Source organism: Anas platyrhynchos, chromosome 3 (assembly GCF_047663525.1).
Source record: "Anas platyrhynchos isolate ZD024472 breed Pekin duck chromosome 3, IASCAAS_PekinDuck_T2T, whole genome shotgun sequence".
NCBI classification, from domain to species: Eukaryota; Metazoa; Chordata; class Aves; order Anseriformes; family Anatidae; genus Anas; species Anas platyrhynchos.
Window position 1 is genome coordinate 106487723 of NC_092589.1, and position 72089 is coordinate 106559811.

The 72089-nt window shown below is 39.2% G+C and overlaps 1 long non-coding RNA gene across 2 annotated transcripts; it reads right to left on the reverse strand.

The window, feature by feature from the left end:
- Nucleotides 1-16864: 16864 nt before the first annotated feature.
- On the reverse strand, nucleotides 16865-54028 carry LOC110354114 (uncharacterized). 2 transcript variants are annotated; one of them, XR_011808573.1, is made up of 3 exons: nucleotides 53929-54028; nucleotides 52079-52177; nucleotides 16865-20461 (listed from the first exon to the last, which is right to left on the reverse strand). It is a non-coding gene; the product is annotated as an uncharacterized lncRNA (long non-coding RNA). The 2 variants fall into 2 exon arrangements; XR_005264930.2 differs by lacking the exons at nucleotides 52079-52177; nucleotides 53929-54028 and adding an exon at nucleotides 31864-31994.
- Nucleotides 54029-72089: the final 18061 nt, after the last annotated feature.

A 72089-nucleotide genomic window follows, 5' to 3' on the forward strand; every position in this document is an offset into this window, starting at 1 on the left:
TTATATTTTCCACGAACCTTGTTGCTGTTACTTACAATGAGTATTATTTTAGAAATTTCTAAAAAAACAAACAAACAAACAAACAAAAAAACATAAGGATAACAGGTTTGATAGAGTTCAAGATTCAATTCACGATTGATAGAGTTATAATTAAATTAACATACTCAGCTTAACTGCTGGCCCAGTAAATGCTGCTCTAAAGAGGAAAGTTAGAACATTATGACAAAGTTTGTAAGCCATCAGTGATCTCAGAGGAAGGGCGTTTCTTCCATTTGTTAACTTAAACAAAAACAACTGAAGACTATATACTAGTCTTGGAGTAGAACAAAACAGACTGTTTCACAAAGTACCCTCCAAATATATTAGCCCAGAATATCTTCTCTGTGAACCTGACACCCCCATTCAATGTTGGTATACTCTAGAGAAGTTGGCTTTCTCCAAAAAATAAAAGACCTGTAGCTCAAATAGATCTGAAAGTTTATCAAATGCAAAACCAATTCAGGCATTTTGCTTCTGGACAGACTCTATCCCCTCACAGCTCCATCCTGCCAATTGACCCACTTACTTGCTTCCAAGGAGCCCCACAGAAAATAAATAAATAAATTAAAAGTTAAAAAAACATTGGTTGAACTAGAAACCAGAAGGCACAAGTTCAAATTATGTTTGGCTACAGACTTTCTATGTGATTACAGACTAGTCAATCTCACAGTGCTTTAGCAAGGATAAAATACAGATTCTTCACAACCTTTACTATATTTTATTGAGATGGAAACCAAATTAGTATCTTGAGGCCTTTTTACTGTCATGTTTCATGATGGCAACAGGAGATGAAAAGGATGTGATCTCCCCTTCCCTGTGAGCATGTGTAGCTTATTGTATTAGGTTTAAGTGGCAAGGTTCTGGTAGCAGGGGTCTGTGGGGTAGAGCTCCCCATTTTAGGTAAGGGCAAGTTTCAGCCAGCTCCAGCGGGACCCACCACTGGCCAGAGCCGAGACAATATACAGTGCTGTTTGTGTCTCTGTGAGAGCAGGTATAAAAATCAGAGATAAACAAACAGACAAACAAAAAACCTGCTGGGCAACTACAGCTGGGAGAGTGAGGAGTGAGAAGCAGCCCTGCAGCCCCCAAGGTCAGTGCAGAAGAAGGGCAGGAGGTGCTTCAGGCAGGCAGCACCAGTTCCCCTGTGGCCTGTGGAGAGGCCCCTGGTGGAGCAGGCTGTGCCCCTGCAGCCCATGGGTCCCACATGGAGCAGATCTCCACGCTGCAGCCCATGGAGGAGCCCCCAGTGGAGCAGGTGGATGTGGCCTGGAGGAGGCTGCGGCCCATGGAGAGTCCCCGCAGGAGCAGGCACTGGGCAGGAGCTGCAGCCCGTGGAAAGGAGGCCGTGGTGGAAGAGGTCTTCTGGTAGGAGCTGCTGCCTGTGGGGTCCTGTGTTGGAGCAGTTTGCTCCTGAAGGGCTGCACCCTATGGTATAGACCCATATTTGGAGCAGTTATTGAGGAGCTGCTGCCTATGGGCAGCCCCTGCAGGCTCAGTTCGGGAAGGACAGCATCCCATGGGAGGGAGCCTGCGTGGAGCAGGGTCAGAGAGTTACTGTGAATGAGCAGTGGAGACAAAGTGTTAGGGACTGACCACAGCACCCATTCCCTGTTCCCCTGTGCTGTTTAGAGGGAGGAGGTGGAAGAGAGTGGATGGGGGGAAGGTGTTTTTAGTTTGTTTCCTTTGTTTCTCACTAGTTTGTTAGTAATAGCTAATACATTTCTTTAATCTCCTGACACTGAGTCTGTTTTACCCATCATGATAACTGTTGAGTGATCTTCCTGTCCTCATCTCAGGCCCTTTAGCCCTTTCCATCGTATTTTCACCTTTCCCTACGAGGAGGGGAAATGAGAGAGCGGTTGTGATAGACCTGAGCTGCACAGCTGAATAAAACCATCAAACTTATTTATCTCTCCAGCCTTCTCCATCTATCTTCCCTACTCTGCACTAAATTCTGGACACCCACTGCAGTTTTCTGACAATCCTGAGAGCAGAAGTGCATGTTGCTATTATCTACAAACCATACACATAGCTTTCCTGCCCCCCCCACCCCCCCACCCCAGTTCCTTTCAGAAAAAAAGTTTTACACTGAAGGTTTTCTTCATTTGCAAATTCAGGCAGGTCAATCTGAGCCAGTGGCTCTTGCTACATGTAATTATCAAGGGCAAAAAATTATGTTCAGCTAGGCAGCTCTTTCTCATGTTTCTTTCATAACCATGTCTTACAGGATTTTAACTGTCCTGGAAAAGAACAATTTTAAAAGTGATTAAAGTGAATAGAAAATGTATCACATTCTGCCCAAAAAATGGCAGGACAACTCCTGAAGTTTACTAACTAGCAGTTTGACATTTCTGTTTTTATGATCTAACAACAAAGGAAGGAAGAACTGTCTGCTAGTAGTTATGGATGTCCAGTTCAAAAAGATCTTTGCTCTCACAGGACATACTTTTTGAAAATCAGTTCTCTATAAGGAATCTTAAAATGAACACCCACTGTTGAAACAATCAAAAAGGATATAATCCAAAAATCCACCCCTGTCCTCTGGAACCACTGAGGTCCACATGTTCATCAGCTGTGTAGCAATGTTCTCATTATGAATAAAAGTGTTCAGTGGGCTTTTCCTGCCTCCTACACAGATTTCTATGTCTGCAAAGACAGACAGAACAGAAGGGCTGAAGAGCAAGAGAGTGCCAAGATCATAAACAAATTATGTAAGAATAGAAGAGACAGAATTCCCTTCCCTTCCCTTCCCTTCCCTTCCCTTCCCTTCCCTTCCCTTCCCTTCCCTTCCCTTCCCTTCCCTTCCCTTCCCTTCCCTTCCCTTCCCTTCCCTTCCCTTCCCTTCCCTTCCCTTCCCTTCCCTTCCCTTCCCTTCCCTTCCCTTCCCTTCCCTTCCCTTCCCTTCCCTTCCCTTCCCTTCCCTTCCCTTCCCTTCCCTTCCCTTCCCTTCCCTTCCCTTCCCTTCCCTTCCCTTCCCTTCCCTTCCCTTCCCTTCCCTTCCCTTCCCTTCCCTTCCCTTCCCTTCCCTTCCCCTCCCCTCCCCTCCCCTCCCCTCCCCTCCCCTCCCACCCACCCCCTCCCAACCCCTCCGCTCCCCTTCCCTTTCTCCTCTTTGTAATCTTAGCATGGTATGAAATTTCATATTTACTTGTTTGGTCCTTTGAAATAGACATGCTCCTTCAAGACAACAGAAGCGATCAAAATGATAACAGCAGGGAGAAACAGATAACACTGCAGCTGGCTTATGCATGCATATACTTATGGCTGGGCTAGAATATTTTCCCCAGTGACTGTTATTCCCAAAGATGCTTCCTGAACAACTGAAAGAACAGGCTGGATTATTCTAGAAAAAAAAGATAATTGGCAGACTACAGCAGAGCAATGTATTCTGAATATTTTATCCCATGATTTCTTTAATCAATTGATAGAATCTTGTTCATCCCTCCATTTTTACATGCCAAAAAAGGACAAATTTAAATCAGAAAATGTTATTTATTTTCCTTTGATGTAGTTGAAGAGATTAGAGTTTTGAAAAGTGTTCTGGAGTGGCTAATAACACAGTCTTTAAATATAACATAATAAAACAGCAATAAGTATTTTTTGTTTAGAATATCGTGACTTAAGTATTTACATTGGTCACTGGCCCTTTTACTTTGTGATTTTGAGGTACTAAAGAGTTTAAGTTTTAATTTCTATTAAAGGAACAGTTCCTGTGGTAGTAGTTTCCATTATGAGTACACGTAGCTAATACTTTTGAAGACTATCATCAGTTTCAAGTCTTAGAAGTTTTATTTTTATTTTACAGTTTTATTATTTTGTTAGTGATCTAATGGGACCTGCTGTGAGAAGTGAGTTGTGAGAAGTAGTTTCAAAGGTACTCAAAGCAGTGGAAATTTAGTATAGGACCAATGACAGTGACCTTACACAGTGATTTTGGTGCATATCTGGACAGAAGCTGCCCATAAAAGAAAAGTATGCATACTTTCTTTCATTTACAACTTACATGTATTTTAGGTTCTAGAAGTGGGTAGTAATAGTTAAAGTGGTTTTTGTGTTGTGTGCTTTTAACTGTAAAATGTACATTAAAATGTAAATATACATAAATACACATGCAATGTGTGCCTATATAGACAGATATAAACACTACACATTTTAGGCTAAAAATTGTATTGGTGCCAATAAGGCATTTAAGTTGGAAAATGATACACTCTGGGTTGAGTTAAAACTTAAACATGCACAGATTTAAAACCACAGAGGTCACTTTTGACAATGAGAAAATAGCATCATGGGTTAGCTGGAAGTCCTCATCCCTTCAGTCAGAACTGGACACAGTAAACCCACAGAATTAATATAATCTTTCTTCTATGGATGCACAACCACATCCAGTGATGATTATGAAATCTTATTAAGGACTCATAATGAATTGTTTTGTGTTTTTAAAAAATGTCAAACCAAATCAATATCTCAGCTAGAATAAAGCTATTTCTAGTCCTTAGCTAGTCCACACAAGCTCCTTCCTTGTCCCCCCAAAAGAGAAAGCTGACTCATATCTTTGTGCAGAGTTATAGCTCCTTAAGTGCCCTATTGTCCAAGCTAGATGTTGTTGACCAAGAAGCTTCCTTCCTCAGTTTCTTGGTCTTCTGTCAAGCTTCTTGAAAGGTTTTCAAATAAAAACCAGAAGAGGCATCTCCTGAGCAGGGATTTTTTCCAACTGATAAACCAGTTCAGTTGAGTTGACAGCAAATTCAGCATGTTAGAAGCAAAGATGCAGCACTGAATAGAGGAAAATGAGTAGATATGTGCATCGGGTAGAACAGAGAGCTATTATCCTGATCATAAGTTTTGATAAAGTATTTCTACCTCAGTTTAACTGCTGCTCATTGCTAGAAACAAATAATACTCTATCCAGCACACCCCACAAACTCTCACAAGCAGTGTGCATTTATGTTTGCTTAATGCTAGTTAAAAAGCAGCACATAGCACACCTGTTTTGCTTGATATCAAATCACAGAAAGCATGATGAGAACATAATGAGTAACAGCCAAAAAGAACGAGGAGTTCTTCAGATTGTCCTAGACATATGCCTCAAACAGTAAAATACATTGCCATGCCATGCCAAAAGACTTGTACAATTTACATCTGAATTAAAAAGCTTCACAGACTTTTTATTCTTTTAATGAAAGTCTGTGTGTTTATGTGGAGACAAAAGATGAGAGAAGATGGAGGAGCAGAACTATAATATACCAGCAGATTAAGAACTGGGAGCATAACCATAAGAAAAAAAAACAGGATACAGATATGGACATGCTTTTCTCCAGTTCTGTTAAAGGCATTTGAAGCTGTGAGCAAATAAACTGTCTGCTGTTGGATTCTTGCTATAAGGCAAGTGGAATTTTGTATATCTTCTGTAAATAAACTAAAGCACATATATCACCAGTTTCTTGTCCTAGCTACAGGACAAGAAATTTGTCTGCCAAATTTTGGATGATCGCTTGGGTGAGCAAAAAATTTACATGAAAAAAAAAAAAAAACACAAAAGCCTGATGTGCCCTCTCAGAAGGGTTAGAACATTGATTGTGTAGGTTGTACTTTGTTTCTGGCCATCTGTATGCATTTTTTATTTTATTTTTTTATTTTTTTGTCACTTATCATAATACACACAAAAATACAAAAAGCACTTTTGACAACAGGCTTAGACAGAAGAACTTCAATGAAGTTTTATGAAATTACTGCAGTAACATCCACGATTATTAAATAGGGTACAGTATTAGAGTATTTGACCTTTAAATACTGAATATAAAGAGACATATATTCACAACAGCTTAGAATGAATAGCAGTTATTTGCTGGAACTATTAAACTAGCACTATTTTTTTTTCTCCATTAAACTTTTATTTTATTGAGTTATCTTAACACTTGTATATAAGGCTTTGCACTCCACTTGCTATAAATTCTTGCTAAGTGACCGTGTCAGGGACAATCAGACCCAAGATCATCCATGCAAATGGGGAAAAATAGGGTGTTCACATCAAACCCATCTGTACATTATTTGATATTGGCAGAATTTGCTTTTACCAGTGTAACTCCTGCTACGTGAAATATTAACTCAGGATAAGTAGTCACTAAGGACACTTGTCTTCTAAAGTATGTTGAAATACATGAAACAGGAACCATTGTGCAAGCTGATACTTTGTTTTGTTTTTGTTTTTATTTTTATTTTTATTTATTTATTTTTTTAATAAGACCACACAAAACAACATTCATTAGATAAGTTCAATTTTTGAGGAGGTAGGTAGGTTAAGAAGATTTTGAGGTAATTCTTTGCTAAAAGAGCCTTCACCACAGTGGTAGGTATCATTGACAAGAATTACCGACGAAGACAGAATTGTTTTTCAAGTATGTCATTTATAATTTTCTTGTAACCCTTTGGAACTAAGGAGGGCATTTCTGGGTGTGGTGTATGATTAACGGAATTTTTTAAAAACTTGTCTCAATCTGGAGTGCTGAAAATACATCAGAGATCTCCAGGACTGGTTGGAGGAAATGGTGCTCAAGACTGCATTACTGCATTACAGTTGTTGGGTTCTTATGGATGAGACCTTCTAGTCAGTCAAAAGTTTGCTCACTTTAATTGACATTATAGGCAAGAATCTGTGCTACTCATTACTGTATAAGATAGAAGAGAATTGCTTGCAATCTGATGATCTTCATATATTGATAATATATTGATCTTCATTTTTGAATCATGCAGCAGTAGAACCTCAGATGTTATGACATGTCCTGCACCTTGGGAGATAAGAATACTAAAAGATCTTCCTTACTCAAAAGTCTTTGTCAGGTTGAAACCTGACAAAGGTTGTTCAGGAAGCACTATTTATTTTTAGCAAAATATTAAACTAACTGTGATATCTTAATTACAAAAATTGCAACTGAGAATTAAAGCCAAACAAATATGTTTTTGTTTTACTTTGTCAAGTTCAAGATTTTGTCCTTTTTTCTCTTTTTCTTTTTAAAACATTCACCCTATGGACACAAAAATATTAAAGTCTGTTTCTCCCTTTCCTAACTTTTCCAATTTATAGAATTTATTTATTTTTTCCTTGTGGGACGATGGATGAGAAGTTGTAAAGATTGCACTCTGTTCCTTAAATTTTAGAAACCTGATGAAATTAAAACCTTGTCTTTTAGTGCTCAGGCTGTTTATTTTCTTGTATTAAATTTCTGTAAAATATTCTTGATAAAAAGAATTTTGTATAATTTATGAATGCTGAATTTGCCTTTAATGAGAAGCAATGAAGAAGAGAGTCTGAAAGAGTCTGAAAGCGTTTCACATTAAACAATTATTTAGATTAAATTTTGGTATTGGATTTGGTGGTAAAATGAAGTCATGTGAATTATATTACTATGTATATATATATGTATTTATGGAAATGAAAATCCATATTTGAGTCATTTAGGGAAAGTGCATAGCAAACAGCAAAGCTTTTCTGTGTTTTATTTATACAGAACAGAAAGTGAGATAACAAAAGTGAAGATTCTTTTACTAAAGGAGTGTTAAACTGATGATCACCAAATCTTCACTGCACTCTTTTCTCAGTTGCTCTCAGTGATTTCTGAGTGTAGCAACATCAAACAACAGTTGTTCTGTCAGCAGATGATTATAATAAATGTTTTTACAGACATGGAAATTTATTTTGACCTCCAATGAAAAGATTTGATTTTCCTTCAGCATTGTTGAATGATTTGATTTGTTTCTTGAAATTCTGAAGGAAGAAAAATGTGTAATTTCATGTAGAAAATTTTAGGCATTGACAATTTTGAGAGTTTTTTTAATTAATTGACCTTTCATCAGCCATCCAATTTGTGTTGTGAGGCGGGGTGTATATCTTTTATGTCTATATTTATATATATATATATAAATAATAAAAAAACGTTCTTAATTCCTCTAACTGCATGAAAATACAGAGACAATAATGAAAAACTATAGGTTCCTGTTCCCTCTCTGTTCCCTCTCTAATACACTTTAGATGGCCAATGATTTTCCCAAATTGTGAATGTTTGAGTTAGCTTTCTATAATATTTAGAAGGTGGCAATTGAAAATAAGAGGCATCATTCCCAGCTGAAGTACCATAATATAGTGCTGCATCCACTGCCATTTTGTTTAACTATTGTAATATGAAAACACTATCCAATTTTGCCTAGTTTGTAGTAGGATTCTTTTTGCAAGAGATGGGGGTGCCTATTATCTTTCAAGCAGAATTCCAGACCATACTAATGAGATTTTGTTTTAGTTGAATACACATCTTTCTTTGTAAACATCTTTCTTTGTAAAATGCAAATTAAAATTAGTTACAACTTGGGAGATGGCAGCAGGACTTCCCAAGCCTTATGCACAGGGACAAAACATGCAAAAGAAGAAGGCTTGAAGGATACTTGGGAGGAATTTAAATATAACAGGCTTTTTGTCCCCCAACAAGTGATTAGTATAAAGAATATTTCAAAATATTAAATATATAAATATAATAAATAAATAAACAAAAATAAAGAAACAATAAAAATAAATAAATAAATAAATGTACACATAATATAGTAAAGAAATAAATAATATAAATAAATATAGCATTAAATATATAAATATAAAAGGGGGTTTCCCTTTAATGTTATTTAAACACCTCAGTCAGGAAGAAAGAACAGACAAATTTTTTAGTAATTAATTTTTTTAGCACCCTACCCATTTAGCCAGAGAAAAATATTTCAACCCTTGTAAAGACAGCTATCTAAAATGGCTGTGTATCTTCTGCCATGCAGGGCAAAAGAAAAGATAGTGGGAAATGCAACAGCAGAAAGATTCTCAGGAGTCAAGAGGATGTCCAAGCCACAAATACATTCCAGTAGATCACTAATGAGTGAACATGTCTCATGTCTTACCGCCTGCTATAATCACTCATTTGATTTAAACAACATTTGGTTCCAATGTGTGTTTCATTTCCAGAGGGCGGGCAAAAATCTAGCTGAAAACCATATTTAGTGTTGTCTTTGCTGTTTTGATTAATTTCTAGGCAGGATGACTGTGGTTTGGGTTGCTTTGAGCCCTGGCATGAACAGTTTCCACAGTTTGGCTCACAGTTTACTATGACCAAGCCTTGTGGCAGCTAGATTCTTTGTTCAAACCTGGTTGAAACTCAAAATTTGATCTCCACAGGAAATGCTGACATTTGGGGAGGGGGAAAAAAGGACAAGCTCCAATTAAAATGGAAAACTAATCGTTTTCTGAACTCAGTAGAGGAGATTCCAGGGGGTAAAAATTACTTCAGAAAGAATGAACTGTTGGAGATTTATTCTGAGCAACAACCTGGGTGGCCCCTGGAAAATGGGGACCATGAGATCATCTAATTTCAGAAAATCAAAGATAGTCTGAAACATCCAAAGCATTGAGAAGAAAGCCCAGAATCCCTTGACACAATCAGGGCCTTCTAGCATTTGTAATTGCATGGCAAGAAGACTAGGGAAGTCAAAAGTGAAACTATAATATCTTCTAAGATTCTAATTTAGTAGTGGCAGTGCTGCCCAAAGTTTCCTGACTTATAGCACAAGATGGACCTGAAGCTGCAGATTCTGTATGTTTAGATTGCTAAATGTTCTTCTAGACACATACAGGAATGCAACCCTTTTCAGTCACCATGGAAGTTGAGCGTGTTAAGATATTTGGTTGCAAAGAAAATATTTGTGAAGACCTTATTTTCAGCCCTGAAATATCAGCCAAAACAGGCTCACTCCATTGTTGATGTAAATTGGCTGCTTTCAAACATATTAAACACCCTATTCAGTAGGATTTGCATTACTCTGCATGACATGTCATTTGAAACTTTTTTGTATTGTAGGAATCAGTCCAGGGAACACATGACATAAATGTACAATTCTTGCCCATGGCTTTAGAAAGAATGAAATTTTTAAAAACAAAGTTTATCTAGAAATTTAGTTTCTCCATTCCAACAGAAGAAAACCACCACTCTTTTCTCCCTCCCAGAAGCACACCCCACACCTCAATTTTTCAAACTTTAATTGAAAATTGCCATTAAATTCTACTTGGGTTGCTGACATCATTTCCAGAGAAGTGACCAAGAAAAATAGGGGAGTTAAGTCAAGGAAAAACTCTTATCCTAAAGCCGTGCAACAACTGAGTTGACTAAGTCTAAAACTGAATTTGTTTACATGCTAGGCTGTGAACAATAGATGAAATGTATAAAAGTTAGAAAAAAATAAATTCTAATCCCAAGGTAGCACACAGTGGATACCAATTACTTTGATTTTAAGATTAATATGGAAATAGATCCACTGAAGAGGAAAAGGTCACTTCTCAAACAAATAGTAATTCCACTGGCTCTATGCCTACAGCAGAAAACTGTCTCCACTTCCATTCAGTTTTCTTTGGTACTTATTCCTCTTTTAGCTATAAAATAACTCCTTGATCAGAAAATAATGAATTGGCATAGCTTCCAAAGCTACTGTTTTTTGCATTTGCTGGTGATGTAGTGCATACTGATGAACTTCCTCACCATAGAGTGACTTACAATATTTTCACAGCAACTGAAATTATTTGAGGATATTGTCCTGTTCTTAGCATTGGTACAAAGGTAGCCACATGCTATGAATGCATACCTCCACCTCCAGCTGTCTTCTCTTCCTGAGAAGAAACAAGGCAGAGACTCATTCTCTGGTCATTCTGCCCAGAGAAGAGGAGATTCAGGGGGATTTTATCAACAAATACAAATACCTGAAGAGAACCAGGCTCTTTTCAGAGGAAAAGAGCGTTGCGACAAGAAGCAATGGGCACAAACTGGAACACAAGAGGTTCTGAAAAACACCGGGGTACCAGGTCACTGGCACAGGTTTCCCAGAAAGGTCATGGAGTCCTCCTTCTTGGAGATCTTCAGAAGCCACCTGGACATGCTCCTTGGCAACCTGCTCTTGGTGGTCCTGCTTGAGCAGGGGGTGACCAGATGACCTCCAGAGGTCCCCACCAACCTCAGCCATTCTCTGATTCTGTGATATAACTCCAAAAGCCATCTTCCTGTTGAGAACAAAGGGACTCTTTCTTCTCTTTATTTTATACAGACCTTTGCTGGGCTTACTCTATTGCAAGACTGCTACTCTGCTACAAACCCAAACTAATACATAGAAGCAGTCCTGGAAAATCCTGGAAATAATATTGAGAGGAGTCTTTGTAAGAAAATCAATGTCATTCTTTTTAGGATTCTGTTCTTATCATATTTCGTCTTGTCTGAACTGTAGAGACATGGAAAAACAGTTACAGGTCTTGACTTTCTTTCCCTAGGATAAATTCAGCAAAGTGGATTCATGTTTCAAGTTTTGAAGCCACATTCAATCTTGAAATATCCCTTACACTTTCACAATAGTGCTGTATCCAATCCACTTCTAAATACAATAATGATATGTCCTTGATTATCCCCTCATGAAACAGAGAAATTTATAATTCTACCCATACTGCATAGCTCAGATTAAGTATCTAACCGGTATTTTCTGGACTAGAAATAGAAACTGTAATGGTGTTTAGCAGCAATACCTCTTATATTTTGAAGCATTGAACTCTGTGAGGAAGAATCTCTAAACAACTAAAAAATATATGCATATCTACAGACGTATGCATTCACACACATATATGCATACTCATATATATATATATATGTATATATATATACAGTATTTATATTGTGTTCCAACATGGAATGAGAAGAGTCTGTAGTGCTTGGCTTAAAAATCCTTCAAACACATGGATCTTATTAAAGTGTACCTCAGTCTGACTGTGGCTAAGCAAACAAAAGTGGTTCCACATGGCTGATAAAAAGCCCGATCAAGAATAGGAAAGAAAAATGTTTCTACTTGTCTAGCTGCCTCCGGAAATCTGCAGATCGAAGACTGAATTATTTTGCCTCTACTGCAGTGTATGTAATCACTGAAGTCTGACCATATCTCCATTCAAATGAGAGGGAAAATGTCTGATGCATTCAGCTAAACAAAGCCCAGTGATTCCACGCTGAAATCTAATGAGAGCCATAGCTATACATGCAGCCCTGAAAGCTTTCCTCCTCTTACATCTTGCAATCTATATTCTTCCCACAATGCTGTGAAAGTAAAGAATTTGGAAGACAAATTGAGAACTATGCTCAGATATCTTTGTTGAGAAGAGTGACTTTTAAGTACCGTAACATTTATGTGTTATTTTATGCTAATTAAAATAAATATAATAAATGTTTTCTATGATCATTCTTATACTTACACAGTACTTATACAGAACAGAACTTGTAAAATAATATAAACATTCTGCTGGAACATAAAAGGACACCTGTTTGTCAGCAAAAAGTGTACTGTATGACTGCCGAAAACAGCACTCTCATCTCTTGGATGCAGTCCCAGTTGCACACCCAGTGTATCTCCTTTTCTTTCTGATAAAGTATTGCAACACTGCAGCTTACTGTACCATGTATGAGAGAAAATAGCTGATGCCTAATCTGCTGATACAGAAATGCAAACAGCTTCTCACGTCATACCTCTGCTAATATGTGAACAAATATTTCTAAACTTAGGTTGTTATAAATAGGGATTCACAAGGAGAGTTCGATAGAGCCACGTAGTGCAAGTGAGCTTTTAAGAGGTAGAGCAAGCAGTCCTGTGAAATGAGTCCCATGAAATAATGCAAGAAAGGTGGAAATAATACAAGTACTTATCTAAAATTGCACTTCCTGAAAAATGTGACCAATATCAATAGGAATATTTCTGATATTAGACACCCCTCAGCGAGAGTAAGGTAACATGTATGTACTGCTTCGAAAATAATAGAATTGTGATTAACAGTCAAGACAATCTTACAAACAATTGTGGTTTTTTGTTGGTTTGTTTTGCTTTCTTTGTTTTAACTACTGCTAAAGAGGTAGAGGAGAAGGAAGCAAGCAGGGAGATGCACAAAAACTAGGAAGATTGTCTAATAGATCTGTTTAAATTCTCAGTCTCTTCTACTTTTCTTGGTTTTCTCCCATCTCCAACTGTTCCCGATTTCATTTTTCCCCAGAGTTCATTTTTCCCCATCACCAGAGTGCCTTTTCGTATCCACCCTACCAGGCATTGCTTCACTCCTCTTCCTTGGGAGTTTCCGTTCTCCAATATTCAGTACACTTATCCTTGATTTAGCAATTACCTCATCTTGATACAAAAAATCTATAGAAGAAACATAATACAAAGATAATGATGTGAAAAACAGTGTAGAAGCAGATTAATTTTGTTGGCTTTGTTGCTTGTTTTGTTTTTCTGTTGTTTTACAGAAACAGTTTTACATTGTTCTTTCAGTTAGACAGAATCAGGATGGAAAGAGTCAAGGATGGATTATGTATGGATCCTTCCCCGTATGAGGCTTCTGGTACTTGCCCTGGGGAGAAAGCAGAGAGGCAGAACAGGGAAACTGTAAACATGTCCTGGTTTCAGTTGAAATAACTCTCTTCCAAGTGGCTGGTATGTGCTATATTTTGGATTTAGGAGAAAATCAATGATGGTAACGCCAATGTTTTAGTTATTGCAGAGCAGTACTTACACAGAACCAAAGACTTTTCTGCTTCTCGTGCTGCCCTGCCAATGAGGAGGCTTGGGGTGCACAAGGAGCTGGGAGGGGACACAGCCAGGATGGATGGATGTCCCATTCCATATGATGTCACACTCAGCAATAGAACTGGAAGGCTGGCCAGGTGAAGACCATTGCTTGGGGGAATGCTCCTGAGGGACTGGCTGGGCATCAGTCAGTGGGTGGTGAGCAATTGCATTGTGCATCACTTGTTTTGTAATATATATATATATATATAGATAGATAGATAGATAGATAGATAAATATATAATATATATATAATAATAATAATCATTATTATTATTTTCCCTTCCTTTTCCTATTAAAGTCCCTTTATTTCAACTCACAAGTTTTTACTTTTTTTTTTTTTTTCTGATTCTCTCCTCCATCCTAGTCGGAGGGTGAGGAGTGAGCAAATGGCTGTGTCGTGCTTAGCTTCCTGTGACACAAGATACAGCTCTCTCCTGAAAGTTCTGTAATCCTGCTCAACTAAAACTTATTTTGTTGCCATGCAAAGTATTAGCTCCCTCAGGGCAGCTTAATCAGATATGAAACAACAAATATAAATATCTCTCCCCATAATCCATTCTATAGAGAGTATATATTATCCTCAAAACATTGCAGGATGAACTAAATGAAGAAGAGATATCTCCACCCCAATGAATCTCATAAGAACTGGTGGTACTCAAGGGATCACAATATTTGTTATACATTGATTATCAAACACTTCATTTCCATTAAAGCATCTTTCATACCAATATGTATAATGAATGTACGTTATGCCATTATAATAATATTGCAGTTTGGAATTTTAATTGAATTTCAAATTTAATAACTAACAACTCTAGAGATCGTTTTATATATATATATATATATAAATAATATATATATATAAATAATATATATATATATACATATATATCAGGTTTGATAAAGAGGGAAAGCTTAAAAAAAAAAAACCCACACACAGAAAAAGCTACAAGCTGTCTAGGGGAGAAGACCCTTTAAAGTATAAAGATTTTTTAAGAAAAGTGTTAATTCAAAATTGTTTTTCTGATTGGCCAGAAACAATTACAGAAATTTCCTATCATATTAGATTTTCTGCCACGGAAAAATAAAATTTTACTGCTGTTTGTGCTGAAGAAAGTAGACAGAACATCATGTTTTTGATTCCCTGTTCAAGTTACAAGGCAGGAGGAAAATCAAAGGATGCTGGGCTTCCTCCAAAAGAACTCCATCTTTTAGCATCATTGTCATCAGTGTTAACATATACTATTTTAAGGGCAAAAGAGAGACAGAACTGAGCATACCCTAGCTTTCTCTCTTAAAGTGAGAATGGAACCAAAGAAATACGGACACAGCTAAACATAACTGATATTCATTACTACTGAGTCCTTAAAGTGCATTCATTTATGAAAAGGCCCTAACTATTAGGTGTCTTTCTTATACTCACCCCTAATTGTTACATGGTTTACCCTTCAGCAAGTCAGAAAGAGTGGGAATTATTAAAGCCTAAAATATTCTAGGATCTTTTGTTTGACAAATCCATTCTGATCACTTCAAAAACAGACAAGCAATGAAATAATGCTGTAAGCTGTAGGAACCAGTGATGCATTCAAGGGCAACATGAATTTTTGAAGACAAGGAGAAGACTAAAATTTATAATGCCTCTTTAGAACACACACACACAAAATACTACAGGTAGGCAATGTACAGAGTGTCATATAACGTACAAAATAAATACTCTGCAGCTTATCTTCATCACACAAAGAAAAGGAATGCCAACATCGGTAATGAAAACCACTTATAGAATACTAAGTTGCCTAGAAACAGATAAATGCATTTAAACTTTCATACTTTGATGAATCTGAAGATAATAATGGAAGAGGAGAAATGCAGCTTTCCTATATGTTCATGTACTGAGTCTACGTGGCAAGGATTTGGTAGCAGGGGTCTGCTCTGTGAGCAGAGTCCAGCAGCAGCTGCCCCATGTCAGATCAGAGCCAGCTCCAGACAGCCCCAGAAGAACCTGCAGTTGGCCAGAGCTGAGCCACGGAGAGATGCTGGGTGGGCCTCTGGGTGAGCAGATTGAAGTAAGGGGAAAAAAAGTGCTATGCAACTGCAGCTGGGAGAGAGGAGTGAGAACATGTGAGAGAAGCAGCCCTGCAGCCCCCAAGGTCAGTGCAGAAGGAGGGCAGGAGGTGCTCCAGGCACACAGCAGCGGTTCCCCTGTGGCCTGTGGAGAGGCCCCTGGTGGAGCAGGCTGTCCCCCTGCAGCCCATGGGTCCCACATGGAGCAGATCTCCATGCTGCAGCCCATGGAGGAGCCCCCACTGGAGCAGGTGGATGTGGCCTGGAGGAGGCTGTGGCCCATGGAGAGTCCCCGCAGGAGCAGCCCCGGGCCGGAGCTGCAGCCAGTGGAGAGGAGCCCATGCAGGAGCAGGGAGTCTGGGAAGAGCTGCTGCCCACCTGTGGGGATCCTGTGCTGGAGCAGTTTGCTCCTGGGGGATGGACCCCGTGGTACGGAGCCATGTGGGAGCAGTTCTTGAAGAGCTGCTGCCTGTGGGCAGTCCCCACAGGATCAGTTCGGGAAGGACGGCATCCCGTGGGAGGGACCCCATGTGGAGTATGGGAAGAGAGTGACCGTGAAGGAGCAGCAGAGACAGAAGTATTAGGGACTGACTGAAATTCCTGTTTTCCATACATTTTCACAGCTCAGGGAGAGGAGATGGAAGAATTGGGGCTTCAGTTGAGCCTTGGAAAAAAAGGGGCAGTGACGGAAAGGTGCTTTTTGTTTAATTTCTCACATGCTACTCCAGTATTAATTGGTAATAAATTAAATCAGTCTTCTCCAAGCTGAGTCTGCTTTGTCTGTGACAGTAATTGGTGAGCAATCTCCCTGTCCTTATCTTGATCTGTGAGCTTTTTTTCATCTTATTTTCTCTCCTATCCTGCTGAGGAGAGTTAATAAAGAGTGTGGCTTGGTGGGCAACTGGCAGCCAGCCAAAGTTTAATTTTGGAGAGATACTGAGCAATTAAAGTAACAGAACAAAAATTAGTATTTGGCTATATTTATGGCAAAAATACTTTGTACTCTCCACCTGATAGAAAAGTTTGTTTATAATAATATCATCAAATACTATCAAATGTTGCCATTATAGGTCTTTGATAAGAATAATCAATTTAAAAAATGACTCAAGCATAGTACTTTTATTTAAAGCATTCGGTCCATGTGTAAGCAACTGCAAAACCTATAAATCACAGTATTTACTTACGACCATTGCAGCTGTACAATAATTTTTAGATCCACTACAAAATCTACATAATTTGTAGATCCAATCATATAGGACAATAATTACCAAGCATCTCAACCACTATTGATGTTATTTACAAAATTCTTGTTCATTAATTTAAATATGAAGAAACAACTACTGGACCTCTGATCTTAGAGTTCTAATGTTACATTAACAAACTTACCAATCAGAAGCGACACTCCATATTTTACAACTGGTGTCTTTGACCACCTTTAACTAGTGTGTTCACTTTCTTTCATAAAATAAGGTTATATACGGTTACATATATATATATATGTCAGCTCGATCCTTAAAGCATCCACTGAATGCTCCAAGCTTCACCAAAACATAAAGAAATGGGACTAGAAGGGACTTGAGCAATTCACCTGACAAAATCGTCTGCTCCCACGTGATCCCTCAGAGATTCTTCTTTCTCATCAGTGATGGAGTTGTCCCAGCTGCTCAGATATTCTTTCACAGATTCAAGGTATGGAGGAAGGGGAACAGACACAAACAGCCAAGTGATGGAAGGGAATGGAATAGCAGAGGCTTGTTTATGGTTAGTGGACATGTAAAGTGTTGTGTAGGAGGGAGGGAGAACATAACTTCAGAAAGAGGTAATAGGCAAAAGTGAGGCTTCAAAACTAACAGAGTAGGATCTGTTTATGTGTTAGCAACACTTAGAGTCACAGCAATGTCAAAAAGAGGGTGTAAATGAAAAGATGATGGACAAAATAATTTCTGATGCTAACATGAATTATTTTTTATGCTCTTGTTATTACAATTTTCACTAAGATGATTCAAAGGGAAATACAAACATAAGACCAACACAAGACCTTGTATTGTATCAATTTAATGTTCAGTTCAATTTTTCTGTTCATGGAAAATTTCTATAGACTTCAAATAAGACTCATATAAAATCCTTCAGGACAATGTCTGCTTGAGAGTAACCTGGGGTTTTACACAGGTATTTGAAAGCTGTAATGAGCACTCTAAACTCAAGATGTGCTAACCTGGAAGGTAAAGTGCAGTTGCCTTCTTCCCCTTCTGTAAGTCTGCATGTGCACCCTTCTCTTACACAGCATTTGGTCACTTTCTGATCTTGCTATGGGATCTGTATATGTGGGGGGAGTACAATACTGAAATTAATTTCATTACGCAGATGTGAAGACAATTCTTCTGAGTAATTTTCTAATTATATGTTTAATTACAAGAATTTAAGTTTCATTTGTAATTCAAGAGTATAAATATGATAGGCCACCTGATGGTGAATCAACTGTGTGCATCAGCTAATAGTGGTTCTGCACTTCAGCAGAACATACCATAGGATTGAAGGACACAAAATTAGGACCTATTTATAGACACTATTTTGGATGGTAGGATATAGGCCTAAAGGCCATGTGATCAGATGCTGTATTACTCGATGATAATTGGAAGGAGATTAGATAGCTGCACATACTCCATGGACCTAGATAAAAGATCATGCAAATGATGCTCAGGCAGGTCTGAGTGGGCTCAGTGCTCCTGGCATTCCCTTGAGTCTGTGATGAAAAAGCACTGGCAGATGTTTGAGAAGAGCTCCAAACCTGGATTGCATAATGCTGACAATGAAGAAACTGTGGCTAATTTCTACCCTTCATCATCTCTCACCAAGTTTTATTATATACTTATCAGAGGCTGTGAATTTTCAGGAATAGTTTAAAGTGACAAGGGAGGAGGTGAGGGAGGGGAGTCAAAGAATCTTTACATACAAAAATATTTTTAACTTCCAGGGCTTGATGATCCATAGACTTTGTAGGGTACTACTGAAGTCAAAGATTAATTTATGCCTATTGGAAGTATATAAAGCGTTAGGAGCATACTTGCCTCAGGGCAACAAATAGACTTCACAAACCAAACTAATAGGAAAATAGAGAAGCTTGGGGAGATTTTAGCATACCAATGATCCTGAAAGCTAACAGGTATTTCCCTTTGAGTTTTCAACTTGTCCCCAGGATATTTAGGCATGGATCACCAGTTCAAGGATTAGTGCATATATTTCCTCCTCCCAATGCAAGTCTCATTTGTACAGCTGCTGCTTTGGGAAACATTCAATAATCTTTCATTCTGAAAAGTCGTAAGCACTAGTGGAAGCCAAGAAGTCCTTTTTGGACATGCACTGCCTCTTTGCTTTGGCTTCCACACATTTGATATGCACATGCAAGACAGAAAAACCTTTGTAGTGAGTTTGTCATGTTCTGAGAGTGAGAAATCACGGAAATAACTGGATGCAATGTTAATGCCTCTTAATTCCCAAGAAAAAACACTAACAGGACAGATGCATTCAAAAGAATGAAAGCAGGAAAATCTGGAACTGAAGCAGAGCCTAACATATGGGATTCAATAAACCTGTCTATAGAAAAGAAGGATGTGGAATTTTGCCAGTAGTCAGCTGAAACTGGCTCTGTTCACAGCCTTGAGATGTATATCCCTTCTCCTCTCCAAGCTTTTCTTTCCATTTGATTACTTCTGCTTCCAGTCCAGAAGGCCAATCAAATTCCAAAGGCTCTTCTTTTTTGGGGGGAGGAGTTGCCCACCTAGTAACAGGATGATCTGGAAACCTTGTGAGAACTGTACTTTAACTTGGCAGACACTCATAGTCCAAACACAGTCTAAACTAAAACCTTGAAGACAGTAGAAAAGCTCCTCATGACTGAAGCCCAGGCCCATAATGCATTTAGAAGTCCCATGCTTGCATACAGCTCCAATGGTATATTTGATCTAGGAAACAATGTGACTTCAGTCAGGCTCCAGTTAGGATGAAGCATGCTGTAGGGATCATGAAGAAATTAAAAGCCAAATTTCTGAGTGTTTTTCCAAGCCAAACAAAGCCACTGAACTTTCTGGGGTTTTCTTGGCACTTCTTGTGCTACTGGGAATTTGAATGGTGCCTGTCCGAGGATAATCGACTCCCTCTGTATGCTATTGTGATTCTCCAAAAAGGCAGCATTTTTCTCAAACTTTCCAGGCATAGTCACATTATTACCAGAGGCTGGACAGAGCAGGAAATGGAATGGGAAGTTGTATGAGATCTGAGTTAATGGCCATGAAAAAAACATGCCCCTGGATCACCTCAACAGGTGATGACCCAGTTACATTAATAATCCGGTACAGGATTTTATTCTCCTTATTTACACATGGTACTCCCATTTAGACTCGTCTGAGTGATTTAGCTTCAGCAGGAAAGAGGAGATTTAAATCTCTGGTTTCTTCTATGCCTGTTTCAAGAAAGAAATTAACTGTACTGTACAAAAGCAAAAGAACTCCAGTCTTTGGAATCTGACTACACTGAAAATAAAAGCAGCAGTGGCATCGTAGCAGTGAGTTACAAACGGAAGTCACTCTTCACTTTTAAACTTTATACTTCAGTAAGGAAGGTCATGATTCAAGTTCTTGAAGTGGGAAGTTTTGCTTGGTTTAGTTTTGACATTTCAGTAAGTTCACCACCACTGGTACACTCCTGAAAAAAAAACATGGATTATCTCAGGTATTTTTCCAACTATTATTCCAGTCAGTATATGTCATTATTTTGAGTTTGAACACTGTGCTGATTGATGCTCAAGTGAATCAAACTTTTTTTTCCTTTTTTTTTTTTTTTTTTTTTCTCAGTATCAAGCAATTCATTAAAAATCTTATTAATTTTAGGAGTCTTGGATTCCCCTTTTCTCTGCTGTGACCTGAATCAGCCAATTCATAGCAGCTAGTCTGACCATTTTGACTCCGTCCAGATCATATTGTTTGGATGTCTTGGGAAATCTACTTTGGAGAAGAAGAGAAAGACAATTTCCTTACCAGTAAGTGATGCTAATTAAATTTTGCTAATAAAATTCTGCAAAGAATTCTTATTAAGTCAACAAAGGAAAAGTTTCATTGCTGCTTTTGAGTAACAAATGTTCTGAATATATTTTTCAGTCTACAGAAATTCAAACAGTACTTTACCACAGACACATACATTTATTATTAGGCTGCAAGAATTCTCCAAGCTTTCTTAGCTTTCTAGATTTCCTTTTCATGCAAAAGTAAAGAGAGTAAAAACAGTAAAATTAAAACTTCAATAACTGCACAAGATAAGGTATTTCTTATGTACCAAACCAAACACCATTATTATTATTACAGCAATGCAACAGATTGAGTGCTAAATAATTGCTTCTCCTCTAACTGATTTTTATTTTGTATTTATTTTTTAGCAGAGGGCAGGGGGTGTAGATGGGAAGATGCTGATTTAAAATTCGTAACATCCCTATGATAAAAGAATTCCCCAAAGGCAACAGCTGTTTAGAGAAGTGAAAGCATTGCATCTTCGGAGGCCATCCAAGCAAAGTATGTTTTTTTCTTCCGGAGTCTGTCACCTAGACCAACGAGTCTAAAAAAATCACATGCAGTTGCCAAAAAATGCCAAGAACGCACTAAAGGCTGCAGCAGCGTATATTACTAATCACAACCCTTAGTCCTGTCAATGTTGTAAAAGTTGCTGTTATATAAAAACTATGAAGGTTATTTAACCTATGAGGGAAAAAAAATAAATAAATAAAAATAAATAAAAATAAAAATAAAAATAAAAATAAAAATAAAAATAAAAATAAAAATAAAAATAAAAATAAAAATAAAAATAATATAAAAAGAAAAAAAAATAGGAATTCATCATTTATAAATGAGAGATCCTACAAACTCTATATGCATTTGTGGCCAAAAGGTAGGGTGCAGGATGCTGGACATAAGACTCCTCCAAGCTGCATAGATACTGAGTGAGAAGCAGGGAGTCAGCTTACAGGTAAAGGCAGGTAAATGAGTGAATGAAAGGTAGAAGCTGCCCAAAGCCTTTGCAAGGGGGAAGAAAGCCCAGAAGCAGGTGGCTGAAGTCAATAACTAACAGGAACAGCAAGGGCTGGGCTGCCAGCTCCCCAGGCCAGCATCGAAACCAGCCCTGAGGAATTTACCCAACTAAGCAGGGTCATTCTGGGAGCACTGTATCCATTGCACAGCAAATAAATTCTAGCTGAGAACTACTCAGACGCAAAATTATACTTTAAGTTTAGCTACTCTTTAAAAAATAAAAAATAAAAAAATCAGACTTTAGGTCTTGCTGAAGCAAGTTTCTTTCTCCCCCTTCATCTTCTCTAGAATTTCTTCTGGACACTTATTTAGTGTACTGTTTCAACTTATGTATGTCTCCAATAAAGAAAGCAGGTGATATCACAGAGAGTTTATGGGCCAAAATATGGCTTGGGGCACACCAGCTAATGTGAGTGTTAGTGGTGCCATTGCCATATTTTGGGAAATTCAGCTCATAAATACAGTCCTTTTAGGAAACAAGCAGAGGAACATATCAGGGATCTGGGGAAACACCAAAAATACTAACCCGATAAAATTGAAGCCTCATATTTAGGTTTATATTCACTTAACAGTGATGTCTCTGGAGCAAGGACTTAATTCTATATAGATAAGATGTTCTCAATGCCTATCAAAAGTCTCAGCATACCCATAACCTGACTTTTCATCCTGCTTGCATTTACACCAACATCATCTTCACTGATGCACTAGCAAAGAGGGACATAGCTTATTTATCCTCTATGCCAGATCCCAGTTAAAACAAGCACTGTTTTTGAGTATTCAGGTAATACATAAAAAATCATATTACTAAGCTCTCTGCCAGGGCCAAGCAAAGGCCATCCTGGGCTGAGAAATCAGTGTCTATAGCAAGCACAGGATGCTGGGGAACCACAGCAGTCTCTGTGACTCTGCCACAAAGCTACATCACCTGGACTCCAGCCTGTGTGAAGCCAGAACTGAAGCCTGAGTGGGTTAAAAGAAAAAAAAAAAAAAAAGGTTTCTGCAGGGAGGTGGGGGATGTTCACATTACTGTGTCAGGGTGTCAGATGAAAGAATTTCTGTAAAGGCTGGTAAAGTCATGAAAAAAAATAGGTTGGAAGAGGCCTCTGGAGGTCACCTAGTCCAACCTCCTGCTCAGAGCAGGGTTGCCTTCAAAGTTAGATCAGGCTGTTTGCACACTAACATCAGAGAGGGAGTGGCTGTCCAGCCTTTGTACTCTGAAATAAAAAAAAAATGTCAGGCAATAGTTACATATTCAGCTAAAATACATACTTGAAATTAAGGTTCTTATTTATTTCCTTTTTAATTTCAAGATTGGTTCACAAAGTATGAGAGAAGTCCACCCTGTGACAGACAGCATGTTGTCTATAGCTTCATCCTTGGTTCCTGCAACTTTTCTTCTGGCAGTGCAGCTAATCAATGAAGTGAGAGGAAAATTGGGAACTGGAACTTGGAACCCAGAGCTGATTTTACCACAGTTCACTGAATGGTCCTAGCAGTCCACTGCAGCTAGAAGCAAACCCTATCCAAAACACAAACCCCTCTATCCCCCAAGCATCAGCTTGAAGTTCTACCCACCACTCCTCTCCTGTACTTTAAACATTTGCCCTGTCTATAATACAGTGATTTGCTAGCTTACCCTTCACACACAGCACAAGAATACATGCATTGTAATAGGGAACTGCAGAAGTCTAGCAATGTACAAAAAAGGAAGCAGTTTTATTAAGAAAATATATATATTATTTTTCCCTCATTAAAAATGTTTAATCAATGTTTAATTCATGTTTAATGCATGTATTTGCATGACAATTTACTTCTGCCTTCTTGAATACCATGGCAAGGTATTGGTAATTAAAACGTACATAATATATCTGCTCAAAATGAGTAATGAACATTGAATGATATTGCGAGTTAAAATTATAAAGGATTGGGTTGAAACTTCATGCCTGCAGCAAAGGTAGGGCACGAATCACACTACCCTGGGAGTGACGCTGTGACTCAGATATACAATTCTCTCCTCAATTCTTCCTTGCTCCTAGCACATAATAGTTCACTCCTGAGCTACTCCAGTTGTAAAATTTGACCCACCCTATAATGGCTCATCTACTGTTTATATAACCCTATGCTTTTTTTGTGGTTTCCAGATATGTTGCAAAGACAGGACAGGAAAGTAAAACCAAGGGCTTCACACACTTTTATATCTGCCTTGAGCAATAGCCTGGGAGTTAACTAGATGAGAGCTGGGCATACATTTTTCAGATGAGGCAAGAAACTCAAACTAAGAGGAGGAAGAAATCTTGTTTTACTACATATTTAACAAGGCTGACAGAAAAAAAAAAAAAAAAAAAAAAAAAAAGACAAACTGAGCTTCAGAACACAGGCAAATGAATACAGAAGAACCATGCAGTTGAAAAGTCATGAAATATAAAGCTGTAGGAAACACTATGAAATTACTGAGTTAAATAAATAAATAAATAGCAAAAACCAGCATTGAGCAATTTAAGTGCTTTATAGAAAATAAAAATAAAAATAAAAATGTCCTAGTACCTTACAGAAGGGAAATGTCACTTGAAGGTGATCTCAGGAACAATGCAAGATTTTCAAGCATGTCAGAAAAAAAGTCTATCTTAAATTATTTCACCTGACTTTCAAATTCATGATTCTATCTTTAAAAGGAGGAATAGGAAAGTCTATAAAGGCCGTTTTCTGTGCCATATTCAATTGAACCTTTTCCTCACCCCAAATCCACTTCTCCCACTGCAAATTAATTTGACAGGTTCCTGGCAGGGCTTCAGCAATTTTGCGTTTCTCTGGAATTAGCAAAAATGCTAATTTTGGCAGTTTGCTGCAAGTGCAAGTTTTTTAGCCTGGCTGAAGTTCCAAGGCTATTTGAGATAATATCAAATCAAAGAACAAAGGGGCACCTGTCATGAGCCACGAGTGAAGGAAAGACATAGTGCTTGAGGAATTAAAATGAGATTTCTTGACATCAAATGGCTAACGCCATAGGTGGAGTGCCGTAGGAACAACTGGGGCTGCGAGCTCTAAATCAGAGTGGAGGGGAGGAGGGAAGACGGAGGGAAACGTGGTACATTTCTTTCAAACTGCTTCCAATGAAAGGGTGGGGATGGCCTTAGATAAGCTTCCTGATCCACTTCCACCGAGACACTGGGAACAATGGGGCGGCAGAGCCATTTGCAGGCAAGGGGACGCGTACATCCGACTGCACCCCTTCCTCTTGGATGAGGTTATGGCTGCGCTCATCCGGACACGGGACCGCGTGCTCACAGGGCACCGTGTCCAGAGCTGACAGCAGCTAGGGCATGCACAAAGCATGGGCACAACGTAACACCCTCACCCTCAAATCGCAGCAGTGGGAAGACAATCAAGCAAAAATCAGCAGCATGATATGAACAGCTTTCCCCACCCTCTGCTGAGTCTTACAGTTTTTTAGCACCATTTTGCAGTCCTGCCTGGAATCTTTTCAGGTTATCCCAAACTACAGACTGCTCTAATTCATATAAACAGGTTTATACTGAAAGTAAGGCCAAATCAGGACTTTGTGCTTATATATTTTTTATACTCTCTATATTATATACTTCATATATATCTATATACTTTACATATGCATATATTTTTGTGTGTGTGTATATATATATATATATATATATATTCCTGTCACAAAAGTTAGATCTGTAGATCTATAAGGTCCAAGACTATAAGGTGAAGCTGCTAATGTTTTGTCCTCTAAAGGGCCACCTAGGATTTACATGGGCATACATTGCACTTGTGGCCACCACCTCAGCACAGCACAGCAAGCACAGGTTATTTCAAGATAGCTTAGATATTGTGACCCCAACACAAATTACAAAGAAGGAAGAAGACATCCCCACAAGCTAGACAGGTGTTTATTCTACTTCAAGCTCTGTTTTTGCAGCAAAATTGTCTTGGCGGGACATTTTTAACCCTTGCTGGTAAATAGAATGGATATGTTCAGATATAACTGCAATGATCAAATAGTCCAAGACTTACCTGCTAAGCTGCATAAATATCGTAATAAAAACAAAAAGCTCACAATTTTCTATGTAACAAAAATCTCCTATATATTCTGTAGCTAATATTTCTTAAAGATGCTTATACTTGCTGAGAAAGTTATTACTCTTTCTGTCATTGGTTGAAACTAGAATATTTTCAAATAGAAATTGTGAGGAGAAAGACAAAAATATGATTGCCTTTTCTTCCATTACCTGCTGCTGCTTCTCCAGAGTGCCAGTAATATATGTAGGCTAAAGTCAAATCTAAAGCAAAATGTCACACTAAGCCAAATTTAAACTGACCATTTGTCTAAAAGCATGATATACCAGGGCTTTTCATTAACAGACAACTACTTCATAGGTTGGTCAAATAAAAGCAAAATAAAATATTTATTCTGCCATTAGGAGTGGAAATTTTAAATAGAAACTAAACAAAAACCCTCACCATCTCAAAACACATATACACACAGAATTCTGAAGTTTCCTTTAGAATTTCGTATTTCAGATAACATTCTTAAGTGGAGGCCTCCCATCAAACTCATGGTTATGTTGCGGAGATTTCTTGCTGCACAAGGAAAAAGAAAATTAGGGAGGCATGACTACATTATTTTCCTGTTCTTATATACTTGCCTCTCAGTCTCCCAGACCTGACCACAGTCAAGGGAACTGAACCCGGGAACTGACTTGGGTGAACCCATGGTCTGCCCACAGCCATTCTTTTGCTAGGTTAACAGCAGCAGCTCTAAGGGAACTATGACTGCCCTTAGAGTACATAAAAATTATATCTAAGTTCCTTCTACTTCAAAGTTTATTTCAGTTCATAATCACCTTAAAACCCCTGTTTCCCACAGTTCCAGAATCCTCTTGGTCTCAGCATGATTTTGGTCTTTGGTTTCAGGCCATCACAGTCGTCTTTCGGTGGCCTTACCCAAACGCAAAGTCTTACACAGAGGATTACATGTTCATATGACCCAACGCTTATATCTATAGTGATTTTAGATAATGCCATGCTTGTAAGAGATATAATCCTCATGTTTTGGGACACATGCCAGGGATTTACTGCCTCATGTTAGAAAGAAAATTTCCTTTGGGCAAGTTACAATAGAGTTGTCCCTTTGCAGGGATTTTGACACTTCCTTCCAAAGCACCAGGAATTAACATCAGAAAGGAAATACTGCAAAATCCTGCTTTTCCAAGGATTAAAAGATAAGCTTGCCAAATGTCTCAAGAGACTGAAATAGAAGATAAAATCCTGCTATATAAAATGGGATGTAATTTTAAGACAGGCAATGCAAAGTCAATACCGCTTTTGCAAAACTGCCAGGCAATTGTGATCTTCAGACTTGCTCGGAAAGGAGCACTAACTCACCTCAGGCAGACAAGCCTAAGGAAATATTGTAGGAATGTCTGTCCATTACTGAGGTTAACTGAATGCTAGTGCTGATATTATTTCTGTAGAAAAGGAAAACAATGACATTCTAACTGTAAATGCAGTCATCTATCTCACCTTGACAAGCTATGTGGAGGTCCTGTGGAAGTCTTTAATGTAATTTCAATTGTGAAGCAAGTTGGAGATGCTCATCTGTGAATTTAGTTTCTATTATATGGCAAATTACATGTTATTATCAAAGTATGACAAGATTCATGTTACAAATCATGCAGTTATGGAGGGGTGAACTAGAATATAAACTGCTGCGGAAATACAAAAGAAATCTTTAGTTTGAAAAGGCTGTAGGGCATTTATTACTGTGTTTGAGTCTACTAGGAAACAGAGTTAACAGAAGTTTTGAAATAATACTTTGGAGTATTTGGGAATTTGGACATCCCTTTTCAAATAAATTTATGAACATTCCAGTAGCAGCTGCAGATTCCAAATGACCAAAGCCACATCCATTAGAACAAGAGATCTGTTTATCAGTAGGTAAACAAGACATTTTAAAACATTTCAAACAAACAAACAAACAAAAAGCCCTCACAGACAACTTCTGTCAGTATTGTGCTGTCAAAACAGAATAATAACATGGAGCCTTGATCCAAAGCAAAGTTTGTTTCTGAGAAGCCCTGTCCACCTGGAGAGAATAATGAGAACACAGCCCACCCCAATTTTAGATGTGACAGCACCCCTGAGAGAGCTCAGGAACCAATGGCTTGGAATAGAGTTAAGGGTCTATTGATTTTACTATGTAAACCTGTTTCCAAATTCTGTAACCTGTTGTTTGACCTTTATCTTGCTAGAAGAAACCAAGATATTTAACCTTTAGCCTTAACTTGCAATAAGCATGAAGCAACACCCATAGGCTACTCTGTCCCAGGGGAAGAGCAGAAGGAACTAGATTTTATTTTATTTTTTTTTAGTTTGCTCCATTTTCTTGCTGCCAAATTCTCAACAGTGGGAATTTATTGCCGTACTACAAGGCTGTACTGGGGACTGGTTGTACAAAATGTCACAGTCATGGAACATAACCCTTTCCACCAAGACATAACTTTTCCATGTGAATGAAAATAGCTTATCAAGCCTCCTCATCTAACTTGAGGTCTTGTCTTGGCTTCAAATCACATAAGGCAGAGATCTGACATTAAGTCTCCCTGGCCTCAAGGAAGTACTCTAACCACTAGGCTACTGCGGACTAGCCAGTTTTGGAAAGAAACCTCATATATAATCTCAATAAACAATTTGTCAAAACAAACTGCCACAAAAGGTTTCAGTTTCAACTCATAACCATTTTTGAATGAAAACATACTTTGTGGAAAATATCCTAGCCAGCTCTAGTTTCTTTTCAGATCACAGGTAGAGACTAAAATGGGACTGAAAGCATTTCTGAGGAAAAGTCATGTACAGACAGATGGTTGAGCTGTGACCCAGATTCTCTCTACACCAGTGGAAACCCGAAATAACCCTTTGGAGTACAGAAAGATAAAAATGACTGGTACTTCAGCTGTAACAGAACTAGCAGTTAAGAGTCACAGGCTGGGATTTCTGTACTTCACTATTACTTATGCATGTCTCTTCCAAACTCTGGAGGAAACATAGCTTCCTACACTACACACAATCTCATTGCAGAGGGCAATGGAGGTAAAAATGCTGATAGGAGGAGTGAGATACTTACCTTACAGATATTCAGCTCTGCCTCCCAATAGCATTTATATACAAAAGAGATATTTAAAATATATGTATATATCTCTTTTTCCACTGAAGATTCATTGATAACTTGAACATAGACAGCTAGCCCCCAGCCTTGTAGGTATGTTGGTTTAATTTAAGAAAGTCAGTGATGGCAAACTGCTATTTATAGAGCCTGATGGTCTGACGAGAAAAAATTTGTTCCAACATGTGGCAGACATGTTGGCATTACCATTGACCTTCAGCCAGCCTGCTGTGAAGCTCAGCACTGGAAAGATGGATTTAACTTTATGAGTGAGAGGAAAGTCTGCATGTTCCTCATATGTATCAAGTCTGCTTCTGCTCAGTGCACTGTGAAAAGCATTACCTAGATTGATAGTAGATTCTTACATTTTAATAGTCATATATCTCTATGTGATTTGGCAGTTTTTGACAATATTGTACTTTCTTTGACTAATTAAGAAAAAAAACACCTCTTGCCAAAAAAACCTCCATTAACCAACTAAACAAAAAGCAAACAAAAACAAACAAAAACACACAAACATAAAAAACACATGCACAAAATTCTACTCTATTAGCTACTTAATTTAGACTAAGAAAGTCCACAAAAACAATGAAGAACTAGCCCTTTTTCATCATCCCAGCTCCCTTTCAATCTGTCCAAATGATGGTTTTTGCAGCTGAGGATATGGAGGATAAGGAGCACATTTGTTCTGTTCTATCCAAGATACCCTAAACTCTCTTTCTTGCTCCAGTGATTAGCAGTATAATACCTACTTTTCACATATTGGTCCTGCCAGGCCCAGCCCAACAAGCAAATTTATATCATGCCAAGTAGATCAAATTCCTCTTAGAACATTTCTCAAAGGAAGGACAACCACCTCATTTGTTTCTGTTATGCTAAGGCTCTAGCTTCAGTTTCTTTCTCTGTCGTAGGCATAATTCTCTTAACATCAGGCTATCATAGAAGGCTTCATGTTTGTTCAAGAAGAATATGGAAGATGGTTGAGAGGTCAGCTTCTCTCAGGATCTCCATTTGAAGTTCTTTCACCCCAGGTTGAATAGCCAAATATTCACTTCAGCAAAAGAGACTAGGTAGTAATAAAGAGGACTCTAAAATTACCTTGTTATAACAGCTACAGTAGAACTAAGGCTGTGGTTTTGCTCTGCGTTGGACCCTATAAAACATACAAGTGCTGGGAGGGTAATTCAGTTCCAAATTCTGGGGGCCGAGTTATCTGCACATGAATGGGTTTCTAAACTTCCTTTACAATTAACAATGTGTTGTGAGAAATTTCACTCACACTAAAGCAGACATCTATCCTGGTCAGCTGAAAAGCCCTTTAAACTCTACTGTCTACAGTACAATCTGAGACAGTAAACTGATCTCTAGAAAGCCACTGCATCCTGTTCTGCACATCCAGCATTTCAGATGACTGTTCTACTTTTTTCTCACCTTACAGTTAATGAGAAGTTGACACTGCTAGCTCTTCCTTGTGTGTTCATAGAGACTAGTTTGGTACGTATCATCAGAGAACACCTACCCAAATAGGTCAGGAAGCAAAATAAGCTACAGACACCCTACGTTGTGGATCTCCAGTCGGTTTCAGTTGCAGTTAACCTTAAAGGTATGAGAATTTGGGGGGAAGTGAGAAACAGGTTAAAATTCTTTGAGTGGAGTTAAGACTACATCTTCTGCAGTTTGAACTGCTAGGGAGAAGAGAGAAGAGGAACAGAGAAGTCAGCTGGCCAGACTGTATAACACAAGGAGTTGACTTTGTTCAGCCTGAAGAAGAGAAGGATCCATGGAGACCTTATAGCAACCTTGCAGTACTTAAAGATGGCCTACAGGAAAGCTGGGGAGGGAATATTTGTCAGGGAGTATAGTGATAAGACAAGGGGGAATGGATTTAAACTAAAAAAAGGTACATTTAGATTAGATGTAAGGAAGAAATTCTTCATGATGGAGGTGGCAAGGCACTGGAACAGGTTGCTCAGAGAAGTTGTGGATGCCCCATCCCTTAAACTTCTGGTTTAAGGCCAGGTTGGATGGGGCTTTTGAGGTCTAGTGGAAGATGTCCCTGCCCACAGCATGGTGGGTGGAATTTGATGGTCTTGAATGTCCCTTCCAACCCAAACCATTCTATAATTCTATGATTTTCTTAACCTTCTTCACAGGTTCAGAATTTATAACTACTTATGTCAATCCCCCCAAAACACAGCTATCTACCGCATTGCATCATATACTGTCATATATTATTTCTTTAATCTATGTTGCCATGTAAATATCATCACTTTATTATTATCATGGAGGTGCCTCTGTTCTCATAAAGATTTACTACCCAGGCCAGGTCTTCACAAGTGCTGTTAAATTGTTCTTTTGTAAAAGCTTTAATCTTTTCTTGTGTGTTGAGATGTATGCTTCATATTGGCCCCTATGCAACTGTAATCAGTGCATGGTAAGTGTATACCCTTTTATAGATATGTGGAACAATAGAGATGAGAGATGAGAAATGAGAAATAAGATTACTGTCTTCACAATGTTTCCTAATAATACCAGTTAAAGGGATATTTTCTGCTCAGCTTCACCTTCAAGCTTGCTGGACCTTCAACAGAAAAGACTAAATCTATACCACTTATCACTAACACCTTCAAACTCCTTTAATTCTCTTTGTAGAGGTGGACAGAATAAAGTACTGCCACATTAAAGCTACTGAAAAAGCTCCAACTGACATCGTTTGGAGCCCATACCTTAAATAAGGCCCTTTGGCAATCTTACTAAAATGTAAAGCCCGGTAACAGTATTGCAAATTTTATCCACACAAGCTCAACATAGTAACAGACCAGTTAAAAACAACCTACTGCAAAATTACTCACTTTGGCTGTCTGAACATCAATCAGGGACACATCAAAATGGTTTTAGAAAGCTACCCAGGAGAACACCTGCAATCTGTGGGAAGATGGAACACCTGCTCCACTGTGATTACTGAGAAAGGAAGTCAGCAGCTTTCAGTGTAAAACAACCCTTTCTTCAGATCAAAAGTAAAGCAGAAAGACAGTAAGTTATTTGTGTGGAACTAGCATTAGCATAAAGAGAGAAGAAGCATTCTTGGGACCATTTGTTCTAAAAAATAAATAAATAATTAAATAAAATAAAATAAATTAAAAAAATAAAAGAAAAGAAGAAAAGTAGACTTCAAGCATAAAAGTGGTTTAAACATACAAAAAGTCATTTATTCCTTATTTTTACTGTTGATCCTCTGAAAAGCCTTTGTGTGTATGTGTGTTTGTTTTTCTAATAATTCACATAGGAAAAGAATTCTCATGATATTCATACAAACATAAAACACATTTGATCCAGAAGGGATGGGTCCTTTCCCAAGAGCCTTATATTATGTAATCTCTCTTTCCACCTCTAAAATCCAACTGCTCAGGTTAAACAGTATATGAAGCCCTGTAGAACAACTTATTTTATCAGGTTTAGCTCATTCAAATCTTCACAGCATAACAGGGTGTGTAAGCTTTGTTCAGAGACATTTTCCATTGAAAGAAAATGACAAAGAAGCTAAAAACTGACCAGAGTCTTTATGAGTCAGTGTACATGTTTAGGGACATAATTTTTTTCTTCCTTAAATCAATATACCTCCGGCCCATACATTTCCCACTTGCTGATTTTTCTGTGAAGTTAATTCTCAAAAAGCTAAATTTCATTTTCCCACCTACAAATTTATGACAAGTTTTCAGAGATCACCTTTCTTCTTTGTGACTGTGTGGACAGTGAATTTTTGTTCAAAGAAAGAACAAAGTTGAGGAACATTATGTCATAGGAAAGGAAGACAAAAATTATACCGAGTAGATCTCCTCTCCTCTCCTCTCCTCTCCTCTCCTCTCCTCTCCTCTCCTCTCCTCTCCTCTCCTCTCCTCTCCTCTCCTCTCCTCTCCTCTCCTCTCCTCTCCTCTCCTCTCCTCTCCTCTCCTCTCCTCTCCTCTCCTCTCCTCTCCTCTCCTCTCCTCTCCTCTCCTCTCCTCTCCTCTCCTCTCCTCTCCTCTCCTCTCCTCTCCTCTCCTCTCCTCTCCTCTCCTCTCCTCTCCTCTCCTCTCCTCTCCTCTCCTCTCCTCTCCTCTCCTCTCCTCTCCTCTCCTCTCCTCTCCTCTCCTCTCCTCTCCTCTCCTCTCCTCTCCTCTCCTCTCCTCTCCTCTCCTCTCCTCTCCTCTCCTCTCCTCTCCTCTCCTCTCCTCTCCTCTCCTCTCCTCTCCTCTCCTCTCCTCTCCTCTCCTCTCCTCTCCTCTCCTCTCCTCTCCTCTCCTCTCCTCTCCTCTCCTCTCCTCTCCTCTCCTCTCCTCTCCTCTCCTCTCCTCTCCTCTCCTCTCCTCTCCTCTCCTCTCCTCTCCTCTCCTCTCCTCTCCTCTCCTCTCCTCTCCTCTCCTCTCCTCTCCTCTCCTCTCCTCTCCTCTCCTCTCCTCTCCTCTCCTCTCCTCTCCTCTCCTCTCCTCTCCTCTCCTCTCCTCTCCTCTCCTCTCCTCTCCTCTCCTCTCCTCTCCTCTCCTCTCCTCTCCTCTCCTCTCCTCTCCTCTCCTCTCCTCTCCTCTCCTCTCCTCTCCTCTCCTCTCCTCTCCTCTCCTCTCCTCTCCTCTCCTCTCCTCTCCTCTCCTCTCCTCTCCTCTCCTCTCCTCTCCTCTCCTCTCCTCTCCTCTCCTCTCCTCTCCTCTCCTCTCCTCTCCTCTCCTCTCCTCTCCTCTCCTCTCCTCTCCTCTCCTCTCCTCTCCTCTCCTCTCCTCTCCTCTCCTCTCCTCTCCTCTCCTCTCCTCTCCTCTCCTCTCCTCTCCTCTCCTCTCCTCTCCTCTCCTCTCCTCTCCTCTCCTCTCCTCTCCTCTCCTCTCCTCTCCTCTCCTCTCCTCTCCTCTCCTCTCCTCTCCTCTCCTCTCCTCTCCTCTCCTCTCCTCTCCTCTCCTCTCCTCTCCTCTCCTCTCCTCTCCTCTCCTCTCCTCTCCTCTCCTCTCCTCTCCTCTCCTCTCCTCTCCTCTCCTCTCCTCTCCTCTCCTCTCCTCTCCTCTCCTCTCCTCTCCTCTCCTCTCCTCTCCTCTCCTCTCCTCTCCTCTCCTCTCCTCTCCTCTCCTCTCCTCTCCTCTCCTCTCCTCTCCTCTCCTCTCCTCTCCTCTCCTCTCCTCTCCTCTCCTCTCCTCTCCTCTCCTCTCCTCTCCTCTCCTCTCCTCTCCTCTCCTCTCCTCTCCTCTCCTCTCCTCTCCTCTCCTCTCCTCTCCTCACAGAACAAGATAGGAGAGGAATCTGTAGCTCTATAAAGAGAACAGTCTAGTCTTTTAACAAGAACTTAAAATTTTCAAATAGAACTGGTATAGAAAAAGAGGGAAATTATGTATAATATCTTTACCATGTGAGAAACAAAATACCCTGAAACTGAGAAAAGTATTCAGAGTAAGTCGTTTAACAGATAAGCCTTTAATTAAAAAGTGGTGATTCCAGATACTTGTGAAAGTGAAGCACTGGCTTTATATTCAGCTTTAACATATGTTACGCAACTTGTCAACTGATACAGATGAAACGTGCTCTTGCTTCATTGGTTATTACAGTCAGGATATTTTTAAACTGTCCTTAATACCTGAATGGCTAATATTTAACTAACTCTTTCATTCTGGGAGGTCTCAGCTATTCCAGAAAAAGCTATAGAAGGCAACCTGCATTTAAACTTTGTCTCTCCTACTTAACATTTAGAACTTCATTTATTTTTTTTTAACCAGGTAAATGTATATGTATTTTACCTTCATTTAAAATTACATATATATATAATGTATATCTGAATCATTATTTGATTAGCATAGTTAAGGAAAACAAAATGAAACAAAAACAACAAACAGCCACTAGTACTTTGCCTTCAGGGAAGCATTGCTGGAACTGATCATCCTTAAAAGTTATGGTGTTCTGTATTGCTAATGCTTGCAAAACTTCCGCCATTTTTAGCTTTCCTTTTGGATAACTAACCTTTGGTACAGATTAGATGTGACAGGATAGAAGTAAAAAAAGGCTAGAATATTTTTTTATAATTATAATTATATATATATATATATTATTTTTTTTTTTCACAAAGAGCTTGTTACTATTGCTACTAATTGTGATGTCAATTCACTACTTACCCACAAGATTTAGATGCCTCCTGTAAATTTAGACTTGGCCACCTCCATTTCTTGAAACTATCATAGCAATGTCTGTGCCAAACAGCACACAAAAGGGTATTGTATAGAGCTAACATCCACCTGCCTTCACTTTGTTGTCTTGTGTGCAAGTATCCCATCTGTGGCTTCGTTGGCTTTTCACAAATGTTCAGAATGAGATACAAACTCGTGTTTCTGCAGCTCAAAGCAAAGACTTTAATCTTCCATTCAGGATATACATTGAAAAAAACCTCTCTGGGTCCTACAAAGTTATAGGTTCTACTCTCCTTAATAGCACCAGGGAGAATTTTGTGGAGGGTGTTTGAAAGCAGCTGCCTATGCACTGCACACTGCACTCTTGGTAGCTTAGATGGTGGTCTTACAGGACTGCACATGGTACAGAAAGAGGGACACTTACCCTGGATCAGACCAGAGTGTCCTCTGGCCCAGCATCTGGTACCTCATAGTGGAGGCTCCTTCTTGACCTGCCCATGGCTGCAGCTGAGCTGGTTGGGGCAGCACTGGGAGGAGGAAGTTTTCCAGCCACTGCATAACTCATTTTTGTTGCTTTGCCCTGTGCTGCCCTGGTTGAGCCCTGATGGGCGTTATCTACTGGTTCATGAGATGCCTTCAGGATGGTGCTCTGCTCAGGGTTGCCTTCTGGTTTCCTATGAATCAACATTTGGTTCCTTTATCTCAACATTTTTTGCTTTATTGATCTTGACTGTCCATTTGGCCATCTGTAGCTCCAAATCCCTACTGCCCTCCTTTCCAGGGGTAAGAGCAGCCAGCACAAGAGCAGGACTGTGCTCCCTTCTTGCTCTACAGGAAAGCCCTGCTGTGGGCAGCCAGAAAAGGACCAGCAGTGAAAGAAGGAAACACACCAACATGACACCTGCCAGCAGTTCATGTTCTCATTCAAACAATGGTGCTACACCCCATATCATCTTTATATGTGGAATACGGAAATACCCTTTTAATCTGGAGGCATGGATAAGCACAGCTCCTCATGATTTATCAAAAGTAGCCAGGGTCAGTGAAACTCAAACAGTTACTTATCTTTAAGAACACAAATTCCCCGTCAATATCAATGATACTGTCCATGTATTTCAGTTTGGGTGCATGTAGAAATACCACAGTGGGCCTATAATTCTACTCATGACCCAACTTCTCTTTTCAAGAGAGAAAAAGAGAGTTCATAAAGCTGTATTTACCATCAAAGCTAAACAAACCAAACTCCTCTAGATACACACCAACAATGACAGCACATTTGAGACTTCATTTGCACCAAAGAAATAGCAAAAAAAATGTTTTCTAAAGTAATCAGCCTTAGTCATAGTAATCTGTTTCTAAGCAGGACTGTAACATGTATACAGTTTTATCAAGAGTGCCAAGAGTGCAATAAATTGTGTCTTGAGTAGAGCACAAGGATTAGAACCACTCTGTGTGTTACAGATTGTAATACTTGTTTCTTCTTACAGCGCAATAAATATTGCATTTCCTAGTCAGGCTAATGCAGGAATATTTAATATAATTATGCCCTACGAACTAATATGGGCAAAATCAGAATACTCTGCTCAGAGTAAAGCATAGGAATACAATATTGTTTTCTTTTCTGTTCATAGGTAAATAAACATACTTAGTAAATACTCAGCACATGTTAGCATCATTATGTCTTATAGACTCTAGTCAAGAGATAAAACTACTGCAGGGATTAGTTAAGACTTGATAAGGAACAAGAAGAAAATATCCAAAAACTAATGCAATTGTCAAGTAACAAGTTTAAAATAAGCAAAACAGTTTTCTAATAAACAACATTTTCTCCTTTTTTTTCAAAATAAACTTTGCCTTTAGACCAATGACCAATTGCCTTACCGTCAGCTACCGGGTCTTCTTAATACTTAAGAAAAATGTGTGGGAAAAGATTCCACAGTTTTACTCCATAAGCTTTCTGCTTATAACTTATATGTCAGCATGTTTAGTTGGTACAGTTGCATTATTCCTTCAACAAATCTCATCACAATAGGTGTCAGGCTACCGCTTAGACATGTGCTCTTCTCACACAGACCCACAAACTAGAGGAATACAGGTACAGAGACTTCACTTGTGTCCATGGAGTTCATGGTGTATACCAAGAATACCATCACCTCTGAGCTATTTGTTCAAAGCTCATGTTCCTCCACATGAATCACAAATAGAAGAGACATAAGAAGAGCTTTAAATAAACAAACTTATTAGTTCCATGTTTCCTCTTTCTAAGCATTCAAGTTATCTGCCCAAATGGCTGTTCACTGAGTCACATTCTACCTTCACCATTGTGTTTATCAACAATTTAGGTTACAATGGAAAATCTTTTAAGCATGACCTTGTCTCCTGAGGCCCTAATTCAGTAACACGTTTAAGTATGCATGAGCATGCAGCCTTGTTCTGTGAAATACCATCAATTTATTTGATAACTACCACACACCTAATACAAGAATCTTGCTGAAATAGGACCATAGGATCTTTTGTGCTGCAAGTAATATTTACAAGCCAAGTGAAAATAGAGTCATATAAAAGAATGCATTGTCATGAAAGACACAATTTGCTTTTGTGGGAAAGCACACAGTAAGGAAGCGACATATTTAGGAATGGCTGACTGTAATTAAAAGTCATTGCTATATTATAGACTTGGAAAGAAATGATCCAGTGTCACTTTCAGTTATTGTTGTTAGTAAGGACATGGAAAACCAGAAGACTTCCATGAAAAAGCAAATCCAAACACAACCTAACCTAGGTATTCCATAAGATTGATTATTTTCAGGAATTTTGATTCAAGTGACATGAGAAAGAAGGATAAAGCAAAATCAAGCAAGCTCATGGATTCCAGTTATATTTTATCCATTTAAATTCATCTTGCAAGTATCCAAGAAACAAAGAATTTAAAGCATAATTGTTCTTGTGATCATACAGGGAAGAAAATAATCTCATGTCCCTGCATATAGAATTTTCTTCATTTCTTGCCATCAGCCAAACTGAGGCACACAGGGGTGGCCCAGGAAAAAGAATGAAGTGCAGATCTCAGGTAAATAAAAATCTAAAATAAATAATAATAATAATAAAATTACAAAACACAGACTAGAGTATGTAGAAAGACAATGAAGATGAGAGATCCAGCACTTTTAGCACTGCAGAGTTCAGATTTTTGTTTTACAAGGACAATATTAAGATCAGTGTGCTATAATTTCCTGACAAAGATTGATGATTATGTTCTGGTGCTGCAAACAAGAATGATAATGCTCTTTGGGCATTTTTAATTTTAAATGCAATTTATTCCTTATGTAGGTTTTAGTCCATACATAAGCAGGTCACTCGGGCTGTCTGATGATGTTAACTTTCTCAATGTGTGATATTTTTAAACAGAAGTAAATTTTAGTAGCCTTCCAGGGACAAATATTCTTCTTCTGGAATACAGTGAAAAAATAAGTAGTTGTCTACTATTCTTTCGTAATAAATGCAATTATATAAAACAAGTAATTAAAGACTAGCATGAGTAGACATTTCTTGTCTGTGCACCTGTATGGTAAACTGTACGGACCAGTCCTCTGTCAAATGCTACTTAACCATTTTAATCAAGCATCTGTCGGTTGGTAAAAACAGTTGCCTTAGAAAATGTGTATTGATAGCACAACATCAGGTGCAGAAAATGAATAAAGGCAGAGCTAAAATGTAGGAACCTGCACAGTGGGGTAACTGTAGTCCCTTCTGACAAAACACTCTTTATGCTCTACCTTGCAAATTAGGATAAACACAGTGAAGCTCAGTGACACAGTGGAGAAAAATTCAACAGAAGTTCTTACTACAATACAGTGACAAGTATAATTAACAGGACTGTGTTATGAAAGAAAAAGAACTAGGTTTAGGAAGATGAGTACAAGAATGTGCAATACAATTCTGATGTTCTTGCTTTTTTCTATATGAAATTATGGAATAATTTCTCACTGTTAAATTTGAAAAATAAATACATAAATAAAATCAAAACAACATAAAAAATAAATAATAATAATAAATTAAAAAAAAAAATCAGCTACCAGCACTTTTGTACAAGTGTAACTGATCCTGTTTTGACATACAGAGTATGTCTGTATTTTGTCCTTAGCCTTGCATTCTAGGATCAAAAAGGATCCTGAAAGATGAAGAAGAATTATAAAAGAGCCACAAATGTGATCATGGGTAATGTGGGACAACCATATTGGCTCATTATATCAAAGTAGTTCTTGCTGATGCCAATACCTGTATGATACAGTGTTCCAGCATTTTTCTTTTGACTAGATTTAAGATTTTCTGGATCAAATATCCAAATATGCATGTGTTTTGAAGCTGTCTGAAGGAGAATTTTGAACCTGATGTCCCCAAAATGAGCTAGAGAATACTTCACATGCAACTGGGGCGAATCTCCAACATTAATTTCTCCATAAGTAATCTAGTTTACACACACCTCTACCATTCTGTGAACCTATGTAGCAAGTGAGGCTGATCAGGAAGTTATCTTCAAAATGACAGATTACACCAATCTAACCCACACAGCTCAAATGTTTCAAGGATTGAGCAACTTATCTTGTGCTGACACAAAGATCTCCACTTCATTTTCCAAAATGACTGAAAGAAGGCTGAAGATAGGTTGAAAATAATATTTTACTTTCCCTAAAGCTAAATACTGAAATCTCCTTTAACCTGTAAGAAAAGAAAAATAAAATAACTGTTGAAGCAAACAATTTATTCCCTTGATTCCCTTGGGATTTACCTCAAGTATCATTAGCCATTTGATACTGAGATCATATAAGGGTAGGCTAGAAAAAGTTTGCACATCAGATGAAGTATTCTCTGCACCTTTTGCATTTGACTGCAGCTCTGACTGGAATTCCCTTTGGTCACTAGATATAGACAGTATGAGTTTACCCATTATATCTTTAAATACATGCTAAATGTATTCCAGAGGGTGTACCTATGAAAGTCTTGCTTTACTGGGACCTGTAGATTCCTAATGTCTTGAAGGAGCTTGTGACAGTCAGGAAGTCAGACTAGAAGATCTTGACACCTTTCAGGCTCTATGAATGGACAGAAGCCATGACATTGGCTCTATTTACAAGTGGCCCACATGAAAGACTGTGCATGTGATTGCAGGGATAGAGAAAGAAGGAAGGATAACAGAATTTTTCTGCAAGAATGGAGAATTTGGACCTATGACTCTTGCTGATCTAGGAAAAAGAATCAGTATAATTAGATGCTTTTATGTTAGCAGCACCTAAATCCCCTTGAGACTCTTACCCTGTTCCTACATTTTATTTGCTTTATTTCAAAGATGAGTTAAATCTGCTTCAAAACCACCTGATCCCAAAAGATTTTATTATTGAAAAGCTCTTTTTATTATTTTATTTTATTTTATTTTATTTTATTTTATTTTATTTTATTTTATTTTATTTTATTTTATTTTATTTTATTTTATTTTATTTTATTTTTAGTAATAATAAAAAAGAACAGTTTCAGGTGAAGTTGAAGCTTTCCAAGTAACTCACATGTCTTTAATGCAGGGTGTAACAAGGCCTTCAGCACCAGCTCTCCAAGTACACTCCCTGCTGTGGCATTCTCACTGCCTCGAAATAACTCAGTGTGCAGTGCAGAGATACTAGTCTTTAATTAGAGACCAGAACAGTTTCAACATATGGGTCCAGATTCTATTCAAAGCAACTATACTACAAGGGCACAATCCACCTTTTGTTGAGTTCAGCAGAAACATAACCTCCTGCCTTCAGTCTGGATATAATACATCCCTCCCTGAAATCAGTGTAAGTCACAATGGGGTGAATAATCAAGACTCTGGACTATTAGCTAAAGTAGCTGTTTACTGAAGTTTGTAAAAAAACTTTCCTTCACCCCTTAATAACCAGACTGCCTAAGTCTGGAGCCAGGCCCATTGGCTCCCATTCTATCCCTACAGGTTTATCTGAAAAACATTGTGGGCAGTTGTAAAAATAAAATAAAATAAAATAAAATAAAATAAAATAAAATAAAATAAAATAAAATAAAATAAAATAAAATAAAATGTAGAGAGAGAGATCTATAGATAGATATGAAACAATACTGCATTTTTTTGTATATGTGCAAACACTCTAAATAAAGCTAATTTACAATTTAAAAAAAAAATAAATCTGCATAACATTAGAACTAAGTGGTATGATGTGAGCTTATAATACTGTTTGACTTTGGCTGTAGCAAGACCAAGGGTGGATTTGCTGAGAAGAGCATCCTATCACTGGTGGAGGATGCATCTAAGGTCCAGGTAACATGTTTAGACGTGTAGTTCCTCAGTTCCTCCCACCATCCCTATCTCTTCTCCCCAGCTTCCCATTTCAAGTTAAAGGCTTTAAGGCAATGAAAACCAAATTGCCTTTGTTTTGGTTTTCTGTCAGAAATCCAAGTTGCTGTGCGGTTATTTTATTCTGGGTCTGGCAGTCCCGTCGGTTGCCCTTGGCCAGGGCACAGTGAGCAGACCCACAGTCTGATACTCTGGAAGGTCTGGAGGGCAAATGCCACACAGTCACCCTCTGTCCAACAGTTTTTGTTTAGGCAGTTGGAAGTGTAGCACATGGCAGGGTTTTGCTTGAAAAAGAAAGAGCTGGTAAAGTCACTAAAAAACGATTTGTGTGTTTGTTTTCATTTTGACAGGTAAAGGTAAAGCAGCTTAAGGCTTTGAAAATTCCTGACAGGGCAACTGTGAAGACATTAAAAGACTCTTTAAATGAGGATGATAGCGGTAAATTAAGCTCTTTTCTTTGCTAGCACTGTGTGTTTTAAGAGAGCTATATGGAAAAGAGTTAGTTCCTTGAGAATGATAAGTATTCATTGAGATTAACAGTGTACTTGAGGGTGTTACTAAATAGCAGGAAATAAAGTGTGGTGCACTTAGAAAGAGGAGAAAAAGATTTTTTCCTAAGCAACAAATGTAGCATCCAAACCTATCAGGAATGCCACAACTCATGGTTAATGTATTTCACAGAGAAAAGTATTTGATGGGTTACTTCATTGTTCATATTTCTACTAATACTGGCTTTGCCTTCCACACATCCTGCCAAAATTTGGTAAGCTATATACAGCCACGGTGTATGATCTGTTTCATGAAAAAACTTCTTAAACAGATAGTTGTGTATAGCAGAAGGTTTTCATGATGAAATGCAACCTTCACAAACTGACCTAAATGCAGTCTAGCTTTTGGATACTCAAAGCACGTCTCTTTAATCTCCTTTTTTTTTTGTCTTCCTATAGCTGCTGTTTTCCTTGAAGAAGCCTTTTAGAGAAAGTTCTCCTTAAAAACAAATAAATTAAAAAATAAAATACTTCTGAATGCCCATCTACACTGCTGAAATTCAGTTCTACCTGGATAAAAATTTATCTATGTGACAGGTGAGACTATGATGCTCATTGTGCTTTCACAAGACAAAATCCTTCCCCTGAGCAGGAGAAAAGAGCCTTTCCCTCTGATGAAAAGTTAGGATTAGAAAACAACTACCACATGAGAGAATAAACTAACAGCAGCCTACAGTAAAACAAGTAAAAACACAAACTGTTATAGCAACTTTACAAGAGAGATTTTTTTAATATCTTAAGAGATAACTTCAACGTCAGCTTGAAATGATTCACTGTATATGGTTTCCATATGTATTTTGACAACCTACATCAGATTCTTTGCAAAGACTGGTGTTTATAAAAGCCTGGCTTAAAAATAAAAATAAAAAATAATAAATATATATATATACCTTTTAGTTTTGTTACTATAAGAGCTACCATGCAATTAAAAAAAGTCCATCCTTTTGAAAAAACCTTGAAAGGTAATAAAGACAGAAGATTTTCCTTGCTGGTGATGATCACCCAGTGTGATACCACTCAAAGTATCTGAAATGAGAGCCTGCATTTTTCAGCTGTGTTTGTATCTGTTCTAATACGTATCTGTTCCCTTGTGGTGAAAACACAAAATGTACAGTAATATGTAATGTCACCCTTTAGCCACAACAGCCATGATTCATGCCCAAGTAAAGCATTTTCTTTTGTAAAAGAGACGACATTCATTTTCTATACCCAGATTTGGTATTGCAGTTGAACATCAACAGGCTTAAGCATCAATTTATCAACCTTTCTTATCCAGAACGCACTTCAGGCAATGCTGTGCAACCATTTGAACTGTGATCCTTCACTGCTGCATCACTTTGCACAGGATGCTTACATCATTTCTGTACTTGGGGCACCTAGCCTCCATTTTCTACTTGGAGCACGTTCGACTGTGCAGTAGTTTGATGAGGTGGAGACTGGGGTTTGATCAGATGGAGACTTAGACTGAAAAAATCACCCTTGTACTGAATGGTGACTTCCCATGGGTTACCCTGACAGGGGTATATATATATATATATATAAATAATAAATATATATATTTGCTCAGAAAGGGCAAACTCCTACTATTTCATTATAGACCACATGGGAACAAAGTGCAAGCTACACCAGGACAGCCGCCACGGAACTTAATTAGTGAAGGCATTAGTGGACAAGAAGCTGTCCTAAAGTGATCACTTTAACTGTCAGAGGTAAATTCTGGGATACCATGTGACCAACACCAAATTTCCAACTTTCATGAGTGTTTTTTGATGTGATGCCTTGTGCCACTATTTCTTGTTATTGTCTATCTGACAGTTAGACCAGGGGGAGCATGTGGTAAGAAGAGAACAAAATCTAGCACAGGCTAGTGTTTCTCAGGTTTCTGTGTTATAATGAGTTAAAGAATTTGCACTCAAAACTCATATGTTTCCTGTTGTTGGAAGTTTTCTGTATTAGAGTTCAAAATTTAATGAATATAAACAGTGAAGCAATTTAACTGGAACAGGATGTATTTGGTTTGGTAATGTGAGAAATTCTCTACACACTGCAGAATGCTACTAGATCTTTAACCTAATAGAAGACTTTTTTGTCATTATAGTGAAATAATGGAAATTTTAGGAACATATCATTTGCTTTCAAAGCACCCTTCAAGTCTTTATAAGTTTCTCTCAGATGAAGCTTTTATGGTTCACTCATCATTGGTTTGTTCCTGCTGTGAGTGTTTACCATTCCTATAACTGAACTGCCATGCATGCCTGCATACATCTATATATAAATATATATGCGCATACACACACCTGCCTCCTCAGGTTTTATTAATGCAGCTGTGTGCGAGTGCATAAAACAAGATGTTATGCACAGTGTTTAGGTGTGCTGCAACTGCACTGGCTAATGAAGAAAGCAACATATGGTGTGTTAATTGTCTCATATTGGAGTAGAGAGGAGCAAACAATGGGGAAACAGATTCAAGTTCACAGCACCGTATTGGTTCTGGTATCCCAAAGTACACAGCTTCTTAGCTGGGAATCATGGATAATCTGTAAATGGAAAGCATGTTGCAGCAGTCCTTATCTGGAGGCAGCACAGGCATGCAACACTTCAGTGTAATTACACATGGATCTTATCTCCTATTTAATTTTTAATCGACAAAGACATTTCTGGTCATTTCCTTGAGGTGTAAAAGCAGATGTGCATAGATTAAAAATACCATTAAAGCTTAAAAAAATAGCAGGGTGATGGGGGTGATGGGGTGTGTCTTCTCTCAGTACCTAACAGCTTAGTCCACATCCTTCTCCAAATGGTTTTCATCTTTACCTTCACTACTAATCTTCTCATCAAGCCAAGAGAGGAGCAGATCAGTACTAATGACACTATAACCTCTACTATCTCCCCAATTATCTTTCAGTTCTTATTGGATTCACATATAGAGAATAGCACTATATAACTAAAACCCCTGCGACAGCCTGAGAGAGGCTCTTCAGCATCCAAAGGAGAAGGTAAATCTAACAGCATCCCATTCAAAAGCTTTCTACTTCTAATTCAGACATACTGAGTGGGGGTGAATCAATGGCAAAAACAATTTGTTCAGCATGCTGGGATACTCTGCCTGTGTATGCCACTTGCTGTAACTAAAGAGTGTAACGGCTCTCACTTCCAGGACTAAAACCCTATGACCAATTATTGAAACAAGTGTTCTGCGTTGGCATTTCAAATAGCGGATGTGCTTTTTGTAATTGCTTTGCCTATTCAGAGGAATGCTGTCATCACTTATGCCCACTGGTGCATAAATTTACAAACATCATGCAAATGCACTATTTGTAATAAAACTGACTAATGAACTTTAAAGGCCAATTATTTGTACATGTCTGCTGGCTCAGAGTAATCATGCATCATTCAGATTTACACTTACATGCCTGCTGTAGTGCAATTTTAATCACTTGTTAATCTATGGTTCATGATAAGTATCACGAGTAAAGCTAGATGGAAATTGGGTTTCTCAGACTGTAAAGGTCTGATACTCTGAAGATTATACAATTAGGATAGAAAGCAAAATAGATCTTGGAAGCTCTTTTGAGAAATATGCCTCAATCAAAATGACAGGCAGCCCCCAAAATGCCAAGGGATAATCATGATATGAGCCCCTGCAGGACTGCACACTTGTGTCCGTGCCCGGTCCCCTGGGCAAGCTGGGAGGCTGTCTGAGGAGTTCCTCCTTTAGAGGACCCACACCTGATCTACAGAAAGATTCAGGCAGTTTTATTGTTTTTGCTAGACTGATGATAGACTGGTCAGAGGATTGCTGACAAACTCACTGGGTGTTTGGTTTTTATAAACATTTTTTTCCAAGTTTTTGAATTTGGTGTCTTTTTATTTAACCATTTGTTTCCCTGATGTGTTCCCTAGAAAGAGTATGCAGACAGGTAAATTGACACCCTGTTGGCCCACTTGCAAATTTGGGTATTCTTTTTCAGCATCAGCTTTTCCAGCTTGTCTTTATCTTTTCTCAGCCAAACTATAGGTTACCCTATTTGTTGTGATGACATAGGGCTATATGATAATTAAATACATAAAACAATTACCATCAGGAGCTAAAGGCTGTCTGCTGGCCAGACAAGGACGGCTCATATTCAAAGCAAGTTCCCTGCTCTCACCGGCCTCAGACTGGGGGAAAATCTGCTGGCCAGACTGGAATTACTGTCAATGATTTACGCCAGCAGCAGAGCAAAGTGAAACCCCCAGGGGCTACTCATGACTCTGTCACTGACCTTGAATTAGTCCCTTGACTTCTCCACGCTTCATCTTACCTATTGCAATGCTTAACTGTCTAGAGCTAAGATTTAGAAGTTTAATTAAGCTTTGCAAAAATCTTTAAGTCCCTGAATATGATTCTCTTGTTTGTTTAAGTTTTCTGATATCCCTTGTACCAAAAATAAGAATTACAAGATGTAAACAATCACCTAGAAGAAAGTTGCCATGCTTCTCCCCTCACTCAGCATTCAGCATCCCTCTGCCAAAGACCAGAGCGCAATCCCACTCCTGCCATTCCTGCCGTGACAGAGGTGATGGGGAGAGCTTGTCACCTAGCTGATGTTATGTGTAGTGACATCGAAGCCCCCAGGAAATTCTTCAAGAGAACAGTTTGTTAATGTCATCACTAAAAACTCTCATTAGAAAAATCATTGCTAAAAGTAAATGCCTTCCTTCTTTATACCCCTCTTTCTGTCTCCTTGGAGCCTAGTATTTCCACTGGGAGCCAGGGAAGTACAAGAATCTGACATATTGTCATAATAAAAAAAATTAAAAGAACCTGCAGTTGCTAGCTCTGGGAAGTGTTAAGTCTTTCTATATTTTTTTCTCTTTTACCTAGTAAAGAAAATGTTCAAATTTCAGCTCGGGAAAGAGAGGAAGTTAGGGAAGAGCAGGTGGAAAGATATGGGAATAAATGTCACAGGTTCATTAGGAAGCAATACTAGGAGAATAAGCTAGAAAAGAATTCAGGTGAAAAAGCAATTGAGCCTTTTCAGAAAGCCCCAGGCAAGTGGAAAAAAACCTGCCTCAGTAATACACAGAAGATCTAGGGACACTTCATTAAATCAGTTTTTATGTGATTCAGTGTGAATCAAACTATGCCAGTCCTTGCACAGACAACTGCTTGGTGCAACAATAAGTGTCTCAGGGAGGTGAGGATGAAGGGACATCACATGGACACAGTTGGTCTGGCTAGAGAAGTCAGACTGGGTTCCCTAAATTCAGTGACTCTTTCCAAGCTGATCCCAACACACTGATCAACGTGTCTCTTTTCTCAAAATTCATTCATATCCTATTTTATTCAGTACCAACACAAAGCAACTCAAGGAGACTGAGTGACACTTCAAATTAAAATACCAGCAGTGCCCTGACAGCCGACAGCCCTGTATTTCCTTACATCTAATCACAGCAGAACTGTCTTACAGTATGCTGCTTATAGCTTCCCCATCCTGAGAAAATGCTGATAGAGTTGGCCTCAGGCTAGAGAGGGGTTCGAGCAAGTAATAATTGAAACTTTTTGAGAACTTTATTCAGCTGTGACCTGATTTTCTATTGATCCCAACAGGTCACAATTTTCATGTCTCTCTGGGCATAAATTTGATTTTGAAATGGTAACACAGTTCCAGTTACTGCAGGAGGGATCTCTGAAGACTGCTGGCATCTCTAAATCCCCCTGGAATGGTTAAAAATCACTGCTCAAATGCTATCAAGATCTCTCATCCAAACACTGCATAGGAGTTGTAGCAACAAAGTCCAAAATAAAACACAATCCATAAACCAACCACTCCCTCATCAAAGGGACAGGTGGCTTCATTCTCCACCGAATCTCCCTGTTTCTAGTAGTTCCTTCCCACTTTTTCTAGGCACAGTTTTATTAAGTAAGAGAAATATTAGCTCACATCTAACAGCTCCCTTCCCTCAGATCTTTTCCCCATGATCTTTCAGCTTTTGCCAGATGAGCAGCAGATTCTTACAGTCATCTGACATCCTTGTGGTTGTGTGTTAATCTGCTCAGACTTGCTCTACACCTACATTTAAAGGGACATCAGAGGAGGCTTGTTGATGCTGAAAACAAAGCATACTCTTCCATTACGGGTCCTACATGTGGTTAACAGATGATGTCTTGCTCTAGCAAGCTGACCTGCTGGAAGCAGTCCCTGTGTTCATGATTCTGTGGAGGCAGCTCTGGCTTAACATGCCAGAAGGTTTGCCTTCCAGAAAGCACCTAAAAAGACATCCAGTCACTACAGATATATTTTATGTGACCCCAAACAACCTTTTAAAAATGAGAAATTCATCTGCCCAAGGCAAAAAAATTACTCAGAAATCTTAAGTGCCCTCTCTCCCTACCTTGGAGGTAGGAGGACTCCTCTCTAGTCTTTACACTATCCAACAATTTCCAGTAGCTTCCAAAGCTGCAATAAACTACCTCATCCCTTCCTGGTCCACAGGAAACAGATGTCTCTCTCACCTCCTCAGTGCAGACATTGCTTCCCTGCCCTTCTCAGGAACCTCTTCTTGTGCTGCAGACAGGTACATTCCTGATCAGTGCAGGTTTTTCCCTACTCAGTGTGTTCAGACCCTTTTGGTTACCCAGTCTGTCTTGGAGAGGTCTCACTAGGCCAGAATAAACATCCAGGCCACAGCAAGAAGGCAGCCTTCCTGCCTGCTGCCTGGCTGACAGATAGGAATGAATGTAAGCAAGCAAATAAACATGATGCTATCCATCTGTGTACTGCAATTACAGTTTAATTTACTAAGGAAATAAGCTGAGGAAAAAGCAAATCCTAATGGCTTGGAACTGAGCATCCCTCACACAGCAGCTCTGCTCCATGGCCACTCCACCGGGAGCACAGTGGCACAGGGATGAACCCAGCTGCAAAACTTGCTTGCAGAAGGACACTTTTATTTCTCACTCTATTTTTGTTGCCTTGTCCAAAGGCATGAATTAGAGAAGCACCCTCCACTTTGAAGGAAGAAGCTGTTTCTATAGGAAGTAAACAATATTAATAATCCTTCCAGCTCTTAAGGTGAAGTTTTAGTGTGCCTCGTCCTTCAGCTCCAAGCAATCTCCATTCTGGGGCAATAAACCGCATAATCCCTGTCCTAAAGAGTTAACACAAACAAAACAAACCTCCAGAGGAAAGGACCAGAAAACGGCCAAGTAAATCATTTGTATGACCAGTGTATAATATGCTCTGATAAAGAACGCCATTTCATTATTGTTATTATTGGGCTCAGCTCTACATAAACTGAATCATCAATTATTTTTTATTCAGATTCTTACACTTCCAGTGTTTGCAGTGGCTATACAGTCTTTATGACCTAAGCTCTCTTTGTTACATCTTTGGAGCCTAATTCTCATCCCTTACACAATGTTCGATTTACCACCAGGGATCCATTATGGCTTGGGGTAATCCTTCTCCCAACATACAGCTATACCACAGCTTCCCAGTGGCAATAACAAGCCAGGACAGAACACACTTTACTTCCCCTAACCACTGTCTGTGTGACTCATAAACAACAGTAGCAGTAGTATTTCCTCCCTCACTATTTGAAAATACATCCTTTTCCTCAGTGCTATCAACATAAATTTGTCAATAGCATGACAGAAACAGCTACATTTCACAGAAATGAGAATGATGCCTCTGATGATGTTTTTCTTTTTTCTTTTCCTTTTTTTTTTTTTTTTAAACTTCAGGAAATAGTTCTTAAGTAATTTTTGGCATTCAGAAACAATATACAGACATGAATGAACACAAATGATTTATGTTTGCTTCTTATTAAAATAGCCATTTTCCATTGCCCTGGGAGGAAAGTTAGTTTGCTCAGTGGTTTTCTTTTAAAGGTGCATTTTTTTTTTTTTTGAATGAAAGCATTTAAAACACACACACACAAAAAGGTATTGTTCTTGTGAAAGCTCCATAAGGCGCATCAGTTTCCCAAAACTGTGAACAGCTCTCCCCTTTTTCAGCTGTTAACACCATTATCTTACAATTAGACATGGGGGGGGGGGGGGGGGGGAATAACTAAAAATATGTTTAAAATTTTGTATTACCTTTCCCTTTAAAAAAGTATCACAGAGAACTATAGCAACAAATAGTTTGACAGAAATCTTCGTAAGACAGTCATTTTCCTCTTAAATAGCAGTTTTCCAGTTTCTCACATGAGTATTTACATGATCAAAAGAGTTTATACCAGGCTTTCAGTGAAAAGCAAGGCACCTGGGTGTAAAACAAGCTACAAAGTGATTCCAGAAGTACTTCTGCCAGCCTTGCATACAGGTCAGAGCATATTGAGAAGGTACTTGCTGGAGTGAGCACTGGTGCTCTGCCCAGATTTACTGCTTTAGATTTTAATTGTTTGTGTCTAGGATGGAAGAACAGAGTAAGGAAAGAGCCCGTGTGATTCTTCTAAAACACAAAGTCTCAAAAATTGCTTTTGTTCATTTAGAAAGACTGGTAGAAGGATGCTTCTCATCTGCAGCCTCTGTGGGATACACTGGGAGCAAGCATATCAGTGGAACTGAGCAGAAAAACAACTCCTTACCCATCCCAAACTTTTAAAGTGTTATTAAAATAAATACATAAATAAATAAATCCATTTTATACTTAACCAAAACCAGATCTGAACAATTTTTCCTCAAAGGAGGAGTTCCCAGACTGACAAATGTTCCAATAAGTAAAGTGTTTGCTGAAACACAGGGACACCAATTCAGATTTCCTTTGGAGTCATAAATCTTGTTTTTACTTATCTCAGTAAATGTTCTATACACTAATCAGTCAATTTTGGACTCTCAATTCTTAAAATTTCAACCAGAAATTCTATCCTGAAACTGGGACACGTCTCCTGATGACTCACAACACCTTTGCTATGTTCTTGAGAAGAGCTTGAATGTCAGTGAATGATTTATTAAGAAAATTGGTTTTAAAAAGTTGGCAAATTTGCTGATCCCATCATACACACTCAAACATGAATGAATAACCCTGTTCAAGATCATCCAAGTTCAGGAAAACCTCTTTTTCCAAACAGGGACATTCCAATGCAATACAGTCCCTCTCCCAGCTGGCAGGATGACTCTAGATCCTCCCTGCCAGTCAAGCAATTCTTGGCCTCTGAAGTTTCCTGCTCAAGCCCTGAGCCTCTGCTTTTTCCCCCTGTTTCAACATCTCTTGTCAGAAGAACACATTTCCTTTACCTCTGCAGCTGGGCCAGATCTGTTCTTTGATAGTTTCCTAGGACAAGTCCTCTGGACTTTATGAGGCATGCAGCTCCACATTGTGGGTTTTGGATAGAGTGCTGCTTCTTGTTGTAACACAGAACAGCTACAAAACTTGGAGCTGGACTTGTTGGATATAATGAACTCATTATAAATATACCTTTAAAAGAAGTGTAAATTTGTGCAGCAGTCAGGGATGTCTGTCTTGCTGATCACATTTCCTTGGTCAGAGCTGCTCCATGGAGACAGCCAGGGAGCTCCTAGTACATCTGCCCATGTTTCACGTAAACAGGGAGCATGAAGCCAAATATTCAGGCTGAGGGAGCTGGACGGAACTCTTGACCTCAGCCACTCTGTATTGACCACAGCCATGCACATTGAAGCTGCTCCACATCTGCTGTTCTCAGGGGGCAGGTGGCAGCTCCTTTCTGTCTGGGATGGGCTGTGGCCAAGACCCCATCTCACCTCCGTGCTCAGTTTTCCTGCAGAAGGTTCTGGTTAAAAGCAGTTGCACAACATTTTAGCTGGACTATTTACAGTGTTAAAAGGAAAAAAAAAATGTAGAAAGAGGCCAGCTTATTGATTTTCACATGATCCCAACCATTTAGGAGAAGGAATGGTAGGTTTATTTCTCTCCCTTCCTTTTAAAGTTCAGTCTTTAAATTACCGTTCTAGTGAGTTTGTTTTGGTTTGCTCCTCAAGGTGAGACACCACAGTAAATTTCCACTTTAAAAGGCTTATAGTACATGAAGTTCAGTAGTGTACTGTACAGACCTTTACTGAGCATAGCCAGCTCACAGCAATAAACTCCTTGGCTTTGGCAAATTCTGCATCTTCGTAGGAGAAATATTACCAGGGCCTAGTAAAGAGTCACTGAATTAAACAAACAAACAAACAAACAAACAAAAAGAAAAACAAAATGAGTGTTGAATGCTAACAAAATACATGTAACCTGAAGTGTTACAAAGACAGAAGGTAATTTAAATATTTTTCTGTATGTAATCAATCATATAGCAGTAGATATTGCAGTTAACATTGAGTGAGATGAGACACTACTCACAGTGCTCATTCATGGCAATTTTCCAGTGTCCACACTCCAGTCTCAATATTGACTATCTGATATCAGAGATGGCTTTGTTCTGGCTTTTGTGCGTAGTTAAGATGTAGCTGGAGCAGCATCAGCTTCTATTAACTGAAGCTGCCTTCTCTCTAGCAGGCTTTGCAGCAGTGTCTGTGCCAGGAAGGAAAGCCCTATAGGCTCCACAGTTAGTACCATGTCCTTGGTATATCCTACTTTGTAAAATGGTTAACTAGTAAGCATAGGCATACCAGCAGCAGATGATGATACTGGTGTAGTATTATCACAAAGCCATGAGGGATGCAAGGCTAAATGAGAAATAGAAGCCCAGGAAGAAAATCAGGAGGCTTAAACAGATTGAGTAGAAAGATGCAAGCAGTTTTTCAAGTTGCACAGCTCCCATAGGGCAAAGGAAGTTGCATGGTACAAGCCTATGGTTCCACCCAGCTGCAGCTGATTCCTGTTTCAGAGCAGGGAAAACCAGAAATAGTGCCATCAACCCTTCCAGCACACAACAGCCTCCCCCCCACCCTCCCCCCTCCCCTTAGAGAAAGAAGGAAGGAAGGAGGGAAGGAGGGAAAGAGGGAAGGAGGGAAGGAAGGAAGGAGGGAGGGAAGGAAGGAGGGAGGGAAGGAAGGACGGAAGGACGGAAGGAAGGAAGGAAGGAAGGAAGGAAGGAAGGAAGGAAGGAAGGGAGGGAGGGAGGGAGGGAGGAAGGAAGGAAGGAAGGAAGGAAGGAAGGAAGGAAGGAAGGAAGGGAGGAAGGGAGGAAGGGAGGAAGGGAGGAAGGGAGGAAGGGAGGAAGGGAGGAAGGAAGGAAGGGAGGGAGGGAGGAAGGAAGGAAGGGAGGGAGGGAGGAAGGAAGGAAGGAAGGACCTTTGAAATGGTAAGATATCTGGAGGTATACAGAGGAAAAAGCATTTCTGAGATTGACTGTTTTAAAGTGTTCCTATTATTTTTTATTTTCCAAAGTTCATTTTTAGCCTTCCGTCCTTATTCAATCTCAGATGCTGCACAAACAATGAAATCTTAGGCAACCACTCAAAAGTCTAACAAAAATATAATAACAACGCAAACAAACAATGGCAGATAAAAATGAAGTTAGATTCAACTGGCCAAATTCAGTTTGCTTAGAAGAGTCTAATTTTTGATGTACTCAAAATAGCATAGCTAAACAATAATTGGTTTAACATTTTTGAAAGTAATTTGGGATACATTCTTAAAAAGAAAAAATAACTTGTATGTGAGGGCTCAGGAGCAGTTTTAATTTATAAGAAAAATAAAGCACAAAGGCCCTGGACCTGTTGTCTTGCCGGTCGGGACACCTACCTGCACAAGGAGCAATTAAAATTACAGCATCAGCATGCAAATTAAGAAATCAGCAGGTCACATACTGAGACAGGTGGAACAAAACCTATACGTTGCCTATTTTTCCAAAAGATAAGGGATAGACTTATTTTTGACAAAATAGAAGAAGAAGAAGAAGAAGAAGAAGAAGAAGAAGAAGAAGAAGAAGAAGAAGTTTGTTTTGTACATTGATACAGACCTGTTTGCAGAAAACTAGAACCTCTCCCCTATGGACTAGCTCCTTCTACCAACCACGTCTCATACACGATGTAAAGTTGAGATTGTGTTTCATTGTCTCTGTAGCACTTGTAATCAAGCTTCCAGTCCTTCCTGTTTTGAAGACAGTAATTTGATGCAGCTGTGCTCTTGGCGCAATGTAGTGATGTAAATCTGAGCTTGCCTGGTTACTTTGGCCCTTAGCTATAACTGAACTGCACTTTGCATTTCCAGACCAATGCTGGCTTTTATGTAAGCACTTCTGACGAAGGCTCAATTACTAGGCTTTCTAGAGGAGAAAAATCCCAAAATTTCCTGTTGCTGTCCCTAGTTCCTGACCCAACAGGAGCTTGTTCCTCTCAAATCAAGGTTAATATGGAAAGTGTAGTGTGGATGCTAAAACCAAAATGTTACTGTCAAATATTTACTGTGTAAAAGGTATGTAACAGACTACAAGTGACTTACATAACATTAGCTTAGATACTTGTTATTATGAATTTGTGGAAGGAAACAAAACATATTATAGGTGTGAATGATCACTGAACTGATGTTAGTCTGGACCAGGTATAGTGCACTGATGCATTGATATATCCGTGGCAATAGCCAGAGCTGTCAATAACTAACACATCCCTTTAAGACCAGCATTCACAGTAGGTTCAGAAAACCCCTTCAGTCCTCCTCCTCCATGCCAATACATCCTAAGTGTAAAGAACTGAAGAAGGCAATGGCTAAGTGATGGAGAGGAGATATAATATTAAATGGAATAGCTAGGAAAGGCACAAGAGCTGTGTTTCCAGGTTCTGAAACTCAACTCTCTGGCTTCCAGCAAGGCTTCTGACTTTGTCATCAGTGGGAAAATCCCTCTCCAAAGTGGGCTATAGCTATACTGAGATTTATTCAGATTTATAATGTTAAAACACAGCTAAAACTTCTTCTTTTTTCTTTTTTTTTTCTTTTTTTTTATTTTTTAATTTATTTACTTATTTTTAAGACGTATACTAGCTAGTACACAGGGCTAAAGACTAAAGTTCACAAAAGGCTGTGGTCAACAATTAAACAAACTGTATAAATAAATAAATTAATTAATTAATCAATTTAATGTTTGTCTGTTCCCAATGCTGGAAACCCTCCCTTCCTCCAGTTTTGACTTTGGCATTCACTGCTGTCGTTACAGGTTAAGTTCTCTGGCAACTTGGAAAGATCTGGAACAAGGAGAACCCACTGGTCTGCATCACAACCTTCCTTTTGCGTTTCAAACATTGAGTTTCTAGACCCTTGAGGCTGAGAAGCTGTGAAAGTCAATCCTTGCTCAGTTTTCCAAGAGACAAGCTTCACTCACTGATCAGGCCTAAGCTTTTTATGAAGAAAGTTCTTTGCCATTGCCTCATGAACTCATTCTGGACTGGCCATGACATGGGCTATGGTGGCTTTTCTTGCAAATCAAGAATCATAGAATGGTTTGGGTTGGAAGGGACCTTAAAGACCATCTGGTTCCAACTCCCCAACCTACCACTAGACGAGGTTGCTCAAAGCTCCATCCAACCTGGCCCTGAAGACTTCCAGGGATGGGGCATCCACAGTTTCTCTGGACAGCCTGTGCCAGTGCCTTACCACTCTCTGAGTAAAAAATTTCTTCCTGATACGTAATCTAAATCTACCGTTTTTAGTTTAGAGCCATTTCCCCTTGTTCTATCTCTACACTCCCTGACAAAGAGTCCCTCCCCAGCTTTCTTGTAGGTCTCTTTTAGGTACTGGAAGGCTGCAATGAGGTCTCCCCAGAGCCTTCTCTTCTCCAGGCTGAAAAACCCCAACTCTCTCAACCTTTCTTCATAGGAGAGGTGCTCCAGCCCTCCATCAACTTTGGGGCCCTCTTCTGGACTCGTTCTAATAGTCCGATGTCCTACTTGTGCTGGGGGCAATGATCAGTGCCTCCAACTTTTGAATGGCTGCATGTCCTTTTGGCTGGAGTGGAAGTGGAATTTCACCTTCTTTTTACTTGTTTTAATTTTCTGTGCTTTCCATTTATTTATTTTTATATGAGAGATATTGTGCAATGTGAGGCAATACTTTCCTAGCTATGTCACCATTCTTGTCAGTTAACATTATTAAGGCTGCTGTTAATTTCTTTCTTCTGTTACGCATTCCTGCCACTTTCGGAGGTGAGGTAAGGGTGGAGGCTTTCTCCAAGAAGCAAGGGTTGTTGCTGTGCAGAGCCACATGAACCATGTTAGTATTTCAGTGGGGACTATTCAGATCAAGAAGCTGCTCCATTAGCCAGCAACACATCTCTCAAACATCTCCAACAGAGCCAAAAATATACTTGTGGATCAATTCAGCTCCCACTGAGTTTGATGGCATGCTTTCCATTGATTTCTAATGAGATTTGGATGACAAACATTTCTGTGCAGAAGGCTTTTCACTAGCCTATGGGGAGGAGGAACTATCATGCAGTTTTCCTTTTTCACATAACACTGTTCCCCAAATCTTACAAATATATGAGTATGTGACTTGTGTAGCAATAGGGACCCTCTGGTCCATAGACTTCAACACTGGCAGTGTCAGCTTCCCAGCCCCATGAGTGTAGCTATTCAGTATTATAACATTCAAAATAATTATACCTTTGAAATATTTCATTTGAAGTTGCAATGACTTTCTTTCATGAACTGTTTCTAATTATTGTACTTCAAGTGACAAATTAAATGTCATTTGAAGCAATTATACCAAATACTCAAAAAAAAAATTATACATAGGTATGTCAATTAATATAATCAAGTCAAAAGTTACATTTCACAGCTGATTCAGCTTTTCCATTACAGCCTTGAAATTGCTCATGAGTTGAAAGTGACATTTGAACAAATCTGTAGCAAACCTAAACATTAAAAGACATTTATTTGTATGCATTTATTGAGAATTTTGGAAAAGCATGAGTGATCTTACACGAATAAGAAGGAATAATATAGTATTCTTTTCCATATACTGTTTTTTTCCTATTTAACTTCAATAATTTTGTTTGTCAAAGCCCTATAAAGGAACTCGTTGTTCCTGAGTCTCCACTCTTGCTTTGTGGAAAAAGCAAACAAATGTATTCTAAAGGGATTTATATGTTAGTTTTTGTTTCACAATAGATATAATGCGGAGCTTCAAATGAGGCAGCAGCATTCTAACTTGCTGTTGTCTAAAGAGCCCCTAAAACACTGCTACCCTTTCTTGAACCGCTTGGTTAAACAGAATCTGGGTGCAGTAGACTTTTCTTCTCTAGAAAGAAAAAGAGTTGATGAAACATTATAACTCTGATGTGCTCTACTCTCAGAGAAAAGGCAAGGATCTCTAGCTCAGAGCCAGGCAGACTAGGGAGTCCAATTTCTTTGCTCATTGCTCGGATAGTCCTTCACTCAACAGTCTCTCACTCAGCTTTCCTTGGGGCTGTACCACCAGTGTGTCTCCCTATCTTGTATTTACACTTCTCAGACTTGCCCTCTTGAACCTCACAGAAACCACCTGGTCTGCCCAGTTAAGCATTTGCTCAACCTTGCCTTATTCTGGTGATTTGGTTGACATCACCTAGAAGAATTGCATGATCTTTACTGAATGCAAAAGTGCTGCTCAGTCCAGACTTTAGCACTTAGCAGTCCCCAAACCCTTTTAGCACAGCAGTGTTCAGTGATATGGCAGAGAGAAGCCAGTTCCACCCAGGGGATACCTGTACCTGACAAATGGTCTAAAGATGCAAGAGAAAAAACTTCATGGAGAATACATGAGTTGCTCACAGGGAAATGCAAGGCAGCAGACAGCTCCCCTCAGACACCAGGGGAACAATATTGCCAAGCTGTATATGGCACTGATCCCCAAAAACAACAGTGAAGGACTTTACAGACAGAAGGATTTTTTTTCCAGCAGCTTTTTTTTTTTTTTTTCAGCATTGTCAATTAACAAGATAAAACCAACCATAGTGACACCAAATATAACTCTGTGACCTTTTCAAACTTCCCATGATTTCTTAGGTTTTCTTATACTATAATAATGCAACTGTGGTCCAAAATGTCTATCCACAGGTCTCAGAAAAAGTAATGTATGTTAACAAAGTTAAGTGGAAAGAACATAAGCCATAAATAGAATCTAGAGATCTTGAGAAGTGCTGAAATTACGGCACAAGAGACAGGTGGTAGTCATTTATCCACAGATCAAATACCATGTGTTTTGTCTTCTCTCCTTGCTGGTTAGTTTCTGTAATCGAAAATAAAAATCATCTAAAAGGAATGTATATTTTGCTCTCGCTTTCTTAAGAAAACATTACTCCCTTGTCCTATTGAAAGCATGAATTACAATGTTTGACCTACAGCTCATGGCCCAATGTGGGATGCAGGTGCTGAGATATCATAATAATGATGGCCATGATGTAAATACCCACATAGACAGACACACACAATGGGGAGCCAGAGACAAAATGAATGTTTCAGAAATCTAGCAGTGCAAGAAGCTGTGAAAGACCAGGAATTAATTACTTCAACATATACAACTTTGATAGCCAGATTTTTATGTTGCCACAGTGGTGATACAAACAGTTTAAAAAATAAAGGTAAGCATATTGTCTAAGTGTGACTGTCACAGAAGATTCCCCTAGAAGCAAAATGAGATCTCTATGCCCTTTTAAATTATAACAAAGAAATCTTTGTACAACTGATTTTTCTCGAAAGTTGGCTGTACTTGAGTTTGATTCAGAACAGTGTAAAGGAGGGAGGGCAAAAGACTCTCCTCCAAACCATCCATTGAATGAATAATGATAAAACTTACTGACTCCAGTATATGCTGAGTAATACATGGCCAGCTAAGGAACACACCCTGCAAAGACTGGAGTAAGACCTACGTTTGTTTTACTGAAATATTATTGAAAGTAATTAAATGTCAAAAAGAGAAAATAGAGTCACATTATAATCAGGCAAAATATAAGGACTTAAAAAAATATCCCTGAAAACACAAAGGTATTGATATGCAAATTAGCATACTTTCATTAACAGACTAGGATAAACATTTTATAATTAGTCGCTGGAGACTAATAGGATGTTCAGCTATCTCTTGGACCCATATTTCTGCTTATGATTTGTCACCGCTACTTAGAATAAAAAAATCCAAATGAAAAGAAAACCTAACAAATCAGCATTCCTAACTAGTGAGTGTCACAGCATTGGTTTAAAAGGCATTTATTAATTGAAATCTGGGAAGCAATAAAAGACAGATTTTTAAAAGCTATTTGACACATGCTTGCCCTTAAACACCTCACACTGATCCTGTGGAAGGTTTGTTTCCTTCAGTAAGACGGAGAGAAAATATTTTGAAGGAGCTTTTGGGATTCTGTGAATGTTGGGCCTGATCTTCATTTGGACTTATAATACCCAAGTGAAGACAAGTAATGAAATCAGCAGCAGAAAAGCGTTTGTATTCATGATATTGCACTCATCATTTGGTGGTCTGTGGAGACTTCAAATGCTTCTCTATAATGAAATGTCTTTTTATTATCATGCCATTGTTTCAGTTCCAACTGAATGGCAAATGGCTTGCTAGAATTTATGTATGTAGGTTTTGTACATTTTTTTAATTGACGATACAGTGATTTCTTTGATAGAAACTTGAAAAAATAACTCATCTCTAATGAAGAGCAACTGGGAAGCTGGGCCAAGCTAAGTTATACACTCAGTCACTCCATACAATAGACCAATACACAATAAAGAGAAAAAGATAAGCCTCCCCATCCCATTTTTTTCCCCATAATTTAAGAGTGCTGGAATGTGTTTTAGCATACAGTCTTTCAGATCTGCCATATGCCATATGTCAGCCATTAGCATAAGGCTTTCATTAGCCTGACCCCCTAATATTCGAAGTAGGCAAGAGGTTTGGGGCTATACTGACATAACTAGAAGTTCTGCACAGACATGATATTGGAAAGGTCCAGCACGGTGATCTGAAGGCAGCTGGAGCAAGACAACTTCAGCCCTGCTAGGAAAAGCATTCATATTTAAGGAGTTCTCAGCTGACTTTTATTCACCAAGGTCCTAACACTACACCAAGCTCTCTCCACATTGCTCTGCCAGGGCAAAAGCAGTCTTGTGGTCAAACTTGGCAGAATAGAAAAAAACAAAAAAAAAAACAAAACAACAACAACAACAACAACAACAACAAAAAATTCGAGGTCCTTTCTCTACTATGTTAAAAATGATTGTTTTCTAAACAAGTAGGTGTTGTGTACATAAGAATAACTGAATTACTTACATGTGAATTTAATTATAATGTTTACTGGAATTGAGTAGAATGTCTGACAACATTTGTCCATCTACAAACAGATTGTCTTTCTCATAATATTTATAGAGGCATTTTATCAAGTTAGAACATTACTCCTCCTTGCTGAAAACCCAATGGATTGAATGTCATTCCCCCATCTTCTGTCTGGCTTTGATGATACCTGCTAATTATAGATTACTTCATAAACACTTAATTAAGAATAGAAATAGTCCTACATGACAGGACATATTTCCTCATCCCTATCCAGGAGATAGGTATCTAAAGTAACACAAGCAACTTAACCATGAAATCAGAGAATGAAATTGTGATTGCCAAGAACATCTTTCTTGTCAGATGTGATATTTGTTCCCAAAATACTGGAAATACATTTCAGGAAAATATTTCATAATTAATACTGTCAGTCTTGTAAAGCTTTGTATTTGTATCATTATCTGAATAAATTGCTTAATGAGAAGTTTGACAAATGTATTTCATGAGTAAGCTCTACAAGTTGAAGAGCCATGAAAAGAAAATTTGGCTATTTTTCAGACATATACCGCACATATGGATCTCCATACAAAGTTAAGGTTGCTTCATTTAGTTTCTGACTTTTACATGCTTGACATTAAGTGCAAATATGATACTAAAATTCTTCCTTGTGATGCTGGTAAGGTGTGCACACTTTTCTTTAGAAAATTATTTGGGAGATGTTTACCAAATCTCTATCTAACAGATGTATCTGTACAAGATTTTTTTTTCCAGTGTTCTTGCTGCTGTTTTCTAGGCTGACTGTAATTGCCTGGACAATATTGTTTACAGGGAATTTCAATGAATGAATTATAAAGAGTGGAGTACAATGAAATTCTGATGGACTATTACCTATGGTAATACTAATGATCACCTGGACAAAGCATTAGCATCAGCAACAGAAGCCTTTCCTTGTACCTGTTTTAAATTTTAAATGCCTTTTCATCCTGATAGTAAACCAGAATGATTTAATACCATCAAATTTTATAATAGAAGAACCAAAAAGGTATGTAAATGTAAGTCTTATCTCCTGTCAGCCTTAAACAATAATCTATTATCTGAGTTGCTCTGAAATTCTGATTTATTCCAGTTCTCTGCATCCCAATGGATTTTACAGATATTGATTTGAATATGACTGCACACAATTAAAACAAATTATTTCCCAAGGGTCTATGAAGCTATTTACTATTTTACCTCAATAGCTAGCTGACATAATTTACCAGTCCAAAAACTTCTTTTTTTTTTTTTTCACTTGTTAAATGAATTCAAACAATTATTATTGTTTCAGTTGTCAGTTATAAAGCTGATATATATTTATTCCATCCTTGGTATTGTGCATTTTTTCTGTTATGTGTTAAATGGCAACTGCCATTTATATTAAAATATTTTTCTTCTGTGGTCTTTAAAGTCTACTTTCCCACACAGTCTCAAAAAGTTTCCAAACAGTCTTCCTCAATTATAAAGGCAATCACGCAAACACTGACTGTGATTTGAATGTTTGAATACATGCAGAAAGAAAGTAAGTTATTAACATAAAGAGAGTAGGAAAAAAAAAAAAAAAAAAAAAAAAAAAAAAAAAAAAAAAACAGGTAGAAGTTCAACATAGAGCAATTCCTGAACACTTTACTGAAATAACTAAAGCTTTGGTCCTTAAGAACTTTTATGTATATATCAACTTTATCAAAGATAAGGTGGGACTCAGCAATTTTAGAAGATTGCCTAGCCTGAGTTTAAATGTTAATATACTCAGAACCAATCTTCTAAGGTTTCTGCTTCCTTGTAGAGAGGTGGATACCCATGAAGTTCTTCAAAGGCAAAGTGTCTTTCATAAAAGCATGGTTGTTCGTATTTGGAGGTCTCAAAATTATGAAGCCTTTGCACCTCCATGAATGACTTCAAAGCTCTCATATGATAAGCAGAAGTATGTCTGTCAACAGGAGCTTTGGTCTGCTGAGGATTCAGTAAAAAGTAGGCATATATCTAAGGATGCCATAACTTAAACTGTAAAAAACTGTAAACTGTCTTCTGGACCTTTGGGTCCAGAAGAAGGAAGGGTACACATAAGTCGTTGTGACCCAGAAGGAAAATCCAAATAAATGTTGATGGCACTTTGCAATCAAATGAATGAAAGCTCTAAATTTGACTGAACAGAAATATGCATGGAGTACCAAAAAGTAGATTGCTACACACAGACATGGAATGGGAAAGGGAGGAAGTGGTAAATTACAGTAGCCATAACTGAGACAAGAGGAAGAAAAATGGAGAAAACAAACATGTTTTTTGTACAAATGTCAGGGTATGAAAGTTAACAGAATTACAAGTTTTTATTAAACTGTGATGCACATGACACCAGGACTTGGTTATACAGATCACCAGAACAGTTACTGGAAAGTATGGCTTGTTTAATAAACAGAGATAGAAGAAATGGGAGGAAACACTGTGTCATCTAATCAAGATCATTTATAGGCATTATGGAGTTCAAGAAGATACAAGAAGCAGAGTTCCTGAACATCTTTGAGTAAAAACAATCAGTGAAAGGAAGAGAGTTATCAAGGTAATCCACCATGGATCACATAATAAAAAAAACTTTTATTTTTAAGCAACAATGGAAAGCCTATTAAGGGTAGTAGCTGGAAGTAATGGGAAAGTCAGTGTCAGTTGTGGTCTATAGGAAAGTCAGCATGGAATGAATCATAGAATCATAGAATCATAGAATATCCTGAGTTGGAAGGGACCCTTAAGGATCATCAAGTCCAACTCTTGACACCGCACAGGTCTACCCAAAAGTTCAGACCATGTGACTAAGTGCACAGTCCAATCTCTTCTTAAATTCAGACAGGCTCGGTGCAGTGACCACTTCCCTGGGGAGCCTGTTCCAGTGTGCAACCACCCTCTCTGTGAATAACCCCCTCCTGATGTCAAGCCTAAATTTCCCCTGCCTCAGCTTAACCCCGTTCCCGTGGGTCCTGTCACTGGTGTTAATGGAGAAAAGGTCTCCTGCCTCTCGACACCCCCTTACGAGGAAGTTGTAGACTGCGATGAGGTCTCCCCTCAGCCTCCTCTTCTCCAGGCTGAACAGGCCCACTGCCCTCAGCCGTTCCTCGTACGTCTTCCCCTCCAGGCCTTTCACCATCTTCGTAGCCCTCCTCTGGACACTCTCCAACAGTTTCATGTCCTTTTTATACTGTGGTGCCCAGAACTGCACACAGTACTTGATGTGAGGCCTCACCAGCGCAGAGTAGAGCGGGACAATCACCTCCCTCGACCTACTAGCGATGCCGTGCTTGATGCACCCCAGGATACGGTTGGCCCTCCTGGCTGCCAGGGCACACTGCTGGCTCATATTCAACTTGCTGTCTACCACGACCCCCAGATCCCTCTCTTCTAGGCTGCTCTCCAGCGTCTCATCGCCCAGTCTGTACATGCAGCCAGGGTTTCCCCGTCCCAGGTGCAGGACCCGGCACTTGCTCTTATTGAACTTCATGCGGTTGGCGATCGCCCAGCTCTCCAACCTATCCAGATCCCTCTGCAAGGCCTTTCCACCCTCATTCGAGTCCACAACTCCTCCAAGTTTGGTGTCATCGGCAAACTTGCTCAAAATACCTTCTATTCCTACATCCAGATCGTTTATAAAAATATTGAAAAGTACCGGCCCTAAAATGGAGCCTTGAGGGACCCCACTAGTGACCGCCCGCCAGCCTGACGCAGCGCCATTCACCATAACCCTTTGGGCCCTGCCCGTTAGCCAATTGCTCACCCATCGTATGATGTTTTTATTTAGCTGTATGCTGGACATTTTGTCCAGTAGGATCCTATGGGAAACCGTGTCAAAAGCCTTGCTGAAGTCCAAAAAAATCACATCAGCTGGTTTCCCTTGGTCCACCATACGGGTGATCTTATCATAAAAGGAAATCAGGTTAGTTAGGCAGGACCTGCCCTTCACAAACCCATGCTGGCTGGGACCAATGACTGCTTTGTCCCCCAGGTGCGCCTCAATAAGTTCGAGAACCATCTTCTCCATGATTTTACCAGGCACTGACGTGAGACTGACAGGCCTGTAATTGCTAGGGTCTTCTTTCTGACCCTTCTTGAAAATCGGCACAACATTTGCCAGCTTCCAGTCTACCGGGACCTCTCCAGAATCCCAGGATCGTTGAAAAATAATTGAGAGAGGTTCCGCGATGACGTCCGCCAGCTCTTTCAGCACCCGGGGATGAATCCCATCCGGACCCATGGACTTGTAGGGATCCAGGTGGAGTAGCAAATCCCGCACACGTTCAGGGTCGGTTGGGAGTTTGTCCTCCCCACCGCCCCGGTCCTCCAGCTCAGGGCACCCTGGGTCCCAAAGCCCATCATCGGCATTGAAGACAGAGGCAAAGAAGGCGTTAAGCGTCTCTGCTTTGCCTATGTCATCATCTGTGAGAAGACCTTCCCTATCAAGGAGCGGCCCTATGTATTCTTTAGTTCTCCTTTTTCCATTCACATATCTAAAAAAAACCCTTTTTATTTTCTCTCACAGACACAGCCAGCTTCAACTCTAGGTGTGCTTTAGCCACACGAATTTTCTTCCTACAAACACGAACAGCATCCCTGTATTCTTTCCATGTCACTCGGCCCTCCTTCCAGTAGCGAAACACTCTCTGTTTCCACCTAATCTCCGTAAGAATGTTCCTGTTCAGCCACGCTGGCCTCCTGCCGCGCCTGCCTGACTTGCGGTATTTAGGAATTGCCTGTTCTTGTGCTTCTAGGAGGCATCGCTTAAAGAGTGACCAGCACTGGTGGACATCAAGGCCTTCAAGAGCAGCTTCCCAGGGGACCTTGCTGACTAGTTCCCCGAGCAGCCTGAAGTCCGCCTTCCCCATATCTAGGGATGAGGTTTTGGTGGCACTTTTCCTTCTGTCACCGTAAATTTTGAACTCAACCACTTCATGGTCGCTATGACCGAGGCGGCCACCAATCACCACATCTCCCACCAGACCCTCTCTGTTTTCTAGCAACAGGTCTAGGAGGGCACCTTTCCTAGTTGGCTCCGTTAGCACCTGCACCAAGAAGTTATCATCTAGGTGCTTCATGAACCTCCTGGACTTGCTCGTGTCAGCCATGTGGCACTCCCAGTTAACGTCTGGCAAGTTGAAGTCCCCCATAAGGACAAGGGGAGTTAATCTCGAGGCCTCTCTTAGTTCTGTAAAGAATAAGTTATCGGCGCTATCGTCCTGGCCAGGCGGTCTGTAATAGACTCCCACAACGACATCCCCTTTATTCGTTCGTCCCTTGATCCTTACCCAGAGGCTCTCAACTTTGCCATCGCCGACCTGGAGTTCCACACAGTCCAGCCCCTGCTTCACATACATCGCCACCCCACCACCTCGCCTACCCTGCCTGTCCCTCCTGAAGAGCCTGTAACCATCTATCGCAACACCCCAGTCACAGGACTCATCCCACCAGGTTTCGCTTATGCCGATGATGTCGTAGTTGCGGGACTGGGCCAGTACTTCTAGCTCATCCATTTTATTCCTCATACTGCGTGCGTTCGTGTAGAAGCATTTCAGGTGCGTCTCCTTACACTCAGCACCTTGTGGATCTAACCGAAGGACCAATGAGATAAACCATTCTTCAAACTCTTAGAAAGAAAATAGAGAAAATTTCTATTTCAAAGTTGTAAGACTTCCTCAGGGTCATAGTAAAACCCTGAAAAACAGGGAGGAGGGTTTTGATAATCTTTATGCAGAAAAATTGGAAGCACTGGCTGGCAGAGCAGGCAGGACTACCTCCTTGCCCCAATTTTATTAATTTATTTATTTTGTCAGGCTGCATTCCCATTCAAACCCTGTCCAGAGTTAGGAATAAGCTACATTATTCTTGCTTATGTGTACATACAATGTTGTTCTCAAATTATATTGAAAATGTACTGACATTCAACGTCTGTCTATCTATACACTGCATCTCAAAAGCATCTGTAGATATCAAAGATAAGTAATGTAACAGAGAAGAGTAAGAGTCAATCAATATCTTCATTAAAGTAATTACTGTGTTTAAACAGGAAATCTTCTGTGGTATTTTTATACTCTGTGTGGTCCCCACTGTGAAAGCAGGTATGTATATACATACATATATATATATATATATATATGCATATATAATTTCAGTTCAATTTATTATTTTTTTTCAGGGAAAAGGATGCATGGATAATGTTACTGTTTTAAGCGATTAGATTCTAACTCTAAAACTATCCTGACAGCTATATGGTTCATCTCTCAGGGGGCACTCAAAAGCTTGCAGAGTTCCCCTTCACTTAACGGTGAAAGCCTCAATACAAGCTTGTGGTGGGATGATTGGTCAGAAATACAAAGTTGGGAAAAATGGATTTGGAGAAAATAACCAAGGAGAAATAAAGTCAATATTATCAGTGGAAAAAAAAAGTACCAGAAGAATAGGAAACTAATGATATTTAAATAAATAAATAAAGACTTGTAAATATGACTTATTTATAAGGTAACCTGAAAATTAGTGCAGCATATAAGATCAGGCTATTGCTGTACAATGGGGAACTGCCACAAAATAAGCAAATAAGAGAGTAATCACACTAGCGGACTTATATTACAGTATTAGTGACTCTTTGCTGATGGGAGCATTTTTAAAGCATCATTTAAACATTAGAAACAAATCTAATGAGGAATAAATGTAAAATGAAGGAAATATGTCAAGTTAAAAAAACAGAAAGAAGAAAACCCGGGGAACTACAGGCCGGTCAGTTTGACCTCAGTACCAGGGAAGCTCATGGAGCAGATCCTCTTGGGAGTCATCATGCGGCACTTGAAGGGCAAGCAGGCGATCAGGCCCAGTCAGCATGGGTTTATGGAAGGCAGATCCTGCTTGACGAACCTGATCTCCTTCTACGACAAAGTGACGCGCTGGGTGGACGAGGGAAAGGCTGTGGATGTGGTCTACCTTGACTTCAGCAAGGCTTTTGACACCGTTTCCCACAGCATTCTCCTCAAGAAACTGGCTGCTCTTGGCTTGGACTGGCGCACGCTTCGTTGGGTTAGAAACTGGCTGGATAGCCGGGCCCAGAGAGTTGTGGTAAATGGAGCCAAGTCCAGTTGGAGGCCAGTCACTAGTGGCGTCCCCCAGGGCTCGGTGCTGGGGCCGGTCCTCTTTAACATCTTCATCAATGATCTGGATGAGGGCATTGAGTGCACCCTCAGTAAGTTTGCAGATGACACCAAGCTAGGTGCGTGTGTCGATCTGCTTGAGGGTAGGAAGGCTCTGCAGGAGGATCTGGATAGGCTGCACCGATGGGCTGAGGTCAACTGTATGAAGTTTAACAAGGCCAAGTGCCGGGTCCTGCACCTGGGGCGCAATAACCCCAAGAAGAGCTACAGGCTGGGAGAGGAATGGCTGGAGAGCTGCCAGGCAGAGAAGGACCTGGGAGTGATGGTGGACAGTCGGCTGAATATGAGCCAGCAGTGTGCTCAGGTGGCCAAGAAGGCCAACGGCATCCTGGCTTGTATCAGAAACAGTGTGACCAGCAGGGCTAGGGAGGTGATCGTCCCCCTGTACTCGGCTCTGGTGAGGCCGCACCTCGAGTACTGTGTTCAGTTCTGGGCCCCTCGCTACAAGAAGGACATCGAGGTGCTTGAGCGGGTCCAGAGAAGGGCGACGAAGCTGGTGAGGGGCCTGGAGAGCAAGTCCTATGAGGAGCGGCTGAAGGAGCTGGGCTTGTTCAGCCTAGAGAAAAGGAGGCTCAGGGGTGACCTTATCACTCTGTATAAGTATATTAAAGGAGGCTCTAGCGAGATGGGGGTTGGCCTGTTCTCCCATGTGCCTGGTGACAGGACGAGGGGGAATGGGCTAAAGTTGCGCCAGGGGAGTTTTAGGTTAGATGTTAGGAAGAATTTCTTTACTGAAAGGGTTGTTAGACATTGGAACAGGCTGCCCAGGGAGGTGGTTGAGTCGCCATCCCTGGAAGTCTTCAAAAGACGTTTAGATGTAGAACTTAGGGATATGGTTTAGTGGGGACTGTTAGTGTTAGGTCAGAGGTTGGACTCGATGATCTTGAGGTCTCTTCCAACCTAGAGATTCTGTGATTCTGTGAAAATTAGAAACAGCATTTTTTAAGAGTCGGAGTACAACTGTACCAGAAGTAAGAGGAAAATAACATCTGTAACCCATTTGGAAACTGATAACAACTGGGTGATACAAATAAATTCATAGTACTCCATTCCTTATTAGTATCACTTTAATAAAAAAAGAAAAAAAAGGGGCGGGGTATGAACAAAAAAAATAAAAGAAAAAACCTATATCTTAATTAGATAGGTAAAAAATGTACTGTCATCCCAGCAGAGAGGACTTCAATCAAAGAAAAGGTGAAAAAAAAGGTTCAAAAAGAAAAGGTGAAATTAACAAATCACTGCTTTCTACAGAATGGCTTGTGCTAATTTTTTTTAACTTCAATATCTTCTGTTACATGGTGATGTTGAAAAAACTTAAAACTTAGGCCAGTGAGAACAAATGATTGTGTTACCACTGTACTTTTATTTTTATTTTTATTTTTATTTATTTTTATTTTTATTTTTATTTTTATTTTATTTTTTTCCTGAAGAAAGGTACCATGGGCTAGAGACAACCACAATGAAAGGATTTTAGATAAGATAGTTGTGTTAAGCTCAGTAGGCCCTAATGGACCACTTGGAGCCGTCTCCAAGACATTGACCAGTATCTTTTAATGAGAGGAAAAGGTAGATAAAGTCCCAGAGGACAGGAGGAAGACAAACAATATATCTGTCTTTAAAAAAGGGATCGTGGGAGGCCTGAGGAAGTATAGAATGGTATAACTTAAATCTCTTGGGAATTTTGGAACAAATTGTTGGAGACTATTTGTAAGTTACTTAGAGGGTAGAAAATGGATTAATGCAGCCAATTAAGATTTTGCAAGAGGCAAAAGTGGATGATATAAGTAGATTTTTTTTTATTTTTTTTTTTGGTGTGGTAACTGGCCTAACTTGTATGTTGGAAGCCACAGTTAGGGTGCATCTCAGTTTCAGAAGGCTTTTGACATTTTCACATGTGTCTTCCCCATATTCAAGCTAAAGAATTATGTTCTACTCTTAATCTCTATCAGATGTATTTACAATTGACCATAAAATATCTTGGTATGGTGTGTGTGTTGGGGGTGTGTTAGGGGGAAGTCACCAGATGATCTACTTTAGGCAAATTCTAGTCAATATTGTCAGAAAGATTTTGGAAAACATAATTCACATGTAAAATGACACCCCCCTTCCTCTCTCCCCTAACCCACCCCCCCAATAAAAAAAAAAAAAAAAAAAAAAAAAAAGTGAGGGGACAAAAGTATTCAGAAAATAAACAAACCTTGACAAATAGCAATCTAAAATTCAGTTAAAATGCTTAAGAATTGTACATGGATTTTTACAGTTAGCTTTATATCAAAAAGATCTGAGACTTGCAACAGCTCACAAACAAAACACGAGTCAATGCAATTTCATTGTAAAAGTAAGTGAGCCTCCTACTTGAATGTGTTAAGAGAAATACTGAATGTCACATGTGAGAGACTGCTCTATTTGATGCAGCCAGGGATGCAGCAGCTAAAATAGCACATCCAGCACTCGGCTATCATAAATGCATGAAAGTGCAGAGCAGAGAGCTCTGAACGAACAGCAGCTAACATAAAGCTTAGTAAACATAACACACAAGGCAAGACTGGTGGAAGAGGGAGATGAATCTCAAGAGAAGCCTTATGTGTGACATGGCAAGGAAGACTTCAACTATAAAGTGGGCTGGCAACGGGGTGGCAATCTCATTGTGCACAGTCATAGCTATAGGGGAAGCTTGAGGAAAATTGCTTGGCAGAGAAGATGCAGGAATTATACTGATGGAAAAAAAAAAAAAAAAAAAAAAAGTCTGCTTCTAATGCTTCTAAGTAGGTAAAAAAGAGGCCCCAACAAACAAGCAGGTCTATAGACTCTCCATCACAGGAGACAGACATCTATTAGAATTCATTTATGCTGGTTTGTCCTCTTATGTCCTCCTGCCCCAATTTGGCAAAATGATTATTTATTTATTCGTTTATTTTGAGATATAGGTATCCACATCTAATCGTAGATAGTCACATGAAAGACACTGCACCCAAGGTCTTCAGTCCTTGACTGCTTCAGGTGGGATTGTGGAGAAAGGACTCTTCTGTTCCCTTCTACTTGTGCCACTGATCCTCCTCTCCTGCACTCAAACAGAGGCTGGGGCTCTTGGTCACCTGCTTTCTCTCCTTACTTGGGTTCCCAGTTTGCAAGCAGCCTTTCAATCCAAATATCTGTGATTCTATGACTTGAACACTTCCAGGCAGGGGACATCCACAACTTCTACGGGCAACATGTTTCAGTGCCTAATCTCTCTAATAAAAAATAATTTCTTCCTTATAGATATCTAATCTAAATCTACCCTATTTTAGTTTAACGCCGTTACCCCTTACACACATTGCCTTTCTTATAATAATTCTGCTTTGAAACCAAAGTAACAAGAACTGTATAGTCACCTCAATTAATGATTGACCATGTCTACAAGCACACACTTCATGCTACTACTGCATGTACTTATACTTTGGGGGACAAGAGTAGTCTTACAGTTACTATTCAGTTTTCCCTCAGAAATAGTGTTATTTTATGAGTGCTGTATTGTGAGTACTATATTTCCTGTCAAAAGATAAAAGTTTCTTTAGAATTCTTTCTCTTCAAGCAATGAACCTGGTTAGTCTTTGTGGTTTTTTGTTTGTTTGTTTATTTATTTATTTAAGAAAGAAAGAAAGAAAGAAAGAAAGAAAGAGAGAGAGAGAGAGAGAGAGAGAGAGAGAGTACTGCTTAATTGAAACTACTGTGCAGATCACATCCAGTGTCATTGGTCTGTGAAAGCCTGGATGTCCTTGAGTCACATTTATAGACATCTTATCTGTTAGCTATTTACATTCATGCATCAGCATGAATAAATGGAGTGTGGCTGGAGACTTGTGAGGTTACTCCTGTATGTTTCTTGTTTTACACTTCATAATTTTGCAGAAGCACCTTCCTTCAGTCTTAAGGTCATTAAGCTTTTATATACATAAAACATATATATATATATTTCTGTGTGTATCCATTTTCAAGGTTTTTCTACCTCAGTGCTACTTCAGCTTATTAACAATTCAGGTTTTTCAAACTTCCTCGTACTGGATAAATACCTCCCCCTTTATTTTAGGATGATAAATTAAGCTATTTAAAGAATGACTCATTACAAGCATATATCCTGTTGGTGCCACCACCCTCGTACACATAATAATTATTGAAGTTTGTAATGTGACGCACAGTCAGCACTTTCAAAGCAGAGTATAAGCACTGGCTGTTGCCGTGCCTGAATACCTTACTGGCACTAGTTACCCATGGCAACTAAAATGATCTATCTGTGGTGATAATGGCTTGTTGTTCTGTTTGATACTTTAGCTGTATTTCTTCCTGTTTCAATTTCAACAGGAATGTGTAGATTTTTAAAAAATCATTTAAAAAAACAGAATGGTTAAAAAATCCCACTCGGTATCTGTTTAAATATAGAGCAACAGGAATACACCACCATCTCACTGCAGTTTTTATCACTGTAACAAATCCCACTGAGCCCCAACTAACGAAATTAAATCATTCCACCTTGTCTATAAATGTATTCTTTTGTTTGTTTGTGAGCACTCACCCTGAAGGTTTTGGCAAGTGTGAAAAAGTAGGAGAGCACAACAGGATTTCTGCTTACTGCAGGACTAGTATTTGCAGATCATTATGATTTCTTATTGTCATTAATAGCTTTTTTTAAGAA